Source organism: Lepidochelys kempii, chromosome 3, assembly GCF_965140265.1.
Source record: "Lepidochelys kempii isolate rLepKem1 chromosome 3, rLepKem1.hap2, whole genome shotgun sequence".
Taxonomy (NCBI): domain Eukaryota; kingdom Metazoa; phylum Chordata; order Testudines; family Cheloniidae; genus Lepidochelys; species Lepidochelys kempii.
In genome coordinates this window covers 188,950,367-189,022,455 of record NC_133258.1, presented here as the reverse complement: position 1 = coordinate 189,022,455, position 72,089 = coordinate 188,950,367, and the positions used below count along the sequence as shown (strand labels likewise).

Below are 72,089 nucleotides of genomic sequence, written 5' to 3'. Positions count from 1 at the left end.
TATCTGGTGCACTGGAAATCCGATTGACGTGATGGAATGTGATTCATTGTACATATGGATGAAATGAGCAGCAAAAGCAGGACTGATTACAAACTAGCAGTAGATTTTGGAATAAAGGCACATGGTGGATCTTATATCTGCGGTCAAACATTATTCCACTTGTTCCTGGTCCTTTTCCAAGTATACATTGATATTACTACAATTATTGGAAGAAACACCGAGTTACTTAAACCTGTATCCAAGAGGTGCCTCATCACTCCCGCAGCAGGTATTGAGAACGTCTTCCCATCAAGCTCATGTAGATGGGCCAAGATTGTGGGTGATTCCTGCCGTTGATTTGTCCATCTCTACTTTTGTCCCTGAGATTTGCTTTTGATTGCATTAATCCTCGGGAAGATAAAAAGAATCCCCTAATGGGAGTAAGGACCTGTCCGCCTTTGCATTCATAGAATCATAGAATATCAGGGTTGGAAGGGACCTCAGGAGGTCATCTAGTCCAACCCCCTGCTCAAAGCAGGACCAATCCCCAATTTTTGCCCCAGATCGCTAAATGGCCCCCTCAAGGATTGAACTCACAACCCTGGGTTTAGCAGGCCAATGCTCAAACCACTGAGCTATTCCTCCCCCGAATTCACATCATCAGTAGATGCAGATTTGCCGCACCAGGTAACTTTAGATGCACTTAATGAGAATTCACAGCTATTAAGAAAGGAATGACTAAGAGTATGAGTTCATGGAGCCCCTTCCATACTGGGGGTATCCCAAGCACGTTACAAAGCAATGGATTAGATACCGTCTGTGCAATGAGAACGCAGGCACAGGGAGCAACTGCTCTTGTTCGCCAAAGTCGCTCGTATTAAGCTATCAACATTAGGGCCTGTTTTAGGACGAAAGGGAGTGTTGAGTGGACCACAAGGATCATCCTTTCATGTTTTTGAAAAGTACCTTTAGGGCCTGATATTTTAAAAGGGCTTCCAATTTTTATCTTTTTTTTTTATTTTTGGACTACAGTTATTTGTAACTTCTGTTGGGCCAGTGGACACAGGTATTAGTGACAGAGATGGACAGAAGGGCCAGCAGCTGGCTGGCCTGGAGTTCACTGGACCCAGTAAAGACTGGCAGGATCAATTAGGGCACAGTGTAGCATGTACATAAAAGGTGACTATTGTGCCATAGTGACACAGTCCACAAAGACTTTGGCTAAAGTCCACAATTTGCGCTATTGTGTTTAACAAAGGTTGTATGTACTTAACCCATAAAATTCCCATTAGATCACTAGTTGACATTTGACTGATTTGTAAAGCAATACAGGCTGGGGGCGGTCTAGTTAGGGGGGGAAATGCAGTAGAGTAGTATGTAATAGCTGTTAGTCAATGTTCAAGTTAATCCATTGCCATCTTTCTTTATCTTGTTAATTCACTTGATCTTGTTAACTCACTGTGTTCATGTTTTCTCAAAAGCAGCAAAAATGATTCTTCATTATGGAAGCTATCACTGCTTCCCAGCCTGGCCTGCCTGAAAAGGTGTGTTCTACTGCCCCACAGCAAAGAGAAAACTACTAAGCTGTTACTAAAGAAGCAGTGTGGCCCAGTGAATAGAGGACATAAATGGGGAGTTAAGAGCTCTGCTTTCTAACCCCAGCTCTGCCACTGATCTGCAACGTGACTTTAGGAAAGCCACTTTACTGACCGTGCTCTGTTTCCCCCTTTCTGTTCTTTGTTCCAGTCTCCATTCAGGAAATCATCTCTATTCAGCAAAACACCTAATGGACTTAAGAATGGGATTGTTTTCCTTAGAATGTAAGATACTGGGGCAGAGACTGTTTCTTACTCTGGGCTAGCACAGTATCTTGCACAATGGGGTCCCAAACTCAGTTGAGGACAGTCAGCACTAATGGAATACAAATAATAATAATTAATAGTAATTAATAATAACAACACAACAGGCGAAGGATAGAGCTTGTTGAAAATTTTCTGTTGAAAGAGTTTTTAGTGGAAAATTGAGTTTCTGACTAAATGAATCTTTTGGTAAAAATGTCAGCTTTTCACAGAAAATTTTGTTTTTTCATCAAAATATCTCAGCCAAAACCCAAAGGTTTTAGCCAGAATCTCTTGGTCTTTGGCAGAAATCTTTCCATGTTCAGATACAAATCTTTCAGTTTTTGAGTTTTTAGGAAAAACTCCAAAATGTATGTAGAAATAAAATTTTTCTGACCAACTGTAGCTGAGGGTTCAACATGTGGGTACGTTTCCTTTTTCTCGTGGCTTATACAGTGGACTATAGTCAGCTATTGAATAAATATGTCCAATAGCTGAATACATGTAAGGAAATCATTGTCCCAACTGAAGTCAATGACAAAACTTCCATACTCTTCAATGGAGACAGGATTTCACCCATAGGTACTACAGAGACCTGTACGGAATGATTGAATACATTTGATTTTCCGAATATACATTTTACTTAGTTTGTTTTCTTTCTAAATTTATAGCTACAGAGATCCTTTCATGGTGTTTTATGGACCTGTATTCATGTAATAATTATTATTTGTGATTATCTTTGCTCACCCAGGGAAATGGTCTAAGCTTTGTTTCTGTTGGCTTTTTAACTGGAGGGTATATCATTAAGTTTTTGTGTTGCTCATGTTTAATGAAAGTTGACAAGCGCCATATATTTGAAGAGACACAGAAGAGAGAGTAGATTAAAGATTTCCTGTCTCTCTCCCCCTCCCCTGCCTTTCCCCAAATTGCCCTTCCTTTACATGACAAAGAATTGGTGAAAAGATGGAAGTGGGTGAAGAGATTGTCTCACTAGGCTGATGCTATGGTTGGAAAGACTATATCAGTGGTTTTAGTCCCCTTTGATAATGTTCTCAAGAAATGAAGAACTCGTACCAGTGTTTCACACCACTGTGCATTAGTTTTTTTTTCTGCATGATGGAGATATGCACATCCCACTACGGATGATATTTCAGTACTGCCAGAGTCAATGATAATTCACCACAAGGGTTCTGATGCACTTACAATATGGAATAAAGACTTCACTGCCAGGCCCTTTGGCAGGGGATCACTTGTTGTCTGGACTTAGTGGTGGGTGTGTTTTAATCTGGAGAAATTCCTGCACTTGACAGGGTTCATTGTCATGTGGTATAGTTATACACAAGAAAACGGGAATGAACACCAAAAGAAGCGCTTTGCACACACAGTGTTGCATCCGAGAGTGCTGAAGTTGCATCCGGACGAGTTGCATCCGAGAGTGCTGAAGGAATTGGCGGCTGTGATTGCAGAGCCACTGGCCATTATCTTTGAAAACTCGTGGCGAACCGGGGAAGTCCCGGATGACTGGAAAAAGGCTAATGTAGTGCCAATCTTTAAAAAAGGGAAGAAGGAAGATCCTGGGAACTACAGGCCAGTCAGCCTCACCTCAGTCCCTGGAAAAATCATGGAGCAGGTCCTCAAAGAATCAATCCTGAAGCACTTGCATGAGAGGAAAGTGATCAGGAACAGCCAGCATGGATTCACCAAGGGAAGGTCATGCCTGACTAATCTAATCGCCTTTTATGATGAGATTACTGGTTCTGTGGATGAAGGGAAAGCAGTGGATGTATTGTTTCTTGACTTTAGCAAAGCTTTTGACACGGTCTCCCATAGTATTCTTGTCAGCAAGTTAAGGAAGTATGGGCTGGATGAATGCACTATAAGGTGGGTAGAAAGCTGGCTAAATTGTCGGGCTCAACGGGTAGTGATCAATGGCTCCATGTCTAGTTGGCAGCCGGTATCAAGTGGAGTGCCCCAAGGGTCAGTCCTGGGGCCGGTTTTATTCAATATCTTCATAAATGATCTGGAGGATGGTGTGGATTGCACTCTCAGCAAATTTGCGGATGATACTAAACTGGGAGGAGTGGTAGATACGCTGGAGGGGAGGGATAGGATACAGAAGGACCTAGACCAATTGGAAGATTGGGCCAAAAGGAATCTGATGAGGTTCAATAAGGATAAGTGCAGGGTCCTGCACTTAGGACGGAAGAACCCAATGCACAGCTACAGACTAGGGACCGAATGGCTAGGCAGCAGTTCTGCAGAAAAGGACCTAGGGGTGACAGTGGACGAGAAGCTGGATATGAGTCAGCAGTGTGCCCTTGTTGCCAAGAAGGCCAATGGCATTTTGGGATGTATAAGTAGGGGCATAGCGAGCAGATCGAGGGACGTGATCGTTCCCCTCTATTCGACATTGGTGAGGCCTCATCTGGAGTATTGTGTCCAGTTTTGGGCCCCACACTTCAAGAAGGATGTGGATAAATTGGAGAGAGTCCAGCGAAGGGCAACAAAAATGATTAGGGGACTGGAACACATGAGTTATGAGGAGAGGCTGAGGGAGCTGGGATTGTTTAGCCTGCAGAAGAGAAGAATGAGGGGGGATTTGATAGCTGCTTTCAACTACCTGAAAGGGGGTTCCAAAGAGGATGGCTCTAGACTGTTCTCAATGGTAGCAGATGACAGAACGAGGAGTAATGGTCTCAAGTTGCAGTGGGGGAGGTTTAGATTGGATATTAGGAAAAACTTTTTCACTAAGAGGGTGGTGAAACACTGGAATGCGTTACCTAGGGAGGTGGTAGAATCTCCTTCCTTAGAGGTTTTTAAGGTCAGGCTTGACAAAGCCCTGGCTGGGATGATTTAACTGGGAATTGGTCCTGCTTTGAGCAGGGGGTTGGACTAGATGACCTTCTGGGGTCCCTTCCAACCCTGATATTCTATGATTCTATGATTCTATGATAATCCTGAACTTGGACAAGCATGCAGAGATTTAAACTTGGAATGACACTATGTCCTGGAACTTGGACACTTTTGAACCCAAACCGTCAAACCTTCAAGTGACTATTTGCATTCCACCCAGCAGTGAATGGGTGGTTGGTCATTTCATCCACTTCAATGAGTTAGGGTCTGTTATCATTAGAATCCTAGAAGTGACTCCTTATCACAGAAGGTAGCCACAAAAAAAAAAAAAAAAAAAAAAAGAAGAGCATACTGTTTTCTGTGGAAGGTCTATATCTTATATTGGTTATTTAATGTGGTACCTTGTCAAATTAGTAGCAGATAAAGGTACATATCCGTAGTGAACAGACTTTCATGTTGCTTCTTTTATAACAAATAGCACATGACCAATATTTATGGTGACCAGCTGTCCCGTTTTTAAAGGGACAGTCCTGTTTTTTGGGACTTTTTCTTATATACGCGCCTATTACCCCCCACCCCCAGTCTTGTTATTTCACAGTTACTATCTGGTCACCCGACCAATATTAACAGTTCTCTTAAGATAACCAACACAAATTGGTAATAATTCATAGTAACATAAAATTAACATTGATTAAATGATATTAAGATGTTATCATCTGAGCCTTCAAACAACAAAACCTCCTTAAAGCAAAGTACTTTTTGCTTATTCTGGTTTTTTCTATATAGCTACATTACATTCTACTAGTGAATACTTCCATGAAGCAGACAACTTACTGTAAGAAGTGAATTGCCAACCTACTGAGAAAGCAGATAAGATGACAAAGAATGCTAGAAAATAGCTCCAGCCCACTTCCATTTCCACTAGGGACTGTAAATTATGTTACACCAGGAAAACCTGCTCAAATGGACAGCAACTGATACTATTTATTATTAGAATAATCCGTGACATTCAGAATGGAGAGACAATGTGTCAGGTAATCTAGAGAAAGTGGATTTGCTTTCCTTGACATTAAAACAAAAGCTTTATGATGTTACACATATTATTCTGATCACAAAAGTATCTTGCATTAGGTTTTCCGGTGTGAGATAATTGATCCTGACATTGCCTTCAGGTTAGGGCACATAACTCTTTTCACAATGACTTATCTTGAAGTAAAGCAGGCAACAGCTAAGAATATTTATTTACGATCTTCTTTTAAAATTATTGAAAACCATATATTGCAAGGATAAATAGTCAGGAATTGGAATAGGTGGAAGATATTTTATGTATGAACAAACGAAGAGGTGATTATATATTGGTAAAAGTCTAATCCTTGGATAAACTGCCATTTGTTATTAATATATTAGACTTGCTTAGCTGCTACTTACCATTTCCTTGATTTAACAATTATATTCCTGAGCTGAGGGTAACTTTTCAATAAAATGTGCAGGGATTAGGAATATTAATAATTATATTAGTTAATAATAATGGGAACTGACAATATTTGTATTCATATGACAGACCTGGGGAAAGTAGGGCTTTAATTTTATCACTTAATTCTATTTTTTTTAATTGCCTCAATAGCCAATTGTGAGACTGTTTCACCAGTGATGTCTCTGAGGTTCCACTTGTGACAGGATGTGTGTTGAGGGGGAACATCGTCATATCTAGAAAAATTAGAGAGAAAGAGAAAAAGAGAGATATATTGTGTAGTGGTATCATATGTTATCCAACAAAAATAGTATCAATGTATCTTCAAGGATATCTAATGCTGTGTGTGTGTGTGTGTTTTCATGTGTGTATTAATTCTAAATGCCAAATTGCTGGAATGTGAGGTGCAGCCCAATGGAGATTGCAGGGAGGTAGTCATAGAAGGCAAAAAAATTGAAATTCATCTTAGAGATGTGCTGTTTATGATATAGCATTCACCTCCCCTCCCCCCAACAAATTATATGGTATACTTCTATTTATTTATACACCCAATAAAATGTATCAAAATCAATGTATATTTATATTGTACCCTTGGATTTTGATAAGAAAGCTGATCAATTAAAAGTGAGGCTGTTGTCTTCCTTAGAGGAGGTAGAGAGCAATAGTCCGATAGCTCTCATCCTTCCCTGCTCTACAGCTGCTCTGTGGTGCTCCAGTAAGGCTCCAGCCTTAAAAGCAGCTCAGTCCAACCCCTCCACATCTCCCCATGTAAAGGAAATCTCCAGCTGGGCGATTTATGCCGCCCCCTCTCTTGGTGTATGAAGCATGGCCTGAGTGCCCCAGCACTCTGGCAAGGTCCAGCTGCTAGAATAGCTGCTTGGAGGAGTGGGGGCAGGACGTAAAAGGTGGCTTAAAAGCATCTTTGTAAACACACCCTTCTGAGTTGCACAGAGTGCAGCCTGGCATGCCCCAGGAGCAGGCCTCTAGTCTGTATCCTAATGACCACATATAACATTTTGATGTGAAGATTGATAACTGTGTGTGTGTGTATGTATGTATCTATGTGTGTGTGTGGACTTAGACAGATGTGCAAAATGGCACATGGACAAATGGAGGCAGGGTGGAGGCCCCATGAAAAATCAGACCCATAACATTTTCTACATCAAAATCTTCAGGCACTGAAATCCCTCTGCTCAGAGAGATTTCAGCACATAAAGAAATCTTTCTGCGTTGAAGCTCCCCTCAACATAGGAGCTTCAGCACATAACAACCAAAGAGGCTAATAAAACAAATAATGACTGTCTCCAGAGGCAGTAGCTGTAAAAAAAATTGTCATCAGGTAAAAATAGTGCCTTTGATGGCTCCTCGGGCAATATACCAATAATCTCAGGAACTCTTTAGTCCCTTGAGCAATATTTCACTTTTACTGCCCTCTGAGGCAGTCCCTATTTGTAGAGCGTATATGATGTAGTGGATTCTCCTCTTCGTCCTGCCACCCTGTCCTAGTGCTCCAATACAGCCTTGAAGGAGTCAGGCTAACTATCACCACTTGCAAGACAATACACATACAGAGGCAGGGTATTCTCACCTGGTGATTGCTGGTTATTTGATTTTTCTACTCAGAGGAGAGAAACTGGAACATTTGCTGTCCACTCGCTAGATGTCTGCAATATCACTGGGTAATGGGGGCACTAGAGCAGAAGGCAAAATTATCTGGAAGTTTAGTTATGAATGTCACAATGTTGCACAGAATGACCTCTCCTTGTCACTTCGGACGCAAACTTCCAGGTGACTGGGCCAGGAAAACCCCAGAATTTCTGATTCTGGCTGGCTGGATACTGTGTTCAGCAATTCAAGTCACTCTTGCTGCTACTCTACTGCCAGGACTGACTGTAACCCCGAGCTCTAATCTACCCTGGCATTATGAAACACAAATAATAATAACACCACCCCCTCTCCCCGCCCCCGCTGCAGGAACTCCCCATGCATGAAGGGCACCAACGCAGTATCTCCAGCTGGAGAAACTGCTATTCTGTTACAAACCATTCTGCCTGCTGGAGGGTTTTCACTCAGAGCAAATGCAGATTTTAAGGTAGTCCAACTATATTTGCAATTTGTATCAATGAATATTGGAATTTTCCTATGATGAGGTGGGTTATTGGTAAAATAATGTATCCATCTATGCTCAGAATGAACCATATCCACTAACCATCTGTGTTTGGGCCAATGATTTCATTGGTGGTAGTCCTGACTCACACTGGTGTGACTGTGAGCCAAGGGTGGCAGAAATGGGGGGACAGGAGGGGCTAATGCCACCACAATGGAAATATGAAGAGGCTGATTATGTTTCCAGCCCCTCTCCCCATTGTTTTCTGTCCCCATAATATCTCGCAGAGGTGAGAGTGGGACCTGGAAGAGGGTCTGGGTGTGGCCACCAAGATGCACAAGATTGTGCCAGATGCTGAAGCGTAGGTAGCACACATCTGGCAACGACACATGGTCTGGGAGAGGGGCAGGATTCAGAACACATGTGACAGTGACCAGGTTGGGGCAGGGGACAAGGCACCAGCTCCTGAGTGGGGTGTGAGGGGCAAGGGGATATAGGCACACAGACCACCAGCTGCCATGAGGAAAGGGCACAGGGCATTCCCCACCAAGTCTCAGTAGCTCCCCCTTCTACCCCTCCCCCATTCACAGTGAGCTTTGCTCTCTGCCTCCAGCTGTGATCACAATCAGTCCTTTGGGGCCTGTTTCCACTGAGTTGGGGTGGAATTGTTTGCCTTTGCTATTACCCTTTTACATCAAGAAGCACAGATGGAACTTATCGAACACACCAGAATTGCTTAATGAGACTCAGTGAATATTAATAAAAGTTTGGATGTGATTCCACTACAATGGTTGCATTGGATGAGAAGTTTGAAAGCGTTGGTTCAAGATTACAGGAGGCTGTGAGAAAATATGGTATCCAGCAGCTAGCATACAGTGCAGAGATTTCACTATCCAGGGATCTCTAATTACTAATAATGTACATGAACAGTATGATATGTCCTTACAATTGCAGAATCCTTTTCAAAGATAATCTTTAATAGTTTATTTGACAACCTGTAAAATTATAGAAAATTATTAGTCTAGGGAATTATAAAAATCCCCCTACTATAGTCAAACAATAAAATTATAATTACCTGTGGGTAATTGAAATTTAACTGTTTTTTTATTGTATATTACACATCAATAGCAACATAAGTTCAAGAGGGTTTTTTTTTTCTTTTTTCCTCCTTTTCTTTTCCTTGCAGAGGCAGGGAAAATGGACAGCCCCGCTGGTAGCTTGTGAGCTCTTGTCACAGTCCAGAGCTTGTACAATTTCAATTAAAGCTGTATGTTCAAGACTGTCATTAGACCCACATTAAATTACATATCTGGAGTGTTAAAAATAAAGAGTACAGAAGCTTATTCTACATTGCCTATGGTAAAGTATGTAGTCAGGGTTCTGGTTATCCTTAAAGTTCTTATTTTTCTTTTCTGAAACTCATTGTTTCTTCAAACAAACATAGAGTGCATTGAAGAACAGTAAAAGTATGCCTGCAGAATTACTAGGATGGCAGATGTATGAACATACTTCTATTCTGCATCCCCCAGTTTTGTTTACTCTTAACAAGCATCATTTATCAGTTACAGCAGGGGGCTGGTAGCCTAAACTCCTGGGTTGTAGTCCCTTCCCCCCTTCATGGAATCCTTTCTAGAATTTTGGTGGTGGTGGTGGTCAGGGGGAGGGGGTGATAAAAAAAAACAATTAACATCAAAGGATTGATCTTGCAAAATACCAAATGCTCTCCAGTGGGTGTTGAAGGAGCTCAGCACTGCACTGCATTGGACTTGCCATGATTTATTTAAAATCAGGAAAACAACATTCTCCCTTGCCTCAGGTGAATTTGAGTAATGAAGAGGTGCAAACATTCAACAAGAATCTTCTTTGCAATCTGCAAGATAGGATTCATTTTGCTGTTGCTCTTCTTTTCTATTCAGCATCACCCTTCCTGTTGCAAAACCTCAGGAAGTGGTACACTGTGACACTCTGTTACAGTACCACCAAAAAATCCCGAGATTTTGGACACAGTCCTCAGGATCAAAGTGAGCCCCCTTATCTCCTTTCACTCATTGGTCTAAAGCCTGAGGTTAGGCATTGTACCTGGCTAACTGTATATAACCTTAAGGTGTCTGTTCCCCATCAATAAAATGGACACAATGATACCCACCTGCTGCATAACGTTTTGGTTGGGTAGATTAAGGAATGCTTGTAAAGTCCTTTGAGATCATTATAAGTAGCTATTGTATGTGCATAGTATTTTTATTTTCACTCTATGTTGTGGTTGGTTTTAGAGTAGCATCAGACTGGCCTGGAAGGAGTCTGTTGTCAGGCTGGGTGTTATTATTATTGTTATTATTTACACATGATGCTTATTATTATTTCAAGTGACTTACCCATTGACTGGAAACTAGGAAACACATTCTCTTGCCCCAAATAAGCTACAGTCCAGGTTATGGCTATCCATCCCTCTTCCAAACAGCCAAGGATGGTGGAATTTCAAGTACATCCATGAATTTTTATCTTTTTTACTTAGGTATCTTTAACATGGCATATCTACCCTCCCCACTTTTTTCCTGTTTAAAGTGGTTGTCCATCAATCAATGGTCCCTCTAATTTTTGACAGGCCGTGTGCGCAAAAAATTTCTTCTGCGCAAATTGTTGTACTTCTGTGCAAATTTTTGTGTGCGGGGTGTTTCGCCATGTGCACAGGATTTAGGATCTGTGTGCACGTGCCCACGCGCACAGCTTAGAGGGAACAGTGCCGTCAATAGATCCATGGACTGTGAGTCTGTCTATCTACATTCTATCTACACTCATCTCTATGGTATCTGAATGCCTTGACAATAAAGCTGCAGAGAGGAAAGGTCCAGGAGTCAGGGAGGCAGCTCAGCTGTAGAAATTATTTTTCAGCAGATAACACTTTATGAAAATCAGAAGCCCCCAAAACTGTCATCGGTTGTGTGTGAATGTGTGTGGGGGATATGGGGAGAAGTATGTCCTCTCTCATTGTTTAGCGGTCTTCCTTGAGTTTTAGCCACATGTGGTTTAACTGTCCTAAAAGAATATAGCCTAATTTTCCCACTCTCTCAACAACTCAGTTATCAGATGAATATTAACAGGATCTTTTCTCCAGCCACATGTTTGTGCTGCTAGTCTGGCAGCCAGCCCAACAAATTGATGAGATTCCACTTTTACATGCATTGTCATTGTTGCAGATACACAAAACCACGTTCTGGAAGCACTTGGACATTTTTGACACTGTATAAAACAAACAGAAAAAACAATTACATTTGTATCACAGCATCCCCTTGCTTTGAGTAACAATGTATCACATTACTGTATCCTTTACAGCTAGGAGAAAGTTTAAAACAGTTCTGATTTAGGGACAAACACTCCCCCTTAAGCATGTAAATGGCAGAGAAAACAAGCATACTTCTCCAACCGTATGCAGCATTGAAAGAGCTGTTGGCCACTACATTGTCCCCTTAGGACCAACAGGTCTTATGAGAGACTAGGGGCCATGGACATAATTTCTCATATGAATTATGTGGAGTTCTACAGGAAATGGCAATACTGTGTTGGCAGTTGTCTGGCCATTGGGAACATCCACTCACAGCCACCTACCAGTCGGTCATAGCAATATTGTAGTCTAGTCCTTACACAGTCTTCATCAGCACTGAGTAGCTGAGAAACTTCCAGAACTACAGTGCTTGCACAAGTGCTGTGCTTTCAATGGCTGGGTCTACACCTGATGCACGGCCTAACCACGAATCATAACTTACATTGCCCTGACAGAGCCTGCCATGCTGAGTGGCTGTTCTCCAACTTCTTCACCCTTTCCTGACCATGCCCCTTCTGGCTGCACAGAGCTGGGCAGCCACTAAGAAGATGGAGAAAGACTGCAGATAGCTATCTGGTGGGTAAATACCACTTTCCTTCACAGCTTCCTTAGCCCTTTATCTGAAGATTACCCAAGATATCATCCCCCAACACCCTGCATTGCCCAGAAGAGACTTTAAGTGTCTGTAGCTTCTAAAAGTGAAAGTGGAACAGTCATATGAAATTTGAACAAAGTGCAAATTCTTTTGACAGGAAAATTCCAGAGAGACAGGGGCATTAAAGCAGTTAATTGTCTGACTTACAGTGCAGGAGAAGCAAGGATGAACCTAGTTCTTCAGATCTGTGTTCTTATATTAAAAAACCAAGATCTCAGGTGAGAAAGTTGGAAGATTTAGTTGACATCATTTTTTATGATTCTGACATAAACTCAACACCTTAATGAAACAAGAATATTTTACTTTCAAACATTTCAGCCCTCTCAGACATTCGGAAGGATCAGCCCAAGAAAGACTCAACACTCCGACCTTGTACTGACCCTGATTTCTGGGTAGAATCCAGCTGGTGAATACATAGACTGGAGAGCTGCTTGTCACCAGGAATTCTCTATACTGTATAGAAGGAAACTAAATCTTCATGCCACAAATTGCTCTGTATGATAACAGAGATCACTAGCCATATTGGCTTTTAAACCTCCACTTGATGCAAAATCAGCTTTGGTGAAAGCAGCCATCCAAGTCAGCATGTTACTCCAGATATGACACTGGGATAAAGAAGGGGATAAAGAGAAGCAGCAACAACATCATGATTAGAGCTGGTTTAAATTTTTCAAATGTAAAAATTTTGACAGAATTTCAATGGGGGGGAAGGAGTGAGGTGAAATAGGAAAAATGTTAACAAAATAAGGCACAATGAGCTATGGAGACACTCACAAAATTATGAGACAGGGAAATGGCAACCATTGTGTTTAAAAATCTGGCCTGTCATGCCAGAAAGAAAGAGCTAGTGGTTGTTGTGGTTTCTCCTCCCAACATGGAGCTTCCAAGATGGTGATTGTGGTGATTCACTCTGAAAGGCACCATAATCTTGGTCTCTGTGTCCCTTGGATCCTGCAGACCAGACTTCATGGTTGGAGCCTCAGAGTTTAATTAAGATTTTTAAATCCATGTTATGAATTAGGCAAGAAGGATATTAAAATATCTGATCCCAGTCTCCCACTCTGGCTGCAATAACTCACCTTCATAAGTGGTTTTTTAAAACCTTTTTTGTACATTTTTCCCCTCACATTTTTCTTCCTGTCCCCGAATGACACATGTGCAGGTACTTCACTAATCCTCTCTGACTTGCCAGACCTTCATTCTCAGGAGGATCTATCTTCAGTGCTCTTTGGTAGCCGCTCCCTGTGGGAGAATAGCTGGCTGTGAGGAGGTATCTTTGATTCAAGTAGGAGAAAATGTTGCCAAGGATCTATTCCTCAGAGTCCTTAATATAGTTAATGTAAGGGTCCTCTAACAATATACTGCCCAGCAGTTCCCTCACTCTCAGAAAAGTGCTCTGGAAGTGTCATATTCTGGAGTATGTGTTTGTTTCTTTGCTTGGGATTTTGCTTTATCTGATGATCAGTTGTGAGACCTTCTTGAATGGTATCAGAATGGTACAAAGACTCCATTCATGGAAGTTTCAGTAACAAAACATCCATCCTTGTCCTCTTTTCACACTTATGTTTTTTATATCCTTACACTGTACAAACCCTTTGTTAGTCAAAGAATTGCTCGAGAATATAGTGGGTGGCAATTTTATCCCCTCCCACACCCACACACCCCCATATTAGTGGATCCATAGATATGTTGCTTCCAATGTGCAATTCCTCATTACTACCTTCAGGCTGCTCTGCATGACACCAGCTGATCACCACTCCATTTGGCCCATTCTGATAGCTGCAGATGCCGGCAGTCCTCCTGTATCACAGTAAGAGAAAGCAAAGGTGATACTACATATGCTGTATAGCACAGGGAGTTCTTGCACACAGGTAGAATCCTCAGGTGGCCAGTTCAGCTTTGGGCACATATTTGTCCCTCATTTCCATAATATCTGTGTTGCAGATGGGGACCTGAGATATGAAGAAGCTAAGTGACTTGCCCAAGGTCACACAGGAAGTCTGATGCAAAACAGGGACTTGAACTCAGATCTCCCAATTCCTAGTCTAGTGCCCTAACCACTCGGCTACTTTTCCTCCCAAAGCCAAAGACCCCTGGAGGATCCATCTTATGTATATGAACTCTTCAGGGTGGAGGACACGTCCCTGGAAACTACCTACTAAATTGTAAGCTCTTCTGGAAATACCTAATGAAGGGCCAGATTGGGCAACCTTTATTCACACTGATGCATTGGCCTGAGTCGGGCTACTCATGTGGGATAAGCATCTGCCAGCATGAGTAAGGGATGCACAATCTATGCCCAATAGGAGGAAATACCTTAAATGTTGTGCCTTTGCAGGAAAACTGCATTGCTATTTTTCCTTGTTTTCTTCCCAGGGCACAAGAATTCTGTGCTGCTGGATAGCCATTTACTGGAAGATATTGCATTGAAGTTACATTGTGTATCACATTAAAGGTTATAACAGTGCTTTGTATTTTGAAAATACTGTAAAAGAAAGCATCAATCATGCAACCACAGTTGATAGACTCAGAAGGGGCCTCCTGGGTCGTCTTGGCCAAGAGTTCTATGAAGCTGGAAGGATTCAACACACACCTTTCTCATAAAAGTAGCTAACCATTCCTTAAAGACATTGAGTTATTTTTCCATAAACACCTCAACTAGGTAAACTAGTCTGATTGACCTTACTGTCAAAAAGTGTCTCTTAACACTATGTATAAGCAACACTTTTCCTTTTTTTTCAGCTTTAGCTAACCAAGAAAAAAGGGCAAACACAGTAATGGGCAACATTGCAAACACGACAAGTAGTTTTGCTTTCACTTTACTGCCATCATCTACCATAAATCTGGATCTACTACAGATACTTGGTTTCTCAGTGCAGTCTCTCTGCTACTTGTAGTATCTATCTTACTTTGTCTCTGACTTTCAGAGAGCCAACATTACAGAGTGTAGAAATAACAAAGACATATGATAAGCACTTACCGATTCAGAAAGCCATTCAAATCCTACACCAGATAGTTAAAGTATTTATTTCTATTTTGCATTTTATTGGAATTTGTGGGGTGTTTTCACATCTGGACCATCAGAGTTGTGGAGCACAGGCTTTCTTCAGGCTCCGTCATAATGCCAGAGAATTTACATTCTCCCCCACCAATTACACATACAGAAAAATAAATACATGACTGTTTAGCTGTGTGTTGCAGCAGTGGTAATGAATTGTATGCTGGCTGTTGCCCCATAGCTCTCTGCCTTCTTTCTCTTAATGAACATTAGAAAAAATGGAGTTTGGGTTTTTTTAAAAAAAATAGTGTTATTAAATTGCAGACATGCTTATTTTCAAGAGCTTCTTGGGCTGTTGTATAGATTGCAATCCCCTTCTACACACACCAAGACATGGCGAGAGGGTCTCACAGCCCAAAGCTTCTGTCCCTTTGAACACACTATTTGTGTGCCTGCTGCTTATGTGGCTGGCTTGAACTGCCCATCTGTCTGTCTACCCCTCTATTCTTGCTCTAAAAAAGCACACTCCCTTCCTCTTTTCAATGACCAGGAACAAAGTAACAAACTAAGTACAGGACTGAGGCACTAAACTCGAGACTTCTGGGCAGATTCTGGGTCACTCTCCCCTTCACATGGCTCTAGTGGTGCAAAGGGAAGCGCAGGGTGGCATACCATCAGTGTAGCAGCAATATGCCATACCCTCCTGGCTCACAGTGGCTTAAGAGGCTTAACTGGGCATCTGAGGATTCCATCTGTGTACATAAAGGAATTCCCAGGTTGGGTGCAGTCACCAAAGGATCTGGCTATCCCCAGGTGCGGAACTCCCTCTTATGACTATAGCAACCAGGTGTAAGTCAGAACAGTCTTCTCACTGTTATATTAGACCATTTCTGCTTCTATCCTTTGACAGAATATGCAGCGGTACTACAAAATAAATCAAAATAATTAAAAAGGTAAAGCATATTTCTGGACAAAAGTTTAAGGCAGATGTTACTTTACCTGACTGGGTTCCAGCTGGTCATCCTAAGTGACCATGTTCTAGGCTAGGGAGCCCTCAGCAATCTTTTTAATATTGTTATTCATAATGTTAAGCAAAGAAACACATTTTAAACTGGCTGAAGTAGTAAACAGCACACGCACTTCTTCAGAAGGAGATTTATGTATTTTGTATTAAGTACCCTGAACTTGCATTGTTCAAGGGCAGATTAGTTAGATTGTCTTTATTTGATGTTTCAGAGGTTACCTTTGTCAGTGCTCTCCATACACAGAAGGAGTATTATGGAATGACCAGAAAAATGTCAAAGCAGAGTTAATGCCAAAAGAGCAAGATACAAAAGAAAGCAGGATAATTTAGAAGGAACACTATGATACTAGGTTCGAAGGAATGTCAGTATTACCCCGTCCACACTTTATCCCCTTCTTCCTGTCTTCTTTGCATCTCTCCTGTCACACATTATTAGACTGAAGTGTGCATGTCCTCCTTCTCAGCTCGGTGTCAATCATGTCACAAAGACCTAAAACAATCCCTGCAAATAAAAAGACATTTTTAAAAGATAACTCTTGGTACAATATATGGAAAGCTAGACTCGCTTTGATTTTAATTGTTTTAAAATACTTGTTTACTCCTTAAACCAGGTAAAGATATAGGTAAAAAAATGCACAAGGTTCATTAGTTAAGGACAGAGAATGGTGAGATTTTGCTAATAGTTCAGAATTTAATATTATAACATATCCACATATGATAAAGTTGCAAGGGAGTATGAAGTACCATATGCAAAGAACCAGCCTACATAAAAGAAGGATAAAAATAATGATATTTTTTACTTTCTTTTCAGTTAACCATCACTTTTCTCCTCATTTAATCCCAACTCAAACTTCCCCCACAATAAAGGAAAAAAGAAAAGAAACCCATAACCCCAGCTCAACCCTTATTCCCTCTCTGCCCCAACCCAGTTTACACTAAGAGTCACAATGAATTGGTATTGCACACAGTAAGTAGAACCTTTCATCTAATTTAAGTTGCCTACTTAAGTTCCATCAAGAGTACTCATGTCAAAATGGTATCTACTTATTGTATGCTGACAATTATTGTACCATTGCTTTTGGGCAAGAGCCATCTTTTTGTTCAGCGTTTGTACAACACCTTGCACAGTTGGGTCCTAAGCATGACTGAAGCTATTAAGCACTATTCCAATACAATACATACATACATGCATACATACCTATTGTGTAATCTTATTCAGAACACAAACACCAATCAGAAGATGTAAATCATTTGATATTTATGCTAGAACATGGCTTACCATTTAAGTTAAATTTGCATCATGCTCAATATATTGAATACTATCCAGTGCTTTAGTAGAAGATACTATTTTCCTAATGTAATACAACACATGCATGCTGAGAAATTTTTGGAAAATTCTATCATCTTGCAACATTAATGGACAGGCAGTATCACATGGAAAAACACACTCTCCCTCTCTATATCTTTGTCATAAAAATTCCAAATAGTCCAAACATACGGTGGGGGAGGTTTAGATTGGATATTAGGAAAAACTTTTTCACTAAGAGGGTGGTGAAACACTGGAATGCGTTACCTAGGGAGGTGGTAGAATCTCCTTCCTTAGAGGTTTTTAAGGTCAGGCTTGACAAAGCCCTGGCTGGGATGATTTAACTGGGAATTGGCCCTGCTTTGAGCAGGGGGTTGGACTAGATGACCTTCTGGGGTCCCTTCCAACCCTGATATTCTATGATTCTATGATTCTATGATGATTACAAGTTTATTAAAAAATAGGGATTTGATTTTACCTTGACCCAGCAGAGCACCCGAATAGCCATACAGCTAATCCACATTTACGTAGAGTTCATTCCCAGGAACTGTGAGCACTTGGAATGGACTGACTGTTGTTTAATTCAGTATATGAGCATGAATATTGTCGGGGCTGGATTGTTGAGGTTTTAGAATGTGCTGTAATCTAATGTCTATCACTGTAGTAGCTGAGCACCTAAGAATAATGCATTTTGGGTTGAGGGTGTTGATTAAGGGGCTAGGGCATGCTTAGATGGGCAATATTGGATTTCAGAATATCTTTCTTGTGCAATTATAATAAGTTGTGGGCAAATATGTTCAGGTATAGTGTTTTGAACTGTTGAATTGTCCTGTTTTTCATTTTTAGAAGAGCACCTAAAGATGCATGCTTTATAAATAAACAATGTGTGTGGAATTTGTGTATCTTTATGGCAAGTTACGTATCAGACTGACAACATGTGCCTCTCGATAGGGGCTTGACACAATGCTGTCTTTTCATTGACTTCAGTAGGCTTTGGATAAGGCCTTTGGTATTGTGTACATACTATATATTAAGTGTGTGCAAATGTATGTGAAAAATTGTGAATGAAAGACTTTGGAAATTTCAACCCAAATTTCACAAAAGGTTCAGTTTATAGACTTGTTGATATCACAAGGAATTCCTCAGAATCTCTGAATATATCTTTATATAGTACTTCAACATGAATATTCTCATCCAACTCCTGACAATTCAACTTTAACAGTAATGGTCCTGTCTTTGAACCTCTACAAATACTATCCAAGGAAGGTGGGCAATTTATTGATTCAGAGTGATTTTGGAGAGACACATATGAGACAGGTATTGTATCAGAAGACACAGACTTTATACGTTAGACTCCTGGAAAATATATATAGGAAAAGAGATAGAATACAAAAGTATGCACAAATGACATTAAGTTGGCACCTGAATATGAAGCTATCCTTCTGTTTGATATCTTTTTAGAGTAATTACATGATAATAGGAGAGGCAACAGGTATACACAAGTTAATTGGCCAGATTTGAATTTCGTGGACATGATAACTAATCAGAGCACACTGAGAATGTTGTTGGAATGCCATTTAAGAACTGTTTGGTAATAGTCAATCCAATCAACTAGCAGGAGCAAAAAAGGTTATTATAGTAAAGGTTAACAAAACCATTGCATTATCTTCCTCTTTCAGGGGCAACACAGAAAAAGAGGCTGGAGAAGTCATGAATATCAAATCAGACACTTCCTCATTTCCAACTTTATTTCAGAATGCCATGGTTGTTTGGAAATGCTCTGTTCAGTAAAGCTAGGACATTTGGTGTGTCATGAATGAAAATATTTGCAAACTGGCTGTAATCAGTCTGACACAAATCTTCATCGATATTAATAACTCAAAACCCTGGTAAAGTCTTAAAATCTAGGAAAGTAAACAACAGAGAAGTTTGAAATTGGATGGAATGCAGGGTCTTTTTTGGTAGGAATGACAATCTTGTGGCTAAGGCACAGAATGGAATTCTATTCCCACCTGTTCGCAGACTTGGTATGTGACCTTGGGCAAATCATTCTCTTTCTCACTGCCTCATCCATAAAGGGGGAATACTAGTTTTCCATTGCCCCTTACAGGAGCATGATAAAGCTAGAATATTTAATGTTTATAAAGGTCTTTGCAATCCTCAAAGGGAAGGATGGAAAGTGGCTATTACCAAGTACAATTTTCTTCTATAATTATTTCAAAATTCAACATTTCTGGTATCACCCTGTAACAGAAGAATGAGATAATGCTAGGTTTCTGTTTGATGGAGGTAAATTCAGATCTAATATCACTGATGTGCTGTATCTTTAATACAGTGCCATTGAGAAGTATGCACATATTTCCCATTGCTGCTCTGCTGATCCACTGAATTAGTTCACCTGGAATATCAGTACGTGAGCAGGCAGAAAATGGAAATAAGATGCTCTGAATTTTCAGTAGAGAGCTGGGACTTTGTCATTTAGTCCTGTCACGATAATATGGAGTGTCACACAATGTAACAACACAACACACCCACAGCAAATGACGAGTGTTCAAAGTGATGTACAGCTCCTGTCAGATACAAAACCTTCTATTTGTTCACAGAATGTTGCAGCATTTCCAGCAAAAAGACCACACTGAAGAGACACACATACAAAGTTTGCTGCAGATGGATTTCTTTCATGTCTCTTTATGAGATTGGATGTATAATATGAACATACAGAAAAATTCTCCTGTTATTACACTTGCAAGAATGCACTCCTGTCTTCCAACATGCTAGGTACTTTCCACAAATTCTTTAGAAATTTACCTCTTTTACTTAAATTGGGCTGGATGTCATTAATAAAAGAATGGTGTAATGAAAAACAATTTATAAAATTATACTGCAACCTAGAATTGCAGGATTCAGCTTTTCCTGCCTGAAGAAAAATAAATTCTGAAGCATTAAACTTACTTTATCAAGCATTACACCTGACATGCTCTCATAAATTTTACATATATGTTAAGTTATTTTAATATTATGCCAGCTTGGTTTAAAATATTCTCATGAAGTAACTAAAATGGAGCTGCTCAGCCATAAATTAGACCTAAAAAAATACTCAGATTTCCTCCCCCCTTCCCCCCCCAAACCCAACAACAATATTTCTTTACTTACAAGCATGTGGTGTGTGTAACTTAAATTGTCCCTGGCTGAAATACCTTGTATGTCTTAACAGGACTACCACAGAATCAGTGAGCCATATTTCTGTAAGGTTAAATACACACTCTTTGCACTTTTAGAAGTGTCTTGTCTGAAACCAGATGTTAATAACCCCTTGTGTGCCACACTTCAATGCGTGCCCAAGGCCATGTCTTTTTAAAGGTGTGGGTACATACATTTTAATGGGACAGTGATGGAGGAGCCCTGTAGCAGACCTACTATTCTGATGGGCAACCGCAATGACAGACATGAGGAAACTGCTAGATTTCCTTGAACAACCGATCTTGCATAACAGCATGCGTGCACTCCTAGTCTGTTTTGTTTGGCGCACTGCCTCTTGCAGCACAGCATTCCCGAAGACCGTTAATCCTTATGAATGCAACTGTTTAGTGTATAAGCAACAAGATATGACAGGCAGTTCACTTCAGAGTAATTATAGCACCCTTCAGGTAGTATTACAAGGCAAACGTCTGAAGGAAGACACTTAGACTTGTGCATTTACTGGGAATTATTGACATACAGTAGATATAATATTATTGACAACTAAACATAAAACTCCATTTGTGTCCCAAGTTCTAAAGCTATTTCAAAGTCACAGCTAAATTACACAAACATTAGCCTATCTAGACATAACAATAATGTTATGAAATCCCATCAGCTTGTTGCCATTTAGACAGAACACACACTGCATGTGTCTGTAGGGCCATACTTGGGTAGCTCTGTAGCATGCAATGAGGCCCAGACACTAAAGTGATTATGTCTGAATACTCCTTATCTGATTTTAAAAGCTGACAATACTACACATCTGTGCTTGCATGTTTCAGCTGTTGTGCCGCAATGCCAGTATTTATTTTGCTCCTGCAAGTTAGTTTTCCTTGAGAACCAGCAGGGGTCTTCTTCAATGATCTGAAAATGTGTGGGGAGGTTGTTCTGTAGCTCAGTTGGTGAATGTTAACCTGAGGCTGTCATTTCATTTAAACATTTGGTTTACGTCTTCCATGTCAAAAAGATTAATGTCTTGACTTTAACAAACTGAATTCATTGCGTTTTTAGGGAGCTTTTATCTTCCTGCTTAGAGGTGGAGTTTCAAAGTTTCTTAGTTAATTGAAAAAAGAAAAGGAGTACTGAGCATAAGCTTTCATGATGAAGTGAGCTGTAGCTCACGAAAGCTTATGCTCAAATAAATTGGTTAATCTCTAAAGTGCCACAAGTACTCCTTTTCTTTTTGCGAATACAGACTAACACGGCTGCTACTCTGAAACCTTAGTTAATTTACATTGATATGTAAAGAGTTTTCAGGCCATTCTAGTCACTTAAGAGGTTTTCACTTGCAATGTGTCTCTGTAATTATCAGTGGAAGCCTCACTGTATTTTATTTTCTCACTTTTATTGTGCTACCCACAGATCAAGGCACTTGGGATAACAGGTCCTACATGTGGTCTAGTGCTTATTCACCATTCTGGATTAAATGAAGACTATTGTTTCTACCAAAGGCTTTATGAAGATACTGAAGCAGTAATTGAGAAGCAGAAGTGCATTTATGGAAGCACATCTGAATGTCTTCTCTGCACATAATTGCATCAGGTATTCTGCACTCACATGCAAGTCCTTAAAAAAAAAAAAGCTTATTTTTAGGTAGAAGCCCATGGTGGGCAGTAAATTACACATCATTTTCCCAGACTAGTAATTAACGCTGTTTGCTGACTATCTGAATTGTTTCACAGTAGTTCAGCACAGTTCTAATAGTTATCACCATCCTTATCATAGATTCAATATATGAGCTTCACACACAATATGTCTAAGGTTAGGCATTATCACAAATACATTTTGTTTGTTTCTCTTGGCCCTTTAGAATTATTTTTTTCAGAACTCTGCAACATCTCAGTTGCTCTGACTCTGTCATATAAACCAGCTGAACTGACGTTTGCTTAACAGGCAAGAATTTGAAAGTCAAAAATAAACAGAAACTGTGTAAATAAGTAATGCTGTTAGTTGACATGAGATTTTTATATTTATTCCAATATTGGTGGGTCTTCCAAATAGTTGCTTGGAGCTAATGAACGTTTGACCTCCCTCAGGTTGTTGTTGTTGTTGTTTGTTTTGATTTGGTGTTTATTTGTTTTTCAGAAGTTCTGACATCAGCAAATATTTTTTCATGACCCCATAATAAAGGTTGTGTAACAGTAAAATTAAAAACAAGTTTCACAAAATTTTCCACAATTTTTCATGTTATTGTCATATCCCTGAATTTGAATGTTTTATTAAAATGGTAATTTAGCTATGAAAACATTGGATATTGTGAAATATTACGCACTTCCTTTATTGAAAACACTTCCACTCAGACAAATACTTTCCCTAAATGAAATCATTTTCATTCAAAATGATCTGCTTTTAAACATAGAAATTGGATGCTAAAGAGACTGATTAAGAATTTGAAACTAAATACAAGAATGTTCTGATTTTCAGCATTCTGAATTTCATCTTGTGTATTGTATACCTCCGTCTGAATGTCATTTCACTTCCCACAACATCCATCTGCCAGAATCCTAGAGAATTAACTAAATGTAATGTTATTATCAAAACTCTCTTTTTAGTCACCAATCCTGCAACGGGATATGCTAGCAGGGACCCTTATTTCCATGCAGAGTCCCATTGACTGAGTCTGACTCCACAAAATCACAGAGTGTGGGAAGTCAATGAGAAAGTGCACAGGATTAAGGGTGTACGCTAGATAATCCCATTAAAGATTTGAGGTTGTGGGCAGCAAACACTCCTCCAGTGCTCCAGCTTTAGTTTACAAGAGCACTACGTCCTCTTGTGTTGTGACTGTGGACATCAACTATATATCTGTTAGGTTCTCATTAAGAGCAAACCCTCTGTTAAAGGGCAAATTTTTGTTCCCATGCAGACAGATTAGTTGATCACCAAATTGGGGTTGGAAGGGGCTGTGGCCAATATATGCCCATTGAGAGACTACACTCTGGCTGAAGACATTCACATGGTAGAAGGGAATAGTCCTTCTGGAGATCCTTTTCAGGCTACATCCATCCACGAACAAAATGTAGAAGTGACAAGAAAAAGAAAGCAAAATAGATAGGATGGTTTCATTATCACCACTACAGCTAAAGCCAGTACATGTCTTAAAGAGAGGCAGTAAGGAGCCGCATGACAGACCTCTGCTGCACCACAAACCTTTCACAGTATTCTGACAGGGATGTTTGGACCACAGAAATGCAGCAGGGGGTGTACCATGAGCTAACGGGGTGCCCCCAACTACCAGGATAGGAGCCACCTGAGAAGTATGGGCAGGCTGAAAGTGCCAAAGCCTCTTCTGCTTCAGCCACTGGGCTGCTGCTGCAGCAGCTATAATAGGAACCAGCACTAGTCTCCTGTTACCTGGAGGAGCTTCCTGTGACATTGCAGGATCCCAATATATGGCTGTAGTGAGGCACCATCACAGAACTAGTACAGACATAAGAAGCAATTCAGCAGAATTCCGCAAGGCATTACAGGGGAAAAGGCACAATGGTGAGTCATAGTGGGATGCTGCCAGCAGTAGGAAAACTTCTTTAAAAGGCAGAGTGTGTCCTTCTTTCCTCTAATAAAAAAAACCTCTCTTTGAGCTGAACTTTCTTTCCACTATTGCTAAGACAGGCCATGACTAAAACCAACAGGATTAAGTTAGCCATTATTTCAGAGAAATCTCCATTTTGAGCATGCATGCACATACCTGGCTAAGTTTCAGAGGGGTAGCCATGTTAGTCTGGATCTGTAAAAGCGGCAAAGAGTCCTGTGGCGCCTTATAGACTAACAGACGTATTGGAGCTTTCGTGGGTGAATACCCACTTGGCTAAGAGGCCCAAAAACAAATGGATCAGATAACACCTTGTTTCCTCATCTGAAAGCTTGTGCTGTTTCTTGGAAGATCAAACTCATCAGGTCTCATCAACTTACTTGAACCAGCATTAGAGAGGCACAATATTAGCTTCTCAGGGTAATTCTATCTGGAAATCACTTTTTTAAAAAATGTAACTGAATACCACACTCAAATGTTTGTGAATTTATTTTAAGATGACTCTTGAGAAACTGCAATTTTCACACACAAACACACACACACACACACTCAAAAAACATTTTAAATATTTTCTTTTATAAAGACTTCAGCGCTTGTTCAGAAGTAAACTTTAATGAGCATGCACTCTTCAGATCTTTCCGCAGGCGATTATCTGGTCTGACAAAGGAAGAAGAATTTTTTGTCTTAGTTTGGTTATCTGTTTGGGGGACTCATGTGTTTTTCTCCTTAACAAAGTGAATTTATTACCTGTGAGAGGCACCAGATGGGTAGTCCTAGAGACTGAACTTACCACTCATACAGTCATGGAAGATGTGTAGCCATGATTAAAGTTGTGAACACTAGACTTTTAAATTAGGAAAATGTTTTCATTTACATAAGATTCTGAAAAGCCTTCTGCTACAAAGAGATGGGCCAAATTTGAGGTTGGATTTGGTTTAGGTAAAGTTTTGTGATCATACCTAAATCAAGGCTAGAGTTCAGGTTCATATTAAATGGTGCGGAAATCTTGCAAACTGTTCTTGTTAGATCTTGGCTGATAATTTCATTGGATCATGATCTTGCCAGATTTCTGCCACTCTGGGCTTCATTAACACCTAAAAACAGACACCCCCTCCAGCATTGTATCTCGTTCAAAAATAAACTATAGGACTCAGTTTGCCTGACTGTCTGATTGCCTCTTTTGGTCAGTTATCAATTGCTGCTTTACATACTCAAATTTGATGGGGTTTGAATTCAAGGTTCACATTTTGGCTCATTTCTTGTTTTAAATCTAAACAAAGGGAAAGATTGTGGAGCTCTGACTCACAATGGTGAACGGTTATCATGCAGGAAGTCCCACAGGCACCAATAGGGCTACTTGAGTATGTAAGTACTCACTACAGCAAATAAATGATATTTTGGTTTCAGTTCTGAATGGTAAAATCCCTTTCCCACCCCCCACATTCTGTTTGGTTCAGAGCAAAACTGATAATTTTTTTTCTCTCATTGAAATGGGAGGGGGGAAGTGAAAAAAATAATTTAAAACAAACAAAACATTTTGTTTGAGCTCAAGTTAATTTGTTTTGTTTTGTTTTTCATTCTGGGTGTTTTTTCTATTTAAAAAAATAGGTAAATTTCTAAATGAAACATGCTATTTAAACAAAAAGTTGAAACATTTCCTTTTGAAAGAACCAGAATGAAGTATTTTGGCTTTTTTATTTTAAAAAGTCCATAGGGTTTCTTCAGCTGAAACTATTTGTCAAATTTGATCTGAATTTGCATACAGTTTCAGTGTTCTGACAAATGCATTTTTGGCTAATATATTATGTGCTGAAAAAAAAGCTCTCAGCTTTTGTATTCACCAGTATAAATAAAGGCTTCATAATTTGTCTGGACAAATATATGTTTAACAGAACAAAACAAAACAAATTCAACAAATTTTTGTTTTAAATTTTAAATGAATTATCTCTGGCTGGGTTCATAACTCTTTTACATTCACCATCTGGAGACAGTCTACAGAACAAGTAAACTGGCCAGAATGTTCACAGAAACCATGAATGTCAAAAATATATTTGCAGACAACAAATGCTGAATTAGTTAATGTGGGTAACTCGTAGTTAACTTTTTTCACAAGAAAGCTCACTTTAATAGTCCCGCTCATCCAATCAGGGAAAAGAAACAATCCCATATAACCAATGTATACATTTAAAACAGCTTGAATTTTGAATATCTTAAACTCACAATGACCTGCTTTAGAACTAGCTACATAGCAAGTATTACTCACCAAAAATACTCTGTGAATAATTTCAAATAATGGATGTATTTGAGAAAAATCACAATCTGTTCATGGACAATCTGAGCAGAAACGAGGTGAAATGTATAAAGTTAATATTTCATTGTAAGTTATTTCCCATCTCTAGTGGGCTGTACTTACTGAGTACAAACAGAACTATATTGAAGGGAGTATGAATCCATCTTAGATTTGAGTGGGGCAGTAGATCATTTGGAAAGTTAGTTTGGGAAGAATAGATTACAGCAAGATCAGTAGTGCACTCCTGAAAGAGCACTGGAAATGTTTGTTTGGGGTTTCTTTGGAGTGAAAAGAAAAGGAGTACTTGTGGCACCTTAGAGACTAACCAATTTATTTGAGCATGAGATGTTTACCGTGGAAACTGCAGCAGTTTCCACGGTAAACATCTGATGAAGTGAGCTGTAGCTCACGAAAGCTCATGCTCAAATAAATTGGTTAGTCTCTAAGGTGCCACAAGTACTCCTTTTCTTTTTGCGAATACAGACTAACACGGCTGTTCCTCTGAAACCTGTCATTTTGGAGTGAAAGGCTTCCTAAATAAAAGAACCAATAGAAGTCAAAAGCCCCAAATGTGTCATGCTGTTCTCCTTGTCTTCTCAAATTGCTGAAGCTAAAAGACTGTCACAGTTCCCTGTACTATTGTCAGGGAAGATGGGTCAGCTGTACAACTTGCATGAGAGTAGGAGGGAACAAACTAGTAGCATATAATGGGAGGGAAATAGACTCTTCTAGGTAGGACCACAATCTTAAACCCACTGAAATCAATAGTAGCCTTTTCTTTTCAGTGAGATATAGATTGGGCTTGGCAGGGTTGAAAGTTCCTTTTTTCCCCCCCCCACAAATAGTAAAATTGGTGGGTTTGTTTATTGTTGTTGTCTTTTTTAAGGGGCTCAGGGCCAGATTCTGATCTCACTGCAATGTAAATCCAGATTAACACCCTGGAGCAAAACCAGGAGAAAACCTGTGCAGGCAAGATCAGAATCTGACCAAGTGCGGTTAAAAGCTAGGCTCAATAGATAATTTTCAGAATTACATTATTTTTTTTTAAACCAAACAAGCATGTTTCTTTTGAACGAATGAAAAGATTTTCATTGCCTTTAGAATTCTGAGGTAAATTGTCCTTGTACAGTATTTGTTCAGGGTCAAGATTTAGGTAATATATTGTACTACAAGAGCTGCACCTATGACAGACAACCTTTTCGTGAGATAAGAAAAACCTCAACTTCAGGTCAGTACAAGAAAGGAACATGACAGAGCTGTAAATATAGAGCCCAGAGGTGTGAAATCTTGTACAGCATTAAATACAGTCATGGGAAACTTGAAATTTGTTCCAAACATCTTAGATGTGTACACATTGGAATAAAAAAATATGTTGCAAACTCAAGGAAAAAAAGCAGCTTTTCTGTGTAATGAATCAAAGTAATGATTCATTTTCATCAGCCTGTGAAGCTTGATCAGACACTCATTTTGAAAGTAGTTCTGATTGGAACAAATGAAGTTGCTAATTACGGATTTAGGAGTCTAACTTTAGGCAGCCATGTTTTAAAAATTTTGGCCCTTGCGTCCAAAAGTGGCTTTCCTAATTGAAAAACATTGCAAGAAACATGGTTTTATTGACATTTGTGTGGTTGAAGAGAATTTTTTTTAAAAAGGCTGTGGAAACCCAGAGGCTTAAAAAACATTTTTCCAGAAAATAATGTTTTCCTGTTTGCAGAAGCTACCACCCACTGGCAAAACTGCATTGTCTGAAATGGTTTTTAAGCCTCGCTTTTGAAAACTGTGTTTGGACATGGGGATTTTTGTGGGACAGGGCTGAATGCAATCAGGCTCACTTAGCACTAATGAGATGGAGTTATGTCCAGCTCAGTTCGGCAAGAGTGGCATGGAGGGACTAAACAGAGGAGAAAGTGGAGATCCATCAGTAATTCCAAGAATTTGTTTCCTGACCATTGGAATTCTGGTGTAGACAGACTAAAAACTATAACAGTAACCTGTTTTTTCTTTAAAAAAAACCCAAACAAACAACCCAACTTCTCCTAATAAAAATGAATTAAGAGTGATTTTTAACTTTAAAAAATAATTTAATACTTTGCCAAGTTTCAATTCAGAACAAATTTGCTACTTTGGATGCTAGTTGTGGATGAAAGTTGCTTCCTTATGGGATTCTGAATGGCTTATGCACAGAGGTCATTTCAAAAGTTATTCTGATTGGAGCAAAAGAAGATGAATAATTCAGCAGAATGTCTCACCTCTGATTGAGAAACAGAAGAACCAGAAAACTGAGGGAAAAGCCTGGTTTTTTTGGATGAAAGTTGCTTCCTTATGGGATTCTGTATGGCTTATGCACAGAGGTCACTTCAAAAGTTATTCTGATTGGAGCAAAAGAAGATGAATAATTCAGCAGAATGTCTCACCTCTGATTGAGAAACAGAAGAACCAGAAAACTGAGGGAAAAGCCTGTTCTAATTAAATTTCCATTTCTATGCTGTAGGCCAAAGCAGTACAGAGAGTTTAAGATAGATAAACAGGGCCTATGAAAATGGAAGTTCTCAAACAAGCTCAGCTGTACTGTGGTAAACAGTCATGCTCCAGCACAGAATTCACGAAAAGTACTGGACTAAATCAGTTCCTATGCTGGCCGCCACAATTTTAAAATGATGGTGCTATGGCAAACCAGTCATACTATGCTTGAGTTACTACCATAAGCATTATGTATTTAGAGTATTATGAAAATATATGCTTTCTTAAGTGCTGTGAATTATACCAAATAATTCTGAGCATCTCTTTTACTACACTAATGAATCAAAGCTGAGCTTACACATTATCTGCAATCACCATGGAAAAATGCATTTAAAATACATAGTTTCTGTATAAATAGTGTATCCCCCCAGCACATTCTTTAATTAAGCAGTGTCTGATTCCATAATAACACTGATAATAAAAAAGTGATGCCCAGCTTTCATAATGCAAAACCTACACAGGGCTGTTACAGTACTGAGAAAATGGGGCCAAAGCACAGTGGGAAAGTGTATACAGGGATCTGGTGAATTTAAAGTGATATTCATCTCGCTGAATTTTCTTTGAATGACCATCCCTTCTGATGGGAAGATTGTGTAGTACTGTGGATTTTGGAGGCCACACTTCCTTTTCAAACATGTAAATGTCAGGGATCAACAGAGGGTAGCGGGAAGGAGAGAGGCAGGAAACACCCTTCAATGTAAAGAGAGGAGACATCTGGAAGGGATGACTACTACTCCACTGCACTCTCTGCCACTGACCAGAACCGACAGGAGCTACACTTGCAGTGGCTGAATGAGTGCCCCTGTAGCCCCTCAGTAGAAACCCCAGAAGGGGATAATATAGCTTCAAGATGTATTGCTTCCTCAGTGGATTTCAGTGGGAGGGGGAAACAAGCTTTCCAAGTCACAGTGCCATAGGGAGCAGCAGCTTTCCCATGTCCATACACACCTTCTCTACTCCACTTCTCTTAGCCCAGCTCCACCACTGCACTCTGTGGCTCTCCAGCAGAGAGGTTGATGGGTGTGTTACCCATACTTAATTCGGGTTAAATAGAAGAAGCAATTAAGCTCCTTTATAGAATAAGATAGCTGAAATAATAGATGCCACCACTGTGTTACTGGGCCAGTGGCAAGTCCTGAGCAATAACTAACTTGGGGAAAATATGTGGGGTTTCCCTGGAAACTGATTGCAAACACAGGGGTTGGGACATTGATTTATTACAGTTGTGTGTTTGTGTGGGTATCAGAACCAGAAAGTCACCAGCTAGCCAACAGACAGAAGAGAAGCAGCATTGAGCATAGTCCTGAGTGGAAACAGCCTTCTCCTTGGGGCACAGGACTTTGGAAAAGCAGGCTTGGAAACTGTGAGAAACTGCCTGATGTTGTTTGTGCCTATAGTGTTCAGTGAAACAGGACTTTGTGAACATTCTTTCTACATACATAGGATTGCACCAAAGAAATATCTGACTCTTATCATCCTGTTTTTCCTACTAATGGAAAAACCTGCCAAGGCCCTGAATATTGACTAATTGCTCAAGTCAAAAAGGGCAACAGTCATAAATAATACTTAGCATATATATGTAAGCAAATATTGGTGCAAACGCATTCCAAGCACTTTACAAATATTAACTAATCAACCCTCATGACAACCCTATGAGAATAGCAAGAAAGCAAGTAATTATCCCCATTTAATAGATGGGCAAACTGGAAAATGATAAGCAATTTGCTCAAGGTGACATTGGGAGCGTGCCTGTAGCCTGGCATGAAAAATAGGATAAGTTTTCACTGATTGGAGCTCAATGATTGTGTATTTTAATTTAATCAGAATGTACTAATACAGCAGTTCTCAATCGTTTTAATAGTCTGAACCCACATTACAGAGCTAACCAGTTCCATGATGCCTTTTCTCACACCTATGATTTCTTTCCAAGTTTTCTGAACTGTTCAAATGTGGATGCCTAAAGTTATGGACTTAGACATATTTAGGCATCTAACAAAAGCCTCAGTTCAACACAGGCTCTTAAATACATGCCTTAATCTTACTGGCATCAATGAGCTGGCTCACATGTTTGAAGTGAAACATGTGCTTAACTATCTTGCTGAACTGGGGCCTAAGTCACTTGGTTTCCAGAGATGCTAAACTCCCACAGCTCTGCTGAAACAATAGGGTACTTATTTTAGCTGCCTAAAAATGGAACTGGATGCCTAACTTTAGGCAGTGAAGTTTGAAAATTTTGCCCACCACTACAAGAGACTTCACAAACTTGAAATTAATTATTATTCAGATAATAATAGTTAATTGTTTTAGATTCAATTATTGAATCCCTAAGTAACTTTTCATTACATTTGCTGTAAGATACCACCCCCCTCTCTTTTAAATTAGTGAAATATTTTAAAAGGAAAAAATACAGTAATATACACATCTCATGCCCTGGATATAGTTGTATTTATCTTTGATAATTTCCAAGGGCCCTGATTCATCAAGGTACTTAAAGAGCTGCATAATTTACACACATATTTAATCACTTTCCTGAATCATTATCAAAGTAAGGGAAAAATAAATTAGAGTTCTTTCAAATCTGTAGTTTTTTAGATGCAGCTCTTAAAAGTTCTCCTTTCCTATGCACAACTAAAATGTTAAGTGAGATATTGTAATACTCCCCCAAATTAAATGCACCATGACTGAAGATTTGAAGAAGGCTTTAATTCGCACATTAAACATGGAAGCAGGATTTCAGGTTTGACAGGGTAGGCTTTTGCCTTGTTAATAAGAGCAATTCATACTAAATTGTGAACACATTCCCAAAATATTGACAACTTAGTTTCTTAGAGAACATATTTTATTGGACTATGAAAGAAACATCATGATCCAAGGAAGTTATTAAAAGAAGCTTATATTTATAAAAACAAAAACATGAGAGAGTGAAGCTTCCATATTATGAAGCTATAACAAAACAAAGAAAATTTTCAAATATATAAATTCATGCAATATTTTTCATTTAATTCATTTTGTATAATTGACACCATTTGGGGGCAGGGGTGCAGGGGCATGAGGGGGGGAGTACAGGGCAGGAGTTTGTGAAATTTCCAGAGAATGAAAATAATTGCACATGTGAAAATTCAAAAAATTATACATTTTGGGTGAAAATTCACAAGGTCTTTTACAAAACATCAAGAGAATGAGGATTTGAGAACTCCACAGTATCCAACCATAATTTTCAGATCATTTCTGACATATTATTCTCAATCATGAAATGTATCATCATAGCAGTGTTTCTAAACAGCCACAGAATGGAGTGGACCAAGCTTTCAAACAAACTTCTCTGTGATCATGTGACTATTCATATTCTGTCCATGGGGAACAGCTCGGAAGAAAAGCAAGTGTGGATCTACAAAGTATTCAGGCAGGCCAAAGTCAAACTTAGCAAGAAAAAAAAAATGTATCTGGATTTCTGATCTCAGATCAAACAAAATTATTCAAAACTTTTCCCCATGTGACAGCCAAAAAAACTTCACTGTGGAAGAGATGCTGCTGGTATCCAACATTCATTTCAACATATATAAGGGCGGAGAAGTATGCATCTGAGGACCAGCCAAGTTCTCAACTTTTACAACATCAGCAAGCCTTTTCCTCTGGCATAAGAACTCAGCTAAAGCTTCCCAGTGGTCTAAGCAATGTGTCCAAATGTTGTGAGGTGCAAAATAGCCTGGGTTATTATTACAAGACCACCACTTTTAATTCTTAGTTTGGATACCAAATCCACAAGTCCTCAGATGGACTCCGAGACATTACTCTTCAGGAAGCTGGATAGTAGAATACATCAGACAGTCAAGAAGTAGTGGATCTCTTGAACTTTACTAGACAACTCTTCCTGGACACCAGCAGTATGGCATGAATCTTTTGACGGCCTGTGTCATTGGAGAAAGACATTACTTTGATTTGATTGGCGGCAGCATATCTTACTACAATGCTAAGTAAGCCTGTGACACAATGTACTGTCAATATTTTACTCTATCATGTGTGGCTCTGGCTTTTCAGTTTTCACTCTTTGCAATGACACCAGATAAAATGCTCCAAGGTTTACCGGTTCATAGTACTTCCATTTAATAACAGTCTTCTGATTTTGTCAACCTGTAAGCTTTAGCCGAAAGAAGTCAAGTGGTTTGTTATTGAAAGATACATGTTTGTACTCCAAAATAGCATCATCTCATGTATTCCCATGCTAGCACATCACCAGTTTTCTTCTGATACGGTCTATGTGAAGCAAAGCTGAAGATATTTTTGGTCACATTTTCATACTCCTTTTCTTCCAGTTTCAGCTATAACAGTATTATGCTTTACAAACTGAGCCATCCTACATAGCCTCCAAATGTTTGTACTAACACCTGAGGAATCAGTCTGGTTTATTTGTTTTGTTTTAAATAAAGATGCTATTTGACACTTCAAAGCTTACAAATTTATAAATAGCAAAACAACATGGAGGGAAGCAACAGAAACGAAGAGTCACTGGAAATTGCATGTTCCTCACAGAACATAGCATCAAACACCTTGTAAGGGGACTTACCCCCCGCCCCCTCCAAAAAAGCACATGGCTGCTGCTCCTCAAAAGCACCTCATCTATGGTTCTTCAAAGCAGGCACTGCTAGAATCAAGGCAGTGGGTTCAGGATACTTCTGTGAGCCAAGAAAATTGTTTACAGTGAGCTCAGCAAACATCCATGGATAGAAGACCAGACCACCCCACCATCCAACCCTGCCAAATGGCAGTAGCCACCAGGCTCAGAACCAATGCATTCACATGTAGAATATTAAGCAATCATTGCATATCTTGAAATAATGATACAGTATCTCTAGTGTGAGGTCCATGTTATATTGTTACTCTCTGTAGTGCACCATGTGTGTCTAAATGCTAAAAAAAAAGTGTATTTGCTCAATGTCAGTTTGCAAAGTGCAAACTACAGTGTGCCAATATGGTGTGATACTGTTTTGCTCTACAGGCTAAGATGAGGTTAATACACTTTAGTTCCTTCAAATTTTTTTAAACCAGAGTTTTCCAAAAGGATACACTTCCTGGCGTGGCTAGATGATTCTATTAAACATCTGTGTTGGACTATTCCAGGTTCTCTTTATTTTGGTGGATTGTCTGGGAAGATTTTGTGACTGCCCAGATAATGTCTTCACTGCATGAATGTCCACCGGGCCAAATCATCCCCTCCTGTGTGGAATATAACAGAAAGGCCAGGGCTGTGGAGGGCGGAAGAGTGGTGCTGCAAAGGAGGGCTAGTTCCCTTCAGTGTTAAAGGGGGAAGATCCAGGTACACACAGAACCTAACAGGCATGATCTTGGATTAGTCTACTGAGAACTGACCTGTCTTTGAAAATGTAGCCACCTGGCATGTTCCCTCATTCATTTCCACACTAAAGAGAGATGGAGCAGTTAATGGCAGAAAGAGAGAGAGATGCCATGAAAATTACAGGCTGTGTAAAAGTTTCTTTGCAAATAACTGTTTGATACCACTAAGAAGTTACATTAAAACTGTTTCAAAGTCTAAAATTAGTTACATTTTAAACTAACTGCATATGCTTTTATTGTCTCTGATCTAAAATATAATCCCAGGCGGCTGTGAGAAGCATGCAAATTACAGAAAGCTAATTTGCTCCAACAGCGACACCTCCCATGTAGTCGGGAGGTCTATTAGAACTAGTGTATTCTCCATTATTTGCATATTAATAGCACCCGCTGAAATACTTTGGGATTTACTTTCCCTGCCAGAAGAGGGACAAAACAAAAAATATATACAGAATTCCTGTGATACAGCTATGATGGGTAATAAACTATCTAGGAGGTGCTAAGAATACTGAATTAATAGTGAGAGGCAGTGGATTAGCACTGCAGATGGCATCTGTGGTTTTTAGATAAACTGTACTGCAAGCAAGTTAGGATTCCCCTTGCTTGAAAAAATAATCCCTTTTTTTGGAAAGTACCGTGTAATTTGAAATCAGTCACTTGGCTCAAAGCTGAGGAATTGAAAAATTTAACTAAAGAAATCCAGACCCTGAAACAAGACAAAACAAACAAACACAACCCCAGAGTTGCCAAAATCAGAACCCCCCAAATGTGGACTCTGATTTAAAATCTACAGAAATCCAGGCCTCTGATATTAGCCAGGCCTGCAAGGCCCCGTTCCTTTGCACATAAAACAAAAATAAATTAAAAACAGCTTGTGATAAATGAAGGGGAGGGAAGTAGCTCCCTGTTATGGACACCCAGCCAGCCAGTTAGCTATAAAATCTCTGTTAGTAGCTGTTCTCTACTTGCTTTACCTGTAAAGGGTTAAAAAAGCCCATAGGTAAAAGGAAGGGAGTGGTTACCTGAGCACAAGAGCCAATGGGAAGGCTAGAACTTTTTAAAATTGGGAAAAAAACTTTCCCTTTGTCTGTCTGTTGTTGTTCTCTGGAGAGAGGAGACATAGAGCAGGAACAGGGCTGAACTAAGCTGTAGGAAGCTTTAAGCCAGGTATGTAAAACCATCAGATCATGCCTAGAAACTACTTATTTGAAACCCCTAGATATGTAAGTAGATCAGGAAATGTCTAGGAAGATATGATTATCTCTTTTCCCCCCCTTATTGGCTTGTGTACTCCTCTGTGCTAACCCCAAATGCTTTTGTTTTGCTTGTAACCTTTAAGCAGGACCTCAAGAAGGTTATTCTTGATGTTTAATTTTGGTAAGTAGGTTTTTAAAATCTACCAAAAACCTAAGTTCCAGATGTATTTTCTTGCTTTGTGTTTTTTAAAAAAGTAAACCTTTTTTAAAAACAGGATTGGATTTCTGGTGTCCTAAGAGGTTTGTGCATATGTGTTTAATTAGCTCATGGCAACAGCTGATTTCCTTTATTTTCTTTCTCAGTCCTTCCCCGGAGGGGGTGTGTGAAAGGGCTTGAGGGAGGAATTGAGGCACAATTGAGGCACAGGGAGGAATTCCCAAGTGTGCCTTCCTGGGTACAAAGGGTTTTTTTGCACTTGTGTGGTCAGAGAGAAGCTGTGACCTTGGGAGTTTAATACCAGCCTGGAGTGACTAGTATTAATTTTTAGAATCCTTGCGGGCCCCCACCTTCTGCACTCAAAGTGCCAGAGTGGGGAATCAGCCTTGACACAGCTACAGCCTGAGAGTTACTTAACAATCCAACTTCCAGTCTCTACTTATGACCAGTGCCCCCCTTCTGCCTCCTTACCCCTTCTATATAAGGACCCTTCTACATTTTTACAGCTTATCCTCTTTCCAAAAACGGCAATTCCTGCTCCAAAAGGAACATTATCTAGGTATTGTTAACCCTTTCAAGAGCCATAAGAGTCCTATATTTTCCCATTAATGATAAGATGGACAAAAGTCATATACATTTTTAAAAAAACATTTAATTATACACCGATGTTAAACAGGCAATGAGCTGCTGTGGCAGTTAATTACTGCTACCATGCTGAACACGGTAGCATTTTAAATATTTCTGTATTCCAAGACAAAACAAATAAGCTACTAACTTTAAGTTGCTACATTTTCCTCCACTTTTGAAAAAACAGCCAGGAAAGAACATTAGAGTTATGAAATTGATCCACTGAGAGGTGAAGAGCAGATATGCCATCGAATTCACTAAGTGGATCTCTATAGGCTAGCCTGTAACTTTAGAGTCTGCCCCAAGTAAGGGTCAGTGAATAGCTGTAGCACCCCAGAGAGTCACAGTTCCTTTTCTGCTCCTGCCTGTGGGAGGATATGCTACTTCATCCTTCTTGTGTGCCCAGCTAGCGAGTGGGGGGCAGGGGCAAAACCAGAGCTCCTTTCACTCCCCCCATTCCACCCCTCCTGCCTTGTTCACAGGGAGGGCCATTAGACAAGTAGCCTGTGTTCTCCTCACCACAGAAAAGCACAATCTTTGCAGGGTAACAAGTGGGGGGCCGAGAGGGCTATCTCCGTGCACAGCCAAGTAAGGCCTGTGACAATTTAGCCCTGTGTGAGTTAAAATTACTCAATATGGCCCTCAAGACAGTACAGTGATGGAACCCCTGAAATGTAATGGACAGAAATTCCCTGCTAAGGCACTAATGAATGTTAATTCTCATTAATGTACATGTAATTATTAAATAGAGCACTATGTAATGAGGCTAGTCACCAACTAATAACAGTAGCAGTAGAGGAAGGATGGCCTGAGGAATCAGAAAGGAGGACTAGTTGCAAATAAAACTCTAAGCCTGTAATCATTGCCCGATGATATTTTTCTTGGCCTTACCCAATGATGCCATGGTCAGGAATCTCCAGAGGAAAGGTATACTGTAGTATTTCTCAGAAGCACTGAATGTCTCAGGGTATTGTTAGCTGGAAAGGTATCTCTTCACGTTGAGGGCACTGGTTCAAATCTGGTCAAGGAGTAGGCAGTGACTGAACATTACCACCACCTGACACATGCTCAGTGCCCCATATAAAATGTTTTTTTTTGAGGGGGGGCCTCCATACGGTTCCTAGTGGGAAAGTGTCCAGCTCACAAAAGCCACCATTGTTAAAGCCACTGTCATTGGCAGTCTGTGTCTCAGAGAAGCCAAGGATTGAAGAAATGTTTTGAATGAACTCTTATAATCAGAAACACTTCACTTCCTTTAGAACAGGGCTGAGACCTACTGGCAGGAAGCTAGGGATAGCTTTGCATTGATACTATCTTCATTGAGCTTTTTCGGTGGATAAAAATTTCCTGTCTCCATTGCTGTCAATCCAGCTTCCAAACCATTTTAAAGTATTTTTCCAAACTTGAAGAGCTATGCATTTTTAATGACAACAATATTTTTTTAAAAACCACTACCACCCAGGACATTACTCGTTATAACAGATTGAACTGGATGTTCCTTACCTGAAATTTCATGAGCAATTAGCAAACAAAATTATCCACAAAAGCATGTATGTCCTATTATCCTTGCAGTGATTACAGCAGCAGTGATGCTACGAGCTGGCAGTTTTCTATCAAGCAGCCTCCAAAAGTGGGTAATTTTTATTTCTTACATGAAGTTCATGGCAGCCAGTATTTTACCACCTGCATATCCAAAAAAAAAAAAAAAAAAAAAGCAAGGGAGAAAGGAAGAAGGAAACAATATTCACAACGTGTTTATATTCAAGAAGTGCATGTTTCAGAGAGGGAGGCTGTGATGTGTATATTTGCATTGTCTGTGAAAGAATCCTCAGTGGCAATGCAGCTGGAAAAATAATGGACGATCAGAGGACTGCCTTCAGTGGCAAACTTTCATCTGGTAAGTTACAATTATATTGTAGAAAATAATACCTTAGACTACTACTAATTTGTGAATCCCCGGAAAGGCAGATCACTGATTCCCCATCAGGGCTGCAGAACCTGATCTGTAAAAATTTGGGCCTCAGCAGGAGGTTGTATGTGAGAGTGATTTGCATTTCAATTCTTAGTTCCCCACAATCTTTAAATCTTACTGCAGCACAATGGAAATTCCTGTTCTCAGTGTGCTCAAAATCTACATTCTTTTTTTAAAAAAAATCTTGGCACAATGAAAGTAAATCATTAATGGGAAAGAATGTGGTATTTATGCTCAGATTGTCTCACAATGCACCATTACATCAGATTCTTTCATAATTTTATGGGGGAGCGTGTCCCCTGACACCACCTTCAGGGATTTCACATGGCGCTTGTCGCTATCATTCCACTTCCACAAGCACCACAGCCTTTTCAATTTTTATCTGCCCAGAACCTGGAATATGTTACATTATTTAGTTTCTGTGAGAAGCTTTTCTGTATCAGCCTTCATTTGTAGTGAATTCCTGTTTCCCTGAAAAATGAGCCTGTGAGTGATAGATGGTTAAGGGAATTTCAGGCAGGCCCCCTTTACACGAGACAGCAGAAGCTCTGTTATTCTCTGCCGTTCTTCCTGCTGATGGATGGCACAGCCCGAACTGGTCCCGGGTAAAGCAACTACCAGACTAACATCAATGATGAGACAGTCAAAGACACCCCAAAAGATTCAAAGGTCCACACTGTGAACCCCGTACTTATACTGGTAAGCAGATATCCCCATGAGTAATCTCCCTAACGTCAGTGGGGTCACTTGTGTGAGTGCCTGCTCCCCAAAATGAATAAAGGGAGGTTCACAATCTGTCCCTAGGAAATAAGTCACCAAGTCCTCATTGTTCATTTTAGAATCTGAGCTAGACAAAACCTTTGGATGTGATTTTAATGTGCAGTTATTTTAAACTTGGTTGCCAATGATTAATTATTGTTATTATTTGTATTACAATGGTGCCTAGATGCCCCAATCAAGGTTGAGGCCCCTGCATGGTGCAAGGCAATGTATGAATATAAAGAAAGAGACAGTTGTTCTCCTGAACATCTTACAATCTAAATGTCAAAATGAATATTTATTCCTGGTTATTTTGGCAATATATATATATATATATAATGCTCAAACTCTGCAGTCCATTCCACACAGGTGCAAAACGTCAGCTGACTTCCATGGGAACTCCATGTTTAGCACCTCACGGGATCATAGCCTGAGTCACAAGTGCAGGATTTGGCCTACAGAGAACAGAAGGATATCAGAAACCAGCTCTAAAACTTTCTTCAAGTTTAAGAGTTGGCTCCTCCCATTGAGCTTGACGGGAGTCTTCCACTGACTTCAACAGGAACAGACTTTCCTAAATGAAGCACATTGTTTCTATGACATAGAGGATTTTCCATTCTCCCGCTCTATGTTACTATGTTGGTGTCCAGCAAGTTGTTTTGTTGCTGGTGTTTGCCAGGCTGCCGTACTAACAGAAGTTTTGAGAGACCTGAAGAAGAGCTCTGTGTGGCTTGAAAGCTTGTCTCTCACCAACAGAAGGCAGACCAATAAAAGCTACTACCTCACCCACCTCTCTCTAACTTTCATATAAGTAACTCTCTTATAACAAATGGCAAACAAACTTCCATGTTGAAGGGGGATTTTTTCCTTCAGACACATTTCCTGAAAATGGGAATGATGCACAAGGTGACTGTGGGGGCCAAAATGTTTAAAGGTAACTAGTGATTTTGAGTACCTGAATTTTGGGTGTTCAACCTGATGCACCTTAAAAGGCGCTTGGTTTACAAAAAGTGCTGAGCACCCACGCTCTGAAGAGTAGGATCTTTAAAGGTGTCTGAAGTAGGACACATAAAATCACTAGTCACTTTTAAAATCGTGGCTTAAACTCCTTAGTATTTGTTAGGGCTTGTCTACACTGTGTGTTAGTGCACACCAGATTAAGAGTAAATTCTGGTGCGTGATGCCATGTCATATAGCAGCTGGCCTGTGTGGAGCCTGCTAGTGCACACTAAAAGTTTCCAAGTAAGTGCTGATGTAACCCTATTTCAAAGAGTACTATGTCAATGGGGGGAGGGATAGTTCAGTGGTTTGAGCGCTGGTCTGCTAAACCAGGGTTGTGAGTTCAATCCTTGAGGGGGCCATTTAGGGATCTGGGCCAAAAATTGGGGATTGGTCCTGCTTTGAGCAGTGGGTTGGACTAGATAACCTTCTGAGGTCCCTTTTAACCCTGATATTCTATGAATGCAGCATGTAGACAATCCCTAAAGCTCTGCCAGTCCTACACCCATTGCACAGGAAAAGCTGCCATACAAATCAACTGGAACTTTGGCTGAGTGAGGTGTGCAGGATCTGGACCCAGACTAGTGAAGCCAAAATGGATCCTTTCATATTAATGGCACTTGAAGCACTCAGAAGTATAGATCTTAACAACTGCCCTTCAACTTACAGCTCTGGCATTCAAAACATACAACCTATCTGTTTGTACTACATTTCCCTAACAGCTTACATTGCGGCCATGCAGCCAGCAGTTTGCAAAGGTCTCCTAAAATAAGCTTATTTAAAAGAACAAGGTCAATGCCCAACATATGTCAGATTTTATGAGTTGAAATCAAAGAGCTAGTAACAAGTGGAGTATGTCAGAACTCTGTGGGTTTTCCTTGCCAGGTTCTTTCATCAAGCTTGGATTTTAGATGCCAAAAGCAGTAATAACCACATCCTAACTACTTCATTTCTGTATAAAGGTCTATACATCGGCTAGTTAGCCCAATAAAGAAGGCTAACACATAGATAAATGTGTTTGTCTGGACATGCTATTTAGTGTCTATATAAAGTGTATTTTTCTTTTAATGGGACACATGCTGATTCCCTGCTTCAGCCTTAGGCTCTAGTAAAATCAGATTAAAAGCATTAGTAATGTAGTTAATTCCATGCCCACCAAGAAGAAAAAAACATTACAAGGGGGAAAATGGGGATTTAAGGATTTTTTTTAATGTAACGCTCAGGTTGGATCTTTGTTAAAAAGGGTACTGTTTCAAAAGCAAAACTTTTTTCTCAGTTAAGATAAAGCAACTCTGTACAGCATGTTAACCATCTCTTGCAGAGTGATATTTGTGATTTCAATTAAAATATGCTATTGTCACTTTAGCCTCCCTCCTTATATTTTAAATTGATCCTAATGGCTTTGCTTTAAGTGATTTGCGTCCCATAGTGAGTCCCTGTCAGTTACAGTACCTCCCACTATTGCCCTGCTGAATAATCACTATCACATAATCACTTCTTCCTCCTTCTCCCAACATTATTACCCACTCCCGCCCTGATTCTGCATGCTGGTATAGTCTGCAAAGTATACACTCTTTAACATCTGGCTTGTTGCTCTGGCATGTAGTCAGGAACTTAAAAAGAAGGAATAAATGCTGCAGGAAGGAGGCCAAACCAATGGCTCTAAAGGTAGACTTCTATTTTACCATGTCTATTTACGAGAGAGAGAGAGAATTTTTTTCTTGCTACTTGCCATCTCATTTCCAATAAAACAGATTTAACAGTGAAATTTTACTTTGGCAAATATGGTTTCCTGCCCCACTGTTTTAGTTATGTTTACATTTTCTTACAGGGGCATAAGGAATTATGCCTTTCCATATTCCTCGTTAATGCACTGAGGGCAATTGTTCTCCACCAGCGAATATGGGGAGAGTTTAATGCTGATGTTCTGCAGCAGACCTGGAAGATGTGCCATGGCCTTTCACTGCACTCTTCAGCTTTGGTGACCACCTTTCACATGGTCACTGGTGTTAACAGTATCTATGCCAGGGATGTGCACCACAATTTCATTTTCTTTTGTTCTCAAATGAGGATGACCCTGAGCATGAGGAATATTTATACCCATCGGGATTGATTCACCCCTTCTGTCACAGGGGTGTGTGATCTGCACAACCTCAGGCCTACAGAGGGGAAGGCAGATTTCAGTGTCATGTAGGGCTCATTGGAAGCCCTACAGACAGAGGCTGCCTGTCCGGGCACTGAATGAATGCTGTCTGGTGTGCCCTCCTGCTGCAGTCCTCACACCTGCCTCACCCAAGTGGCTTTGCCAAGAGTCAGCTGAAGCAATGGTTGCAGATGACTTGTGCTTCTGCAGCCTGTCCCCACAAGCAGAGACTTTCCACCCTGGCGCCCCCTAAACCAAGCAGTGAATCTAGGTTTTTATGTAAAAACTACTTTAGCTACTGAAAGTAAACAGTTGCATTATGCAGTTAAATTTCACTGATATTCAGTGTAACAAAATGGACAGAGTATAATAGGCCTGTAATGGTATCTCAGATCCAACAACCATCCCCTCCCCCACTCAACAAGCACCACTATATTTCAGAAGGAGGAAGATTTGAATTAAAATCCCCACATACAAGCTCACAATTTTGGTGCTGAGAGGTGACTGCAAAATCAAGGGCTATCTTCAGTCCTTGTTTATTCTGGTTTCTAACACACTTATACAAGGCATAGGTATCTGTGGCAAGTCTGCTTAGTAATACAAGGTGTCCATAATTCCAACTCCTTTGGGGGAGACCACAGCTGGCCAACAGCCCCAGAAGTGGGTGGTGACTAGTGTGGCTAAGGTGGTCTATGTCTTCCACCAACAGAGCTTCCGTGGAGGCTTGGCTAGAAACTGAACCTTCTCTCTCTGGAAAAAAACCCAAAGAGCGGGCAAGGGTATAAATGCTGCCTGCAGCATTACTGTCCACACTGGAGCAGTTAGGGGCAGGTTTCATCCTCCTCCTATGCAAATTCAGCCCCTGGTTCAGTTGCAGTTGTAAAAGAAAGAACTTATATGAGAATAGCTGATCTCATGACATTTTTGTCACTTTGCGACAGTATCTTACAAAAACAGCCAGAGAGGCTTTGGTGCTACCAAACCCAACAGTAGCTCAAGTTTGGGCTTGAACTTGTAGCCTAATAAACACTGCCTGGTTTCTCTGGTCAACTCTGTTCATAGTGCTATCAACAGACATTGTTATATGCATGTCTATTCCATACACAACCAAAACCTATTAAAGTGCAGTATTATCGCACACATATAACTTTCGAGTACATTTAGATTCAACACATTTATGCATAAGAATGTATTTATACATGCAACCTGAACATATGGACATACACAGTAAACCATAAAGCTTTCTGTTCTGCGCTCTTTTGTCTTTTGCCTTTGATGGATCTCATTATTAATTAAAGAATAATTTAGCTTCCATAATTGTTTTCTGCCATACATAATTCCAACCTTTCAATGTCTCTTCAAGTCGGCTTATTAGCCTAAATGCACTCTTTTGTTTTTGTAACTCCATCTATCAAAGCTTGTAAGTGGACAGACTCAGCAGTGTGATGAGTAAGGGGAGAAAAAAAGAAAAAAGAAGTCTCTTTATGTACATTTATGGAATCTACCACCCAGTGACCCCATTCTAAAATTTCCATATTTAAAACAAATGCTACTTTCCCTGCATTCTGTTTATCAGGAACATTTTTTTCTCCTTCAGATTTATTGCTCCTTTTGGTAAGAATTATTGACTGGCTGCTAAATAGATAGCCTCCTTTACCTTAAGAGATGAACTTTTTTCGAACAGCGCACAGAGATGTATTATCAAGACTCAGGGATTCAGAAGAGACTGATCTGTCCTTGTCTAATCAGACTTGATTAATTCAAATCAAACTGTAAACCCCAGTTATACTTGGCTTTAAAATCTCCAGATCAACAATAAATCAGCAATATGAGATGCCATAGGATCAGTTCATACTTAAGCCATCAGATACTTTCATGGAGAAACAGATTTCATGAAACGTTTTGTAGCATTTATTAATATTTTATAGATAGTGGGAGAGGACTATATAGGGGGACACTCTTTGAATGGGGCTTTATATCTGACAATGAGAGATCCATACCAGCTATGGAATTAAGTTTCTTCCAAACTTAAAAATTACTAACCAAAAGGATTGTGAGGATGTGAGGGTGGTTGAAAGTAATATACAGCTGTATTAACAAAGGAGCAGGTATCAAACTATGCAGTGATCTAGACAGAAAATTGAAGTGTTCTCTTCCATACATTTGGCACTGGACACAACAATAAAATAAATATAACAAAATCATCTTGCATTTATCGGTTGATAAAATGTCTTTCATCTCAAATGCTCCCAAAATACTTTTCTAATTTTGTGATGCATTCTACACTCAGTGGTGTGGCATTCTCTCCTGCAGCCTATTCTGTATTTATTCAGATATGCTGTCAGTCCTGACTAGTGTAGAAATCCTACTGTCACCAGACCAGGATGATACAGGTCAGCAGGCTCAATACATCGCAGCAAATTTTACACAGCTGTTTTCCTTAGGAGCACTACACTTGTAATGGTGGTATCATACACTTGCTGTGGATGGCAGCATATGTGCTTGCCATGTTTGGGACCAATCACATCCCTTCCCCCTCAAGCCAGTGCCCTTGTGTTCATTCTACTAACTGTGTATCCATATATGCTTCCATGCTCTTGTTCCATATTTAGATGCCAATTCTTTGCTCACACAGATTGGACATATATTTTGCAATCTTTACTATCTTCCCCCTGTTACAGAACTACGTAGGAGAAGGCAGAATTTAATTCTTTATTAAAAAAAATCACACAAACCACCTCTGAAATATAGCTACCATTGAGTTGTAACATAGCAGCCATTTTTCTATACAGAAAGAGTATCACCACAATTAAGAACAAAACAAGGAAGACTACTTTACCCATCTAAACTAGCAGGGGAAATATATCAAGCATAATGTATAATTGAATTGGAATTTAGCTACAACATCAGAGTAAACAAAGGGATAAAAATTACTTCATGTGATATTTAAGGCCAAATTTTGAAACACAAGGGAACCACAAAAATATGTGCACACTTGAGCATTTGTTTCTGGAAACACAACTACTGCAACTGCACATACAAATTCGCATATGACTATATCCTGATTTGCAGATAAAAACAGTGGCCTATTGCATGTGTAGAGGCGGTATTTCAATGTCTAAATTTCCTTTTCATATGCAACTGGTGCATTTAAACTGAGAAACATGCTGCCACAGTTTCTCTGCTCCAGTACCTGAGACTAAAGCTAATTCAGGTAAATTTAATCCAGCTGCAATCTGTCATGAAACTGCCATGGTTTCAGTATAGACATACCCTAAGGGCTTCTTATTGCACTGACCCATACAAGTACTGACCCAATCCAAGTTCTGAATGATTTGAGGATCTCAATACTAAATGGTGTGGCAGCAAAGAAATAAACAAACTTCAAAACCAAAACAGAATCATACCTTTTTTTAAATTATTTTTAAAAGAGACTTTTATTTTACATTTTTGTCTGATTCAAGTTTTCATAAACTGACACTAATAGGTTACCAGTAACTCAGATGGGGGGCGGGGGAAGGAGATGGGGAGAGAAGAAAGAGATGAATTTGAGCTCTGCCTGAACTGCAAAATTCTGACCCAGATTTTGAGTACCTCATAGTTAGATTCAGGGTTTTGACTGGCCCTCTATATATGTGGCAGCCAGATGTGAAGTTTGGGTGCAGGTTCAGATTCTGATTTCCTCTATAGAAATTTGGTCATATTTAGAACCAGGGTTTTGGCTTGTAAGTGTCAAAATTGTTCTTTAATGATGGAATCCCACCCCAAAGCTGCAGGCATAGCAATCTGTGGGGTAGTTTTTGTTTATTATTTTAATATGACATATTATGACATAGGTATCTTCTAAGTAACTGATACCAATGTCACATGTAGCCAAATTTTCACCTGTATGTTCTATTCCTAGGCTTGCTGTTCCTGCATTACCAAAGGAAGTGTTTGGGGGCCATGATGTTACTGCAATGGAACCTCAGGTGTCATCTCAAGAAGGTGCTGCTAGGTGTGATATCAAGTGACAGTCACCTTCTTCAACAATAGGCCCGGTGAGCAAAATATCTGACATATGTTCAGGTGTCCTAGCACCTCTGATGCAGTTCAGTTCCTCTTTAGCTTTGTGTGCAGCCCTCATTACGCATTTATGGTTTAGCTACTGGCTTAGTATTTAAGATGGTTGTATCTATAAATTCAGTCCACATGGATCAGGGCACTGGATCAGTATCATGAACTGAATTAAATGAAAGAGGATTGTTGACAGCCTAATCTTTTCATAAATCATGATCTTTTGGAAGGTCCCCCTACCCCCGCACCACCACTCTGAAATGTGTGATGTCCTGTCATGATTCCTAAAATGCATGACCATTGACATCTTTCAAAGATAAGCACCTGAGTAATGCCCCCAGGTGCATGGGAAGATAGAGTTCATGTGGCATTTTCAGGGATCAACAAAACAAATTTTTCATCTGTACCCGTTTTACATGAGAGAGAGAATATCTTACAATTGCACCCTCAGAGAGAAGTGACACAGGGAAAGTCTACCTGCTAGTAGTCAGAGCACAAAAGGTGATGGGATGGAAAACAGTTCACCTTCTTAATGCAAGTGGCCTGCAATGTATACATGTGTTGCCTATCTCCTTACTGTTCCCTAACTTAGGGACAGGACTGTTAAGCACCAGTAAGCGCTGCATTGTTCCAGGGTTAAAGCATTCTATGTGGAGCATGGCCCCATAGCTTTGTGCTGGATCCCAGGCCAAGGTTTTATCAGCCTTTAGGATCATAAAGAAAAAACCCTAGCAATGGACAACTCAACTCCTTGGAGAAAGGAGTTATTTCAGGCTGCCAATATTGGTTCTTACACAGATAATAAACTAGACTGGCCTTGATCCTGACATCACCCTTCAATCAAAAACTTTTTCACAAAATGTCACTTTCAAAGTTACAGCTTTAAAAAAAAGTGTTTATAAAAAATTCATGGCCACAATGATCTGATAATGCAGCGTTCTGATACTAGCAGATGTTTTGTCTAACATGTTCCCTGAAGCTGTACTCTGTGCCTTCATATCTTTCATTTCCAGTTACTATCTGCTGACTGTGGGATGTCATGTACGTACCCTATAGCTATGCGCAGCAATTCGCATCTAACACCGCCGCGCGTAATGAGCTTCACAAGATGCTTGTCGCAATAACTCCGCACTTCCCTAACCATATGGAACACAACACTCTAAAGCCCACAGACACTTTTTTTTATTACAGTTCAGATCCTTAAAACATAATCTGTGTGATGTCTAGTGAACGTACGTGAAGAGCTGCTGAAAACAAAGTTAACACTTGTTCACATCATCTGTTACAAATGTCCAATTTGGGACAATAAATTTCCTTGGAACCTGTTCTTTTGCTGACTCTTTGCTTTATCTTTTTTCGCTTTCTCTCACGTCGTTTTTTTTTATGAACTATGCATATGTATTAAATGGGATTTGTTGTCCCTAGATACCAATTTGCATAAAGTGCAAGCCATCATTGGTTGGAGAGAAGCAAATTACTTCTCCGGGAAGATCACACTTTTTTTTTTTTTTTAATTTTAACAAACCGCAGGCAGAGGCTGTTAACAGCACTTAGCCAGATATGCAAAGAATCACTTCTCTCAAAAGCAGCTTGATCAATGATGGGAAAAGGGAAAAAAAGAAAGGTATTATTCAATTAGGTACAACGTAGAGATGACCTGAAACTGAAACATATGACCCAACCATTCACCTGTGAGTAAGCTGATCTTTCTGATTCCCAGTAAAATATAATCCAAGTGTTTGGCACTCAGATCACAAATCAAAACACCACAGCTGACCAGAGGGTGAAAGAACCTAGCTACCCATTTCTTAAGGTTCCCAATCCAGTTCCATACTTCCAGTGATTTCTTAGCACTTTTACTCATTTGAGCCACGCTCACAGTCCTTCTCTTCCTAATTCATATCCCTTCCCTTCAGCCCTTTGTTCACATTCCCACTTTGATCATGTTTCGAAGAAATGTGTAACCACTTGTTTAACATATCTTCAAAACTTCAAGCTACTTCCCCTAGCCTAGCTTAATTGTACAGGGTCACAGATGTACAGGAGCACTGTTAGGTGAAAGCATTTTGGACTCAGAGCTGTCAACAGAGCCTTGAACAATCACAATCTCTCTTTCCTTTTTCACTCTTGTGGTGCACACCTGTGATATGCTGGCAAGGGTCTTGGTTATAAAAATATGAGAGATTTTCAGGTTCAAATCCAGCCTTGCAAAACCCATTGTGTGTGGGTGTGTGCACAATTAACAAAAAGAAAATATCTAGATATGCACTGAGGTGAAGTGAGAACTCAGTGCCACACGAGAAATATTTGCAAACCACGAGCCAGCCAATATTGAAATGCTTCTGATAAAATAATTTAGGATGAACCTGATGAAATGCCATAAAATTAACGAGATAGAGCTGTGAAGTTTGAATCTACATCTGAACTTCTCAATCATTCATTATTATTTGGGAGTCTCCTATACTATCTCCAAGTGCAATCGAATTTTATTTTAGGGAGTCAACTCTAAATATAAATATAGTGTTTTGTAGGTTAATTGCAAGATCTGTCTGCCATTAAAACATTAATTTGAAGCCTGATTCAAATCCCATCAGTGTCAATGGGAATCTTTCCACTGTCTTTAATGGGCATTGGAGTAGTCATTTAAAAATATTTATGGAGGTCACAGACAACATATGCGGTTGATTGTAGACGTAGTTCAGCTAAGCTGAATAGTGATGGATGGATACTGTAACTGTGGCATCATCTATGAGCACACCATGAATTATGGACCACCAAAAGAACAAGATCTGGATCCTGAGTTTGCGCCCTCATAAGAAAGTTGGTTTTATTCCCTTAGTTTCTTTAGGTTCAGTCCTATTAGACCAGTAGTTCTCAAACTTTTGTACTGGTGACCCATTCCACATAGCAAGCCTCTGAGTAACCCCCCGCCCCCCACCCTTATAAATTAAAAACACTTTATTTAATACCATTAAATTCTGTATGCAAAGCGGGGTTTGGGGTGGAGACTGACAGCTTGCGACCTCCCCCCGTGTAATACCTCATGAACCCCTGAGGGGTCCCGCCCTCTCCGCCCCCATTTGAGAACTCCTGTATTAAACATACAAGGCCAAGGCCTCACATAGTTTTTGTGCTGCGTGAGCATTTGAAGGTAGAACCGCCACCCTGACCCCACAGATTTTCATCTGAAGAATTGTTGGCAACTTTCTGCAAATTGACAATACAACTTATTGCTGCTTTCGCTAGAAAGGAAAAAATGCATTCATACACATCTGTATCATTAATGTATGCTTATTTGATTATGTATTTATACTTGGCACATTTCAAAGAAACAAAATAGGTTTTAAAGAAGCTCCTCATTCCCAAATGATTACTAGAGCACAAAAATGTCATGCAAAAATTATCAGGAAAAACTCACAAGAGGGAATTTAGGGATGGCTTTGAAAAATGGGAGCCTTCTATGCTATATTCAAGTGCATTGCCAGTGCCACCCAATGAATTCACTGTATGACCAGGTGAAAATGTGATTGTGACGCTTGCCCTTGCGTGGATAAAAATAAGTGAACTATGACTTTCTAAAGTTTCTAAAGTTTGCTCTTTTAAGAGATAAAAAGGATAAACAGCTTTATCTATCAGTTACTCTCAATACAGTAACTCTTGGAGGCCCTTGCACTCTCGCCTGGTAGTTTAGAAACACACTTAGCAGTTTATTTGTCATATGATTTATATACTGACAGAACTATTCAAAGCAATATGTTACAAAATCAAGGTTTGATAGAACATAGTGTGTGAGGCTGAAGTGTACACCGAGCATTACATAAGAATGGCTATTCTCAGTCCATCTGGTCCAGTATCCTGTCTCTGACAGTGGTCAGTGCCAGATGCTTCAGAAGCAATGAACAGAACAGGGCAATTTTAAGTAATCCATCCTCTGTCATCTAGTCCCAGCTTCTGGCAGTTGGAAGTTTAGTGACATCCAGAGCATGGCCATCTTGCTAGCCACTGATGGACCTAGCCCTCATTAACTTATCTAATTCTTCTTTGTACCCAGTTATACTTTTGGCCTTCACAACATCCCCTGGCAACAAATTGGACAAGTTGACTGTGTGTTGTGTGAACAGAAGAACTTCTTTTTGATTGTTTAAACCTGCTGTCTATTAATTTCATCAGGTGGCCCCCAGTTCTTGTGTTACGTGATGGGGTAAATAACATTTCCTTATTCACTTTCTCCATACCAATCATGGTATAGTAGACCTCTACCATATCTTCTCTTAGTTGCCTCTTTTCCAAGATGAAGAGACCCCGTCTTTTTAATCTCTCCTCATATGGCAGCTGTTCCATAACCCTAATCATTTTCTTGCCTTTCTCTGCACCTTTTTCCAATTCTATTTTTTTTTTTTCAGATGAGACAACCAGAACTGCATGCAATATTCAAGGTGTGGACATGCCATGGATTTATATAGTAGCATTATGATAGCTTCAGATTGAGTGGATGTTTCAAGGGCACTTTCCATGATAACTCCAAGAGCTCTTTCTTGAGTGATAACAGGTAATTTAGATCTCATCATTTTGTATGTATGGGTGGATTTTTTTTTTCTAATTTGCATTACTTTTCACTTATCAACATTGAATTTCATCTGCCATTTTGTCACGCAGTCACCTAGTTTTGTGAGATGCCTTTGTAACTCTTTGCAGTCAGCTTTGGACTTAACCATCTTGAATAATTTCATATAATCTACAAATTTTGCCACCACACTGTTTATCCCTTTTTCAAGATCATTTATGAATATGTACAGCAATGATCCCAGTGCAGAGCTTTGGGGGACACTATTGATCTTTCTGCATTCTGAAAACTGACCTTTTATGCCTACCCTTTGTTTCCGATCTTTTAATCAGTTACTGATCCATGGGCAGACCTTCCCTCTTATACAATGACGGCTTAGTTTGCTTAAGAGTCTTTGGTGAAGGACATTGTCAAAGGCTTTCTAGAAGTCCAAGTACCAAGTACAATATCTACTGGATCACCCTTACCTACATGTTGTTAACTCTCTCAAAGAATTCTACTAGCTTGGTGAGGCATGATTTCCCTTTACAAAAGCCATGTTGACCTTTCCTCAAGAAATCGTGTTTATCTATGTATCTGATAATTTTGTTCTTTACTGTAGTTTCAACCAATTTGCCTGCTACTGAAGTTAGGCTTAATGGCCTATAATTAACAGGATCGCCTCTGGAGCCTAGGTATTACATTAGCTACCCTCCAGTCATCTGGTATAGAGGCCAATTTAAGCAATAGGTTACATACTGCAGTTTGTAGTTCCGCAATTTCATATCTGAGTTCCTTCAGAATGCTTGGGTGAATCCATCCAGTCCTGGTGACTTATTGCTGATTATTTTATTATTGATTATTTTGATTATTTTATCAATTTGTTCCAATATCTCTTGTATTAATGCCTCAGCTGGGACAGCTCCTCAGATTTGTCACCAAAATGAAAGGCCTTGGTGTAGGGATCTTCCCCATATCCTCTGCAGTGAAGATTGATGCAAAGAATTCATTTAGCTTCTCTGCAACATCCTTGTCTTCTTTGAGTGCTCCTTTTGCACCTCAATCATCCAGTGGCCCCACTGTCTCTTTGGTAAGCTTCCTGACTCTGATGTACTTACTTTTTAAAATTATTATTTATTAATTATTATTATTATTTTCTGTTTGGTTTTGTGTCTTTAGCTAGTTGCTCTTCAAATTCTTTCTTGGGCTGCCTTACCATACTTTTACATTTGACTTACCAGAGTTTGTGATCCTTTCCTTTTTCCTCACTAGGATTTGACTTCCACTTTTTTAAAGTATGCCTTTCCTGCCCCTCTCCCCCCCCCCCCCCGCAACTGCCTCTTTTACTCTGCTGTTTAGCCACAGACCTCTTACTGTTTTTTGTTTTTTTTTTTAAATTTGGGCTATATGTTTAGTTTGAGTCTCTATCATGCTACAATCTTTGCATCCTGTTGCAGAAAAAACTATATAAACCTAGGCCTTTAAAAGATCACTAATTGAAAAAAAAAGACTGTTTTCCTTGTACCTTTCTCTATTTTTATATAAGGCTGGGTATGAGCTCAGCTCTTTATGTCACTTATTTGTCTGGAACCTGTTGTTATGAAAGATTCCTCACATGATCTTACATTTTGTTAGATCTGTGTTCTGAACAATATTATACAATATTTTATTCCACTAGCTAAAGGGTTAATTATTCCACATTTTATCCACATATATAAAGTTACAGTCCATGTAGGTTGCTGTGATGACTAGATGACCTGTTGCAATTGGTGTTATAGTTAGTACCTGTTTTTAACTAATTCAGCAGGACAGTTTGAGAAATACTGGAAAGAGAGAATGTGTTAGATTCTAAACTGGTATTCTTTGCTATTTGATCTGGACTATTTGACATCCAGCAAGGTGTAGACTTCTTGGGTTTCTCTCGCTCTCCTTTTTTTCCCTCTTTGGTACTTGTATAAAGTGCTAAATTGAAAGACATCCTCCATATGCAGAACAGACTTGATTCCCCTCTAACTTAAAATGGTGTAAATGAGGTGTGAATCTTTTAAGTTCAATAAAGTTACACCCAAGTCCCTATATACCATGGAAGATAGCCCTACATTCTGTAGCATGGTTCATATATTGAACCGTGTATTGAACTGCAGCCTGAAAATTCTGTGACAGGTACATTTCAGTTTTTAAAAAATGAGATTTTTAATTAATTAAATAAGGAAATCAGTAATAAAAATAGTACAGTTGCCCTTCTGTTATTTATGCTGATAGAAAATTCAATTAATTTTACTCTGTCCCCACATTTTCATTTTACAAAATGCTTTATTAGCCACTGCCATTATGGATATATATCAGTGGTGTGGCCTCATCTGGAATATTACGTTCAGCATTGGTCCCTGCACCACACAAAGGATATTGCACTATTAGAAGGGGTTTAGAAAAGGATGACAAGAACGATTAGGGATGTCAAAAAAACTCTCATATAAAGTGGGATTTTAAAAAATTACCTTCGAAAGGAGACAAATAAGAGGGGACATGATAAAAGTATATCAAATGATGAATGGTCTAGAGAAGGTAGATTGGAAGCTTCTGTTCTCCTTATCTCAGAACTCAAGACCAACAGGACATTCATTGAAATTAAAAGGTGGCAAATTCAAAACTGATAAAAGGAAAGCCTTTTTCACACAACACATAATTACACTGTGGAACTCATTTCCACAGGAAGTTTTTGAGACCGAGAACTTAGCAAAATTAAAAAATAAATTGAACGTTAATATGAATATAAAGAATATCCAGAATAATCATAATTAACAAGCAGAAATTTTTTGAAAGGAATATTAAACATCATGCTTCAGGGCTTAAACCAGTCTATAACAATTAGAGATCAGGATGAGATCTAATGTAGGGGCAGAGTATCCCACTGTGGGAGTTTTACATCTTCCTTTAAAATATCTGCAGCTGGCTACTGTCACAGACAGTTCCTGTCTGTCAATGCTTGTGTTCAGGACTTTGTTTGGACATTATAGAAGTTGTTTGAAAAGTTGGAGGTTTTGACAATTGAGGTTTCAGCTGTTGTCTTTATGTTTCAGATTTAAATGTACACTAAGCTGATTCTGGCAGTTCATACCACTCAGCGCAATTGTCTTAGGCTGTTTGCAGACTCGGGAAGAGAAAGTTGCAGGTGTTACACATGCTTCATGTTTTAAAGCTCATCAACACAACCACAAAGGCTAGAAACATCATTTTATGAATGAAAAGTTAGTTAGTTAGACTCTAGAACAAAATTCTGCAGCTCAGAGTGAGTTCCATGGTCATAGAACACCTCAATCCCTGGTACACCTAAGGTGAGAAGAGAACCAGGTATTTGGGCTACAGCTTGGTGTGGTTGGACTGTCTTACCAGGGTGGCTCAACCAAATGCGAGGTTAGGTGTTATTTAAGAGGGAGAGTGGGGTTCTCTCTAGTTCACTGCTAGCTTTAGAGATAACAAAGCAGGTAAATACAGATATTCTGAAAAAAAATCCTGAACCCAAGGAAAATACAGCAAGGGAAGAGAACAACCTAATAAGGGTGGCATGGAGAAGCCCTGCTTAAGTATGCTCTGGGAGCTTTGTTCAGAAGGCGAAATAGGAACACAGAGAAATTCTGCAGGGTTAGCACATCTTCCTTGCTGTCTTTCACACCTTTGTTTCCCCTTTTCCTGTGATGGCAGGTAATAAAATGCCTGCTGGTACCCCCATGACTGGAGGTACCTGCAGTGGTTCAGCCCATTGCTACTGCTGTGTCAATCATTTAGCAATTCCCACAGCTGCCTTTGTGAGAAGCCTCTCTCTTAAGCCTCTGGTATAAGAATTTAGAGTAATCATGTAAAAATGATACCCCTGTGCTCTATGATCCGCTGAATCTCACTAATGCCAGATCCCAGAAGAGGGCTTATTAATGAAAAGATGCAATGCCTCTCTCTCTGCTCATGTTTCACACAAATATCTCTCATGGATTCAGCAGTAAACCTTACTGCTGATAAAGTAAGTATAATGAACCTCCGTGCTCCATGAGAATGCAATCTTGGACTGATGAAGTAGTTACTTGCTCTACTTTCCAGCACTATGGCAGGCTTGAGAGGTACAAGGAGATGTACTTGGCAGCTATGGAAAATAAAGATGCAATGCTGCAAACTCCTAAATCTTGGGCTATCCTCAGCAGTGACACCCAGGGCTACCTGACAAGGGCAATATTTTGGAATGGAGAAAGTTCTTGGAAGAAGAAAAATTATATTTCTATTTGAAAGAGTTGAACTGATGAAGGGAATGGGGTTGTTAAAGAGACAGTGTCACCCAAAAGCTCTCCCCACTTTGTGAAACTCCAGCACTGCAAAGCTGCTAGACACCCAGTTTAACCTAGATAGTTAAACTGGGTTTATGGCTGATTTGCCAACCAGAGTAACACAAAGTGTATGGAGTATACTGGTGTATCTGGCCCTTGAAATCTAGTCAGTGTACTAAAATGAGTTCAAAGCAATTTCAGGTGCTGCACCTGTCCCAAGCCCTCCAGCCAATTTCAGTGGTTTTGCAATCAATATTTTCTATTCTTTAAAATGTTTTCTCTTCTCTATTGCTGTGTGAATGGCCCACACAAACAACAGGGGAAACTGACTATGCAGGAGAAACCAGGAAACTGACTATACACAACTTGCTGGGGTTTGCACAAAGTACAGAAACTGGAAGAAAAAAAAAAGTAAAAGAGCAGAAGAAAGTATTTTGTTTGCTCCAGTCTCTTTCAGTTACTTGTGTCTCTTACTTGCTGCTTGTGTCAAATCAAGGGAAACTTTTCAGACAGAAGTTAATTATAAGGGTGTCCCTAGAAATTTATCTGAGGGCTGCTCTAACTCAGTGGTTCTCAACCAGGATTATGTGTACCCCTGGGAGTACGCAGAGGTCTTCCAGGGGGTACATCAACTCATCTAGATATTTGCCTAGTTTTACAACAGGCAACATAAAAAACACTAATGAAATCAGTACAAACTAAAATTTCATACAATGCCTTATTTATACTGCTTTATACACTATACACTGAAATGTAAGTACAATATTTATATTCCAATTGATTTAAAATTATATGGAAAACATGAGAAAGTAAGCAATTTTTCAATAATAGTGTGCTGGGACACTTTTTGTGTTTTTATGTCTGATTTTGTAAGCAAGTAGTTTATAGGTGAGGTGAAACTTGTGGGTATGCAAGACAAATCAGACTCCTGAAAGGGGCACAGTAGTCTGGAAAGATTGAGAACCAGTGCTCTAACTTATGACTGTGAGCTGCAAAGACCCCCTCCCACTGCCCATACCTCATACCCTGGCACACTGTGCACTGTGAAGCTGAGAAGGGAGGCATAGGGCTCTATGCAAAGGACACCCATGGATGTATTATTTGTATTACCCTAAGAGTGAATCCAACACCCTTGAACTTTGTGGAAGTTTAGACCAGGATCTGGATTTGAACTTAGTAATTCAGGTCCGTCTTTTATTATTACCAACCCCTAAATGTCTCGTATGTTGTCTTTTGAAAGGAAGCTAGTCACTACCTTTACATTTGTGCTCTTACCTTTACTTTTACATTTCTTCAACACACACATAAAATGTACTTAACTCACTGCTTATTGAATGAAGGATTAGTATTATTATTTTTCCTCCAGTGAACTTTGTTTCACTTCATCCTGCATATATTGTGCTATTCTGTGTTTCTCTGCCAAGATACCACTGTTCAGCAAACTACTGTACTTAATGCTACCCAGCTAATACACTGATACCTTTTACTTGCAAGGATTGCTTCTCTAATCTCAGCGGCAGCCAGGGCTATGAATGACAGTTTACACCAACTAGAATTAAAGTTACTTTCAAAAGCTTCATATAGCTGGGACAAAATTACACCAGTACCAAATTACCAAAGCAGTTGAAATGTCCAGGGCAGATCATATTCTGAAATGTGCCCATGCACACACAGCTATATGTGAGCATTAAAGCACCCTAGCAAATAATCATGAAGGGGGTTACCGCAGTCCTTCCTCCCCTTTCCTCTCCCTACTTTATTGGCATCCCCTTCATTACATCACATCAGACTAGACTGTGAGCTCCTTGGGGCAATGGTGCTGTAAAAGTGAATGCCAATAATGATAGCTAAGAAATGTTTAATGACTGCACATGAGGTTTACCTTGTTTTTTAAAGACTAGTTACATTGGAGGGGAGCCCAAAAAGGACATCTTTTCAACTGCCTACATCCTGGAAACCAGCTAGGATCAAAATGTACTTGTTCCCATCACTGCAACAACACACACTTTTCTGGTGGAAGCATTTTCCTCTTCTAGTGGAATTACACCTCAAGCCCTTCTAGATAGTTACTGTCTTTGTTCCCAAGCTTGTTGCAGGATCACACTATGCTGCACTATAACTTCACACTAAAAAGAAGGAGATTACAAAGGGGTCAAAATACCCTAGAGGGTTCCCCTTTATCAGAACCTTCGCTGCCAGTTTGCCTTCTCATTTCCTGAACTCTCATCTGATTATTAGTGTACTGACAGAATAAAAATAACCTCATATTCCTACATGAATCATAAATAAAACCCTTTTATTTCATCAAAGAGGTTGGCAGGTTTATAGTCCTTTGCAATGCATGCACGATGTGAATGACATACCTTTAATTTTGCTGACAAGCTTGTCGGGGTTCTAATGAAAAAGAGTGAAAAGTGGGTGACTTCTCTAAAGGTTTAGCAGTTTGCTTTTTGGTGAGGATATATATTTCACCTTGCCATTGTAATCAGGCAGCCAACTGATCTTGGTAATGAAGTCTTCAATTACAGTCCACTTCTGATTCTTCAAGAATGGCTAGGCAACAATACCATGGTGATTATTGCTGATATCACAGACTGAAGCAATCTGGAAAAAAAATTGAATGGTTTCCTTACTAGTGTTTCAAATCTGAATACACTATAGAGACTGCAGACCGAAAGTAAAGAACAATCCTTAGGATTTTAGTGAGCTCAGCTTTGCCTCTGTGCTGTAAATACTCACTTACCCCGCTTCACTTTCTGCTGTTACAGGCTGCCATGGTTTGTACATCTAGTCTATTTGTCTTCAAGAGTGTATGATATTGCTTTACAAGCAAGAAATCACTAATGTAGTTATTTGCCTCACAGTCATTACTGTGTCCAGTAAAAACTAGTTTCCAGATACAGGTTGTGTGGATAACTAATAATAATAATAATTAATAAATAATTAATAAAAATATAAGACACAGAAAATAGATGCATTAGGGATAACTTTTTTTTAAAAAATGTCTTTTTTGCTTACGTTCTTAAAAGACTAACATGATTACAAAGAGGTATGAAGGTGCTCACATCTTGCAGATCTGAGGTAAAGAAATTTTTAGAGGGTTAAAGAGGGGTATGCCTTGGAACTGCTGCTCCCCTCCTTCTGCATTTTTCATCCCATTTCTGCTGCTTTGGGTTCCCCTTCCACTTATGTGAAATGCATAAAAGATATTGGCCATAGAAGCAATGGCAGATCATGATTTGTGATTATAGACAAATTATCAAGAACCACAATTTCCCTTACAAAAAATTGCCCAGTTATTTTGTTTGTAATACACAGAGACGCTAAGGAGAGGAAAAAATATGCTCACTACCTTGGAAGTTACCCTGTATTTTCATGGTGCTCTTTCTGCCATCAAAGACAATTCACCAAAGGAAGTTTGGGTGTCAGCTAATAAACTTTTAATTGAACTTTTTTTTTTTAAAAAAAAGAATACATCTTTGACGTAAGCCACCTAGATAGAAGGAGCTCTGTGTGTGTGTGTGTGTATGATATGGGGCAGAAAACATGAAAAATCCCAGCTAGTGAATTACAGATTGCAATCTTTTCCAGAGTTTACAAGATTTCTGTGCTGCACTTTTAATTTTCATTATTTTCCATTTTCCTTCACTAGGCTCAGAAGCAGTTTCTAATTTTACTAGGAGCTTTTCATCAAAATTGGATTTCTTAGTTCCCCTAGGGATTCCCTAGCTACAAAAACATCAGCCTCTGTCAAGGTTCCTTCCCCACTCTGAACTCTAGGGTACAGATGTGGGGACCTGCATGAAAGACCCCCTAAGCTTATTCTTACCAGCTTAGGTTAAAAACTTCCTCAAGGTACAAACTTTGCCTTGTCCTTGAACCCTATGCTGCCACCACCAAGCATATTAAATAAAGAACAGGGAAAGAGCCCACTTGGAGACGTCTTCCCCCAAAATATCCCCCCCCCCCCCAGCCCTAAACCCCCTTTCTAGGAGAAGTCTTGATAAAAATCCTCACCAATTTGCATAGGTGAACACAGACCCAAAGCCTTGGATCTTAAAAATAATGAAAAAGCAATCAGGCTCTTAAAAGAAGAATTTTAATTAAAGAAAAAGTAAAAGAATCACCTCTGTAAAATCAGGATGATTACAGGGTAATCAGATTCAAAACATAGAGAATCCCTCTAGACAAAACCTTAAGTTACAAAAAGACACAAAACAGGAATATACATTCCATTCAGTACAACCTATTTTACCAGCCATTTAACAAAAGGAAATCTAACGCATTTCTAGCTAGATTACTTACTAACTTAACAGAAGTCCTGAAGAGCATTCCTGACTTGGTCCCGGCAAAAGCATCACACCGACAGACAGACCCATTGTTCCCCGCTCCCCCCCACCCCAGCTTTGAAAGTAACTTGTCTCCTCATTGGTCATTTTGCTCAGGTGCCAGCAAGGTTATCTTAGCTTCTTAACCCTTTACAGGTGAAAGGGTTTTGCCTCTGGCCAGGAGGGATTTTATAGCACTGTATACAGAAAGGTGGTTACCCTTCCCTTTATATTTATGACAGCCTCTGTGAAACATTAGCTAATCCTGGTTACACTTACTTGAACCAGTCAAGTGAAGAAATAAATATTACCCTTTGTTTGCAGTTCTGGTGTTTGTATTCAAGACTTGAAATTCCTGGTTGCCAGAGTTTTCACACAAATATTGTTTTTCATGATGTTAGGAAAATTCCCTCAAAACCTGGACCATGAAACCATTTTAATTTAAACTGTACTGAAGTTTCTCAAGTTTAGAAGCCCGTTAGCCTAGGTAGCTAAAAGTAGGAACATACTGGCAACTGCCAGTTGTGTACCTTACACCTTACTCATTCTTCTTGTCCCAGATCTCCCCCATATAGCAAGTCAGAGCGGGAAAGAGGGCTAAGAATCAAAGAATTTCTTCCTATTCAAATCAAACAATGGATACTTCAGCAAAAGGCTCAAAGTTTGAGTGAAAAAAATATAGTGTATTGCCACTTTGAGATTCTAATAGAAGCTACATGCTGGAACCAGGATTATTAGCCAGCCAATCTATGATGGCATCTGCAGACCATTAGAAGAGTGCAGGGGACAACAGACACGCTCTGTAGAGAGTCTGTGGTAAGGAGCAGTCAAATGGGAACCTGGAATTACAGTGAATACATGGTCATGCTCATGGCAGGTGGAAAGCAAAATACAAGCTATAGCCACAAGCCTCGAAACTCAAAGAACCTGAATCTTTCCAAATCAGTTTAGCTCAACTCTAATACATTTAACAGACAGAATCACCTCAGGCATATTAGCTCAGTACACTGTGTCATACCATATTTTAAAACATACCAGACCATATTTTAAATGTTCAATTGAATAGATTTTGTATTTATGTTGGGCCTTTCCCCAAATGCTTTGGAAAACAAAGAACTAGACACTAATGGTTCATCCAGGATTACCTGTTCGACTGTTTGACATCGAAAAATCTTGCTAGAAAAGAAGGTTACAAAATAGACTTGTGTTCTCTAAAATTAAAGTTATTATTATTATTAATATGTAGCACTTACGTATTACTTTTCAACTTCAAAAGGATTGTACAAACATTAATTAATCCTCACAAACTGCCTATGAGTCACAAATGTTATTGTCCCAGCAAAACTGAGCCAGAATGGCTAATTACCTTGCCCAAGTCCACCGGGAAGGGGAAGGGATGGTGTGTGACAGGATGAGAACTCAGGAGTTGTACTCATACTATGAGACAGCACAACCATCTCTCTCTTACATAACTTGGTGAGAGAAGTTGAAGGATACCTTCCTACCAAGGTATCCGACCCCTGACTGGCAATATGTGTACCAAAATGAATGGACAAATCTCCACTGGAGATTGGTCTGAGGCCACAGAGGTCAATGTACTTGTGAAGACAGATTTGAGCTCAGGGCTGAAAAAACCACTGCCAGGAATTATGTTACTGACTCGCTCCATTTCGCTATTTTAACTGGGATTTCTCTTTCAATAGCTTGGTCTTTGAAAAGTGTATTCATAGGCTTATATACTCAAATGCCAAGCTGAACACAGTTGGTATCAACACTTCAGAGAATATCTATGAACTCTGAGGACCAAGCTTACAAAGGGATCTCTACCTAGATTCTACAATTGTGTCCCATTTTTCACATCCAAGTTTTAGTGGGCACAAATTTCCATTTTGAATGGCATGTATATGGACAAACTTGGGTATGATGGCCATGGTTTAAAGGTGAAGCGGACTTTTAATATGATTTAATAGGTGGTAGTAATTTGAAACAGGACTAAAATGAAATGCTCCACTAAACGAAGCCTGCCCAATGGACAGGGCTGATTAGCCTAATTTTTGTTTGTTCCAAACGGCTTGCCATAGTTTAAGTTGTAAGGAAGGGTTTACAAGGAGACGGGGGACAAACTTCTGATGGGGCTTTATTTTTCCATGCTTCCTGGAGTTGGCAAATCACACTGCTTTGCTTTATTGAGTGTCCCATTAGGAGTATATTGGAAAAAATTTCTATCTGCCACAATCAGTGCATAGCCCAATGTGTCATGCAGTAGAACCCAGGAGTCTAAACTCAGAATTCTCCAGGAATTCTGTGGTACCCTACTGGATGCCACAAAAGATAGTAACTGTGGCGTGTGAGGTAGAAGCTGATAAATGACAGTGACAATGCAGGACAAGAAGGCTAATGAGTTCTCTTCACCACCACACAATTTTCCTGAAATGAATGCAATGATGATCTCACTAACTGCTTATATTTTTGTCCAGCGAGACTCTTACCTAGGTTTTAGCTCTACTGTCTATTTACAGTGCTATAGAAACACAATCTAAGGTAACAAAAACACATTTCTACCCTTCTCAACTACAACATTGCCTCCACAGTCAGAGTATTAAACCAGCAGCCATCAACTAATAATATTTCAATGTTCTTAGTTTTTACATCATTATGAATAGACCCCATTACAGATAATCTTAATGGAAGAGCATAGTACTGCTGAGCCTTTGTGGGAACTGGGCCTTCTTGCACTGGACCAGAGAGAGAAGAAATAGAATTGTTAATGTATGTAAAATGTAGAGAGATTTCTATTGTACTATTTCACTGCTGAGACAGAAAGTAGCAGAGCCAATCAAGTAAAGCATAGAGGTGTGAAGGCATGAAGATGGAGAGTTTATTAAAAGCACATGGGGAACTTGGGAGAAAAAAATCAATGGCAATGGTGGAATTATGCCTGGGCTAACCACAACAGTCTAAGATGTCCTAGTCCTTTGGGGCTAGAGATTAAATATGGCTAGGACCAGAACCCAGCTTTTGTCCAGTGCCTCAGAAGTCTGAGATATTGATGGGACAAGTTAAGCTGTAAAACTGGGTGAGATCTCTTGAGGGAAGATCAGGTTTAATGTTAGTGCCCTCCCTCCCTGCAAGATCTGACAGCTGAATTCTAACTGATCAGGAGTTGGGTTAGATGAGCAGTAGTGCCCAGAGAGCTATCTAGTGTGGAAAGAAGGCTTGTGGGAATCTGAGAAGACAGAGTTGAGTATATGGTCTGCGGGAGGGGAGAGAGAAGGAAGAAAAGGTAAAAAAATGAGAGAGGGGGGACCTTAGGGGCTAAGCAAGTTGAGAGAAAGCAGCTGGCAGGAAGGCAGAAAAACGGAGAGACAGGCCCATGGAGGCAGTGAAGTGCTAAGAGACAGTGGCTTTTAGTGGCCATGTGGGGCTGAGAGACGGGTATCTGCTGGAAGAGCAAATGGGAACTAAGGGAATGTAGATCAGAGCAGTCTGGGAAGAAGCTGAGTGATAGGCCTGGAGCAGCCTGGAGGGAGGTGAGAGAGTGAGTTGGAGCAGCCAGCAAAGCTCAAAACAGGATTTTCTGCAGCTAGGACAGAAGTGGCTCACAACTGCAAGAACTAGGGAGCTCTTGCTACATTTGGCCCTTATGATAGCTATCAACACATTATGCACATTAATATCAAAAGTACAATAGAAGCTGGTTTAATAGCAAAGCCTCAATGAAAACTCTTGTACAGATACAGTTTAGTTTTCTTCTCATTTTAGTCTCATATTTAGGGCCAGCTGCTGAAATGGGTTCATTCGGTATGATGAAGCATCTCTCTCTGTCCCTTTATAATGCCTCCATCACCATTGTCCCTGACCACCAGAACTGAAGAAGGCCACATAAACCAGTTGTGACCTGGGCTGACTGATCCTGGGGATAGTATCCCAGCACATAAGGGGATAACAGAGGCTGCAGTGAGTGGGAAAGGCAGTAGGATTGATAGGTCTTAGTGCATGCAAAAGCACAGTGTATATGGCAGAGGTGAAAGGCTACAGGGTTCCCTACTCTTCTTCCCCAAAGTGCCGTTGGTGGACCCCCTGTCTCAGATGCATGGCAAAGCTCCATTTCAGAGCCATTACCCAGTGACTAATCTCTCCTGGCCACACAACTCTTTCAGTCTCTCTACAACTCAAGAATAACATCCCACCACCACTGGGAACTGAAGTGAGGCTGTCAGGAAGCAGGGCTTCAGGACAGCCAGTCTGGAAGTGGGGCTTGGCAGCAGCCTGGCTGATTGGCTACCCTGCCTGACTGGTTGGAAGAGTCAGCAGATCAGCTCTAAGCCCAGCAGCAGTTCAGCAGTTGCTCAAAGCATTTGACCACAGCTGTGATACCTCCTGTGCCAGCCTTGTTCCCAGTCCTGCTGCTGCCTTGGACCCACCCCTGCTACTGCAATGCCTTATTTCAGGTAATTCGGTCCTGAGCCTTGGTTCTGATTCCTGTCTTCAGCTCCGACCATGGCCTCTTACTCTGGTTCTGACCCTGAGCACTGATTCCTGACTTCTGAGGCCAGCCTGGCAACTAAACCCTACTCGAGCTCTGACCTCTGGGCATGAACTCTGGGAACTTGTGCCTGTTCCTCAGATGTCAGTCCTCAATGCTCATGGCCATATGTGGCATTGGATTGGATGGAGCCAGTGACTCCACCCTTGGCATGGGAATGGTTTGGGCCATGTGACTTACCCTATGTGGTTATATAGTCCACATGAGCCATTTATTAATGTTCAACTTACATTGGGCTCCTGTGGGGTTTCTTGAACCTTTCTCTGAAGCATTTGGTGCTGGCTATCATTAGAAACAGGATTTTGGATTAGCTGGACCACAGATCTAATCAAGTGTGGCGCTCCTATGTCTGAATAATCTCTGTTGCAAATTCAGCTCTTTTTTTTTTTTTTACTACTTGCAAAGAACCTGTGAGCCATTACTGATTTCTGCTAATGAACTTGTTCTTTGTAAGTATGCACTACATGGTTTGTCTAATACTTTTCATGCTATGGGTTGTGTGAAAACTCTTCGCTGTGATGTGCTATTCATTATTTGTGGTGTATGGCTGGACAACCAAATCACAAGGCATTGTTCCTGCTTCTTGATTGAATATTTAAAATGTCTAAAGAGGAGAATAATGAATTAGATACTATAGCGATGAGAAATGTATACCTCTGACAGATAGAATAATGGGGCACTGGGATACATTTCTGGATGAATTTTGTAAAAAACTGGAGACTCTTTAATATCTTCTTGAATACCAATTGGTTTCTGATTATTTGCAAATAATGAATTTTATATGGTCCCACTCAGAGGACATGATATTCTTAAATCACTCTCACTGAACTCATAGATCTTAAGGTCAAGCAGGGACCACTCTGATCATCTAGTCTGGGAGAAACCTCCTGTTGCTCATCCAGCATTCAGGCCATTGGGGGTGAAGGTGAAAAGAACCAAATCTAGTTCCGCTGAGGCCCTGTCACAAACAAATAAAAAATAAATAAAATAAAAAAGAATTCCCCAAAGAAAAAAAAGCCATGATTCAGAAAACACTGACATTAGTTTAAAGTTTCCTTTTTTAATGAAAATGGCTTAAATTCAGGCAAACTAAAATATTCTGTATGTCAGCTAAATACAGGAGAGTGGTATTTAGCATGTTTTATTTATAATTTCAGCTGTGGATAAGGGCAAGATAACAAAGTGATGAGCCAGATGTGGTGCACAGGAGAACTTGATGCTGCATAAACGAAGGTGCACTTGTCTGACCTCCATTTTACTCTTGCTTAGCAGCACGAATAAGACCTAAGGGAGAGTGAGTAACTAAGTGCGCTGTTCACATGCTTGAACATGTTCCCTCAGAAACACCCATTCTCTAGCCACTCCTCTGTGCTCTTTGACATAGAGAGGAGGGAACAGACGGGATTAGAGATTTACTTCTGCTCAGTGCAGAGGACAAAGCCTGGTGGTTAACTTTATGTATTCCAAAGCATAGCCTCCATTTACTCTTGCCCTGGAGCACAGCAATCTTGCTTTCCCTACTGAGCACAGTGCAAAGATCTGCAGGACCAAAGCCACAGTAGGATTTATTTAATTAGATGAGATCTGTACATAAACTATTAATTTTCTCCAGCAGCTTGGGGAAATAATCTGAAATATTTAAGTGTATATTTTCAAAAGATGGGGATTATATGCATGATCCCATTGACTTTAAAATGGAGTCACTCTGCTGCAATCCTACGCATTGCTTTGAAAACCTACTTAGGGTCAGACAAAGTGAAAACCACGCTGCACTTTTGCTCAAAGCTTGAACTGAAATCAAAGCAAAGACATTCAGAATGGTTTGGCTACATTTCTAAGTACAAATATTTTTGCAGGTTTCAACTTTCTGGATTCAAGTTTAGCCTGGAAGCAAAGGTGCTGACACGCTATGAGAAAGGCTGGACTATAGTATTGCTGTCCTGACCATAAGCAGGAAATTCCAGAAATCTTTAAAGAACATATTTTTATGAGATTTGCAGTCCAGTTTTTACCTACTGATGTACCTACCATAAGAGAAAAGATGGCTTATGGTTAAAGGCATTGAACTGGTTCAAGAGATCTGGGCTCCGTTCTTAGATCTACCACAGACTTTCAGCAATCCTGGACGGGTCATTTAATCTGTGCATTATGCCCAGCAGCTAGAACACTGCACTGGGACTCAGGAGACCTGCCGTCTATTCCCAGTTCTGACACTGGCCTAGTGGGTAACCTTGGGCAAGTCATTCCCCACTCTGTGCCTCAGTTTCCCCACCTGTAAAATTGAGATAACAATACTGATCACCTTCTAAAGCACTTTGAGATCAATGAAAAGTGCTATATAAGAGCTAGGTATTATTATTATCTAGACTAGGATTTGAAGGTGTGATGTTAACATATACTAACTAACACGTGTTAAATGTCTAGGGTAGACAAGGACAACACTTTATGCTACACTAATCACGTTAAAGTTTAGGGTGAATCTAGGCTTTAACTCAACTTGCTAGCAAATATTGAAGTATATATTGCCTTGTCTATAGTAAACTTTTAAGATGTGTTAGGTAGCATGAGTTGGCAGACATTCATGCTAACAGCACACCTTTTATCCTAGTCTAGACAAGGCCACAGTGTCAGTTCCCCATCTTTAAAATGGGTGTAATACTACCTCATACTCTTTGTCTGAGGGCTTGGCTACACTTACATTTTATAGCGCTCTAACTTGCTGGCTCAAGGGTGTGAAAAATCACCCTCCTGAGCACAGCAAGTTAGAGCGCTTTAAAGCACTAGTGTAAACAGGCTCCCAGCGCCCGGAGCTAATCCCCTCATGGAAGTGGATGACCAGGAGCGCTGGGAGAGCTCCTGTGCCACGACACTCGCACTTCAAAGCGCTGCCACAGGAGCACTCCCACGACAGCACTTTGAAGTTTCCAGTGTATCCGTGCCCTTACTTATCTATTTCGACTGTAAACTCCTTGAGGCACAGACTGGATTCGTGAGCTACAGCTCACTAGAGCTGTAGCTCATGAAAGCTTATGCTCTAATAAATTGGTTAGTCTCTAAGGTGCCACAAGTACTCCTTTTCTTTTTGCGAATACAGACTAACACGGCTGTTACTCTGAAACCTGTCATTTTTGCAATCGTAGGAGTGTTGAGCAGTTTGAATGAGCACCTTGACTTTTAGCTGTATGTCCAAGCCAAATCCTTGGAGATTCACCCATCACTTAAAACCCCCATTATTATTTATTTTAAAAATATTTGAATGCAACAAAAAAGGGAACAAACATTTTCAGTTCAAACCATCCTGAAGATTAGCAGGTTAGCTCTGACATCAGTGCTCACTTGACGTGAAAGCTAATCTTTGACAGGATGAAGTTTTCTTTAAAAAATTATGCAGTAATCAAATATCTAACCAATACTGAACGACCTTCCACATCTTTCACCAAGTACAGAAGATACTTGAAATGCCATTGTTTTTGTGTGTGTAACAATTTTAAAAGATGGCAATCAGAAGGTAGCGTGCAAGCCGCTCTCAAACTGCACTGACAAGTAGTGAAGGAGTTAATTATCTGCTTCTTTTCACTAACTCTGTTGTAGAGTTCGATTGTGCATATTAAATGTTTAAGTTAACAGATTCAAAGAAAAACTTGATCTCAATTTGGCTGCATATTAAAAGTGCCATTCTCTGTTGTCCTACCTAGCACTGTTAATTGCATACATTTAGCCCTCTATTGGAGAATAATTTAGCTTCAGATTGAAAAGAAATAGCCCTGGCCTTGGTTATTTTGGCATAAAAGTCTCCAATATGACTCTGTTTTCTAAGCAGACATTAATGATTCTAAAACTAATATTCATTGTTTGAAGAGGCATAGCGGCCTCGGCATTTACTTAACCTTTTGTCTCATGTATGAGACTGAGTCAGACTAAATCCTTTTCTTAATTAATATCTTTTCTTTCTTTTTTTCCTCACCAACATTTATTACATTTAATAAACTGATTTATTAAACAATTTGCATGCAACAATTAAAGCTGAGAGTGTTTGGAAAAACCCACCATGTGAGCAAGCTCGCTTTGCACAACAACAAAAAAAGGGGTCATCCAGCTTACACAAGCTTTGGGAATGTTAACAGGGAATAAATAGGGACAGCAAAAGACATGATCCCCGCCATTCATTCGTTAGACCCAACATTACATAATTCCCTGACTAAAAACTGACTCAAGAGGGGAGAACTCTACAATCAAAGTGTAACAAACAAGGATCCAGTCCCTTGATGCACCCGCCCAACACCTCCCATGAATGTCAGTGGGAATTATGGCTGAGTATGAAGACCAGTCCCTGAACTGTTTTGCTTACCTCTCTGCTATGGGGAGAAGTTTCAGAAGTCTGTTTTCTGTACAAAACTGAAGTACCAGTGCTACATGCAGCTGATTGTTTTTTTAAGCACATCATTTAAAACACACCTAACTTTCCAACTTGTTTGTTTCTTGTAAACTTCTTGCATGTTTTTTTTAATAGTTGTCCACCAACTATCCATCCAGAAATTATTTTGCATGAGCTATTGAGGCACTTCAATGTGTCACCATGGACTCCAGGAAAAATGAAGGGCGGTAAGAAAACCTCATGCACTTTCTCCAATGTTCTAAGAAAAAATGCCAAGGTTGCATTGTAAAATGCATGACATTAATTTAAGGCCAGGTTGTGGATGGCTCTTGAATAAGTGTCTGGGGGAGAAAAGGACTTAATCAGCTTTCCCCACACCTTGGTGCTTCCACACCCCTATATGTCAGTTCAGCAGGCGACCTTTTGCTGGCTGGAGTGCACGGCCACTCTTCACAAGGGAGGTGGGTTCACCCTCCCTCTGACGGCACACTCAGTAAGGGCTAGTCGCAATCTGGACCTGAATGATGAAGATGTAGGCTCTCTGGATTTCAAGGTTGCTTTCATGAAGGGATAACATAACCCGTGTTTCTGATTTTCTCAGATCCTTACTACAGGGGTAGACTTAAGGTAAGCTACCGCCTGAGCCTCTCACTAGTGCTCAACTCCTGAGGTCCTTGGGAAGGGAGTCAATCTACTGCAGCCCTGCGAAGCCATGATAAACATGCCAGAGAGCTTTCCTTCAAAGTAGGGGACCAGGTCATGGTCTTAAAGGTGCTCCAGGCCCATAAAATGGAAGCAGCGTGGGAAGGGCCATTCACGGTCCAGGAGTGCCTGGGAGCTGTTAATTATCTCATAGCATTCCCCACCTCCAACCGAAAGCCTAAGGTGTACCATATTAATTCTCTAAAGCCCTTTTATTCCAGAGAATTAAAGGTTTGTCAGTTTACAGCCCAGGGAGGAGACGATGCTGAGTGGCCCAAAGGTGTCTACTACGAAGGGAAAAGTGATGGTGGCGTGGAAGAGGTGAACCTCTCCATGACTCTTGGGCGTATGCAGTGACAGCAGATCAAGGAGCTGTGCACTAGCTACGTGCCGATGTTCTCAGCCACCCCCGGACTGACTGAATGGGCATACCACTCCATTGACACAGGTAATGCTCACCCAATTAAAGCCCAACCTTACCGGGTGTCTCCTCAAGCTAAAACTGCTATAGAACGGGAGATCCAGGATATGCTACAGATGGGGGTAATTCGCCCCTCTGGCAGTGCGTGGGCATCTCCAGTGGTTCTAGTTCCCAAACCAGATGGGGAGATATGTTTTTGCATGGACTACCATAAGCTAAATGCTGTAACTCGCCCAGACAACTATCCAATGCCACGCACAGATGAACTATCTGGGACGGGCCCAGTTCATCTCTGCCTTGGACTTAACCAAGGGGTACTGGCAGGTACAGCTAGATGAATCCGCCAAGGAAAGGTCAGCCTTCACCACACATGTCGGGCTGTATGAATTTAATGTATGAACCTTGACACAAGGTGAAGCTACTTTAAATATTATTTCAGTGAAGCAGGTCATTTTGGTGCACAAACATGAGCAGCAGGCATTTAAATCTAAATGCACATCTATACACTTAACATATTAATAACTTAACAGTTTTCAATAAGAGATCAACATTTGCATTCATCATCCTACTTGTTATGTTCAGTACTCCATTTTTTAATGTTTCTTGGACAGGAGCCAGAGAGTCTGGGTCCCTAGTTAGTTCATCTATTACTTTCTCACCACAATAGATCTGGGTCTCAGCCAAGTAATGGACTAATATTGCATACAAAAACACAGAATGCCTGTTCTTGTCTTCTGATATTCCCCACTTCCCTAGCAAGGGGGGAAAACAGACTTTTGTTTTTAAATCCAGCATTTACTATAGAAGAGGTAGTTTGTAACCCTTTTTTATGATCACTAACATTATGAGTAAGCAAATGCTTTTGTACCATCTTATTCTCCCAGTGGGCTAAATCATGACTTGGACTATTTGACTGAGCACGGGAGTAAGAATTCTCCCACTACACCCCTATATGTGCTACCTAGACCTAGAGTAGGTGGGTGAGGAGTGGGGTGAGAAGGTACAGGGGAATCGGTGGAGCCTTGGTTCTAAAGCCACCTCCCCCTATTCACTTGCCAGTGCAGCTAAGAGGGCAACTGGGGTGTTGTCATTTACTGCTGATACAGGCCAGCAGCAAACTACTACCCCCTTGGAGGAAGTGCGGGAGGAAATTATGGTTCAGAAGAGTGTCTGTGAGTCACAATACCTCCTAGGACTATTCCTAGAGTGGTGCAGCTATTGCACCAGCCCTCATTCAAGGCTACGCCTAAAGTCACAGATTAGCCCAAGAGGAATATTTCTGAGTGGGTGGTGAGAGGGGGGCTTGTAATGAAAGACGCTTACAAGTTAATAGAAAGCATTAATGCTGCACCCTCCATTTGCCCCATGTGTGTATTTTTCTGCTTGATTTGGACAAAAAGAGTGTCAATGCCTTAATTTCAGCTATTTCAGAAATTAGATACTCTTCAAGAAGGAAAGGGCACTGTGTTTGAGAGGGGTTGCTTTTTTTAAACTGTAGACATGTAATTAATGAAAGCCATTAAAGACACTTGTAAAAATGATTTCTATTATATATATGATGACTGACTAACCTATTATGGCTCTTCTTTGTCAGAGATTAATGGGAATTTCTTAAAGGATAAATAATTATTTAACAAGCTACAGGATATGTATGAGCTGGGAATACACTGTGTGATAGTAAAAAAAAAAAAAAGGGTTGTTGACTTCCTTGACTAATGAACCAAGGCTAAATTCAGTGGTAGCAAGGTGTCAAAACTAAGTAACCAGACAAGTTGATTTTTTTAACATGCTCCGATAGATAGATAGATAGATAGATAGATAGATAGATAGATAGATAGATAGATAGATAGATAGATGTCCATAAGTCCTCACATGGCTCTGCATCACCATTGACCAACTACTCCCTTCTGCACCCAGTCAGCTTTGGAGGGCCACAGACAGGATCAAGTCTATTGCCCTTCATCCTCCCTGCACCCTCTGCAAAGGCTACAGGCAGCAGCAGAACTAGTGCTGTAGACTTCTGGCTCTCCTACTGTGCGTGGCCCCTTCATGGAGAAACTCCTTGCACCTCACACCCCCCTTTGTACACCCCAGCACAGTCTGGCTCAAAGGGTGATCATGCACCCCCTCTCCACAGCACTGTCCAAATAAGTCTAGGCTCCCCCAGCTACACGTGTCAACTACACCTCTCAATCTAGCTTAAAGGGAAAGTGTGAACACAGTGGGGCAAATGTTCAGCCTGGCTGGGTAGCAGCAGCCAGCACAGCTCCTGTTAATTTATCACAACCTCTCCCCAAATGACACAGGTAGAACATGCACCAATAATAACCCCTCTTGCACTGGCCCACAGAGTGGGGTCAGAGTGCCAAAGGGCCACACTGTGCCAGCTTAATGGCTGCTTTGGGAGTGGT

At 40.1% G+C, this 72,089-nt stretch overlaps 1 long non-coding RNA gene across 1 annotated transcript; it reads right to left on the bottom strand.

Moving 5' to 3' along the window:
• Positions 1-31,834: 31,834 nt before the first annotated feature.
• Positions 31,835-59,681, bottom strand: LOC140909618 (uncharacterized). Its single transcript, XR_012158293.1, has 5 exons — positions 59,612-59,681; positions 57,670-57,910; positions 38,025-38,204; positions 34,500-34,549; positions 31,835-33,805 (listed from the first exon to the last, which is right to left on the bottom strand). It is a non-coding gene; the product is annotated as an uncharacterized lncRNA (long non-coding RNA).
• Positions 59,682-72,089: the final 12,408 nt, after the last annotated feature.